The sequence below is a fragment of the Mus pahari genome, chromosome 17 (genome assembly GCF_900095145.1).
Source record: "Mus pahari chromosome 17, PAHARI_EIJ_v1.1, whole genome shotgun sequence".
Lineage (NCBI taxonomy): Eukaryota > Metazoa > Chordata > Mammalia > Rodentia > Muridae > Mus > Mus pahari.
The window spans coordinates 16,728,516-16,797,913 of record NC_034606.1 but is presented as its reverse complement, the minus strand read 5'-3'; the positions used below and the strand labels follow the sequence as shown (position 1 = coordinate 16,797,913).

General features: G+C 37.1%; 1 long non-coding RNA gene across 1 annotated transcript; it reads left to right on the top strand.

The window, feature by feature from the left end:
• The first annotated feature begins 31,854 nt into the window (after nt 1-31,854).
• LOC115062424 lies at nt 31,855-41,010 on the top strand. Its single transcript, XR_003842390.1, has 3 exons — nt 31,855-31,898; nt 38,521-38,570; nt 40,933-41,010. It is a non-coding gene; the product is annotated as an uncharacterized LOC115062424 (long non-coding RNA).
• Nucleotides 41,011-69,398: the final 28,388 nt, after the last annotated feature.

The following is a 69,398-nucleotide window of genomic DNA, read 5'->3' as shown; positions in this document are numbered from 1 at the left end:
GTGGAGTTGTCTGGTCTGTTTGAAACCAAGGTAAACCTGAACTGATTGAAAGGAACCTAAACCTCTTGTCAGGAAAGGCTCTGGTGTCCTTGTTCCTGCTGTCACAGGCCTGTCACTATTGGATTGGAGCAGCTGTTATATTCTACTCACCAGTGATCCTAAGATCACTTGGGCAGTTAGCTAGGGACCATGTGGGTGTCTGCCGAATCCGCGCCCTAGGTGACCTGGTGCTGGCACAGACCGGAAGGGGCTTGTGCCCCTGGTCAGGCCTGTTCTCTGCTGACCTAGTGCTGTCCCAGGTCCTGTGCGCAATTGGATTGGAGCAGATGCTGTGTTCCACTCACCAGTGATCCTAAGATCGCTTAGGCAGTTCTCTAGGGACTGTGTGGGTGTCTGCCCACTCCGCACCCTAGGTTACCCTCATATTGGTCCTAAAACGTCTCCACATTCCAAATCTTACTATATCTCAGTTCAACCTTCCATTCCCTACTGTCCATCTAGACTGCCTTCCTGTTGATAATGTTGCTACAGTCTCTGAAATTTCTGTCTTACTCTCTGGTTCCAATCAACAGCCACTGTGACACTTATAAATATTATGCTACATTAACATGCTCAAAACCTTCTGATAACTCCATTCTTAATCCACAAAAAAAATCCAAACTCTCTTTTGAAAAAGTAGTGTATGATGTAGCCCTACATGATTCTTCTTGTCTTGTGATGTGTGTGCGATCTTGTGTAATTTCCTCCCACTTCAAATGGGACTTACCTACAGAACCAGAAAAGTGTTGTAATGACAGCAAGTGATGTTTGAGACAGATTTTAAAAAACAATGGCTTCTGCCTTGGACCCTCTTAACTCTTTTTCTCAAAAAGCCAAACTGTGAGAATATTCAAGACGCTTTATGAAATGGTCTGTATATTGAGGACCTGAGACTTCTTGAGAAAAATTTACAAAAGGTTGCCAGGTATGGAGGTGAGCCACATTGAGATAAACCTTCCAGTTCCAGTCAAGTCTCTAAATACTGTAGCTACACCCAATGTCTAACACCTATGCAAAGCAAAGGTGAAGTATCCACTGACTGATCCCAGATTTTTGATCCACAGAATCTTCATGAATTACCACAGGGTTTTATAAAAGTGTTCTAAATGTAAGGATGCTTTATTATACAGCAATATATAAGCATTATACTTCGAATCACCAAAGAACATATTCAATATGATCTTCCAATTTCCTCACTGGCTTCATGTCTTGTCAAGCCCTCCCTTGCTCCACCCATACAATTCTCATCTTGAAACAATAGGTAATTCTGATTCTGGCTCTTGCCAACTCCCTGTCTATCTTGGGCCTTTGTTTCAAAGGGATAGTTTCAGTGTTCTCCTTGACACCATAAACCCTGCCACATCCTTATGTTTGTTTTCCACTGTTGAATTTATTCATATTTGAAATAAAGTATAGTTTCTTTGTTGGTTTTGTTATTGTAATTATCTCATGGGAAGGGGGACCCTCGGCGGAGGAATTGTTTCTACCACCTTGTCCTCGGGGCAAGTTTGTGGGTGCCTTATCTTAATTCAAGCTTATTGTAGGGAGGGCCCAGCTCACTGTGGGTGGTGCCACCCCAGGACACCAGGTGGCCCCAGGTTGTATTAGAAAGCAAGCTGAGCAAACCACAGAGAGCAAGCCTACATGGAACTTTTCTCCCCGGTTTCTTCTTCAATTACTGTCTCTATATTTCTGCATGAGCTCCTGTTCCAGTTTCCCTCCATTATGGACTATAGCCTATAAGGTGACATAAACCCTTACAACCTCATGTTGCTTTTGGTGATGACATTTGCCACAGTGACAGAAAGCAAACTAGGTTACCACACATAAAACTGTCTGGCCCATGAAGACTAGCTTTCTTCATTCATCACTTGAGTATTCAGTGAATATTTGTCAAATGGATCAATGTTGTAGACATCTAGACTTTTGTTATTATTTGGTTTATCCAACGTCAACAGTAAATTGTAAGTTGCTTACGGTCAGTTCCTATATCTCCTCATGCATCTATTTAAGGCATGTATGCAATGATGTGTATAATAGCAGGGACAGTTGCTAAAGTGGTAAAAGATACCTGGTTTATTTTTGGAAGCTTATCTGTAAAGAATATTTTTAAAATTAAATATAAATTTTAATTATTAGGAATAAGAAATACTTGACTCCCCAGCCTTGTGAAATTTAATAGATTACTTCAAAATAATTTAATAGCACACTACATTTAATTAAAAAGTTGATGCAGCATATAGTTTTAAAGCTAACTATCTACTATCTTAAAAATTCATTACACGCAAAAACCATTTTTCCATGTTCTAATTTTTGTTTTCACTTGATGAGGTTGGGTGTATCATTTGCAGATAAAATTGCCAAATGGGCACACTAGATGATGTAAGAAATGTGAATTCTTTTACATATATGTATGTCCTTCACCATTGCTAATTTTATTATACACCATCATAAAACACTATATTTTATTTTTTTACAAAGACTCATTTCTTTCAAAATCTCACAGTAACCAGTTTTACTTTTTTTTTTTTTTTTTTTTTGGTTCTTTGTGAGTTTCACATCATGCACCCCAAATCCTACTCATCTCCTTGTCCCCTTACCTGCCCACCCCCCTTGAAACCTCCTCCCCCAAAGAAAAAAATGTTGTAGAAGCTGTAGTATGTCCCAGTGTGTCCCACAGTATACTCTTTTGTCCATATATCTTTCCTTACAAATGTTCATTGCAATGAATCATTGGTCTGGCTTAAGGCCTCTGGCTTCTGTTACACTATCAATACTGGATCCTCACTGGAACTCCTTTCTGATATCTTGCTGTTCCCCTACGTCATGAAGATCATGCAGTTTTGGATCTATAGGACCTGCCCTTTCATACACTACAAGTTCATAAATGGGGTAGGTGTTGGGATGGACAACCTCAAAATCTTGTATCTAGGCCTGGGAATTATCTAAGATGGTGAATGTGCCAGCTGTCATACACCCATACCGCCAGGTCAGGCTCTTCAGGATATTCCTGGCTAGCTCATCCAGTGATGCATCTCTCCTTTTTCATGCCCTCTGGGCCAGCTCACCTGTGCCCACACAGGTAGGGCCAGCTACCCATGTGCTGCCCAGGCATGATGCAGGGCCCACTCTCTCCACTGCTGCAGCTAGCGAGGGACAGGGCCATCTCTCCCCTGCTCTCATTCCCCCTAGGCTGGCATTCCTGCTTCCCACAGGTGTAGAGGGAAGGGGAGCACATCTCTCTGTTGCCCATGTCATCTTATGACAGGCAAGTGCCAGGGCCTGCTCTCTCACACTCACACCCACAGGGCCAGCTCAACAGCAACTCTGACACTTAGGAGAGCCCTAGAATGCTTCATGAGTGAGTGGGGTGTGGGACCTGTTCTGCTGAGTACTGCAACTGTGGCAGAGCAGGACTAGCTAGCTCTGCACAGCCCTCTGACACTAGCATGGCCCCAAGCAACAGCCCCCATGGCACCACTAATATGAGCGAGTTAGTGGTGAAGAAATGGCCAGCCTCGGGGGTCGTGAGAGAAAGAGAGCTGTCCCTGTCCCTCACCAGATGCAACACTGGAGAGAGAGTGCGCCTCTTGCCTAGGCAGCAGAGTTAGAGTGGGCCCTGCCTCCGTGGGCACAGGTGAACCAGTCCAGCCTGGCCTTTCATGGTAACAGACCCTAACTGCTGTAGGGCCACAGGCCGTGACATGGCCCTTTGTGGCATCCCAGGCCAGGACCTTAGCATGGCTTTAGGTATCATTACCAGCTACTCATATCAGGCCTAATCTTGAGTCTCCAGTTCTGCCTCTCTTCATTGTTCACACATCCTTCTTCTCTTTCTCTTCCCTTTCTCTACCATTTACTTGCTCATATTAGTGGTGCCAGGGGTCTTTGGATGTCTGGGGTTGTCTCAGGATTTATCTCATGTGTGGTACCAGGAAGGGGTTGTTGCAGGTATGGCCTGTCTGCCCTGGCAAACTTGGTACAAGATTTGTGGTCATCTCAGGCTTGCTCCTTCCTAGGAGCAGAGAGATCATCTTGTATCCTTGATGTATATTTGTTAAATATTTTAGAGAAAAATATTCTTCTAAACATATCTTCATCTATCAGTAGTCTAAAAAGCACAGTAAATTATATAACTTCAGTTTTTCTATATTGTTCTGGTACTTATTGTTATAAATTTTGCTTTGGGGATAATAAATCAGAGAGATATAAAAATCTGTTCCATTTTTTTCTAAAGCAACTTACAGAAGACTCTATTGTTTCCCCTGAGACTCTACATTAGAATGAACAAGTCCTAGCAGCTTAGAGTTTAGTTGACTTATCCAAAGTCAAATATGTAGTTAGAAGCAGATCAAGAGCTGCAAATCGGCTGTGTGAAAGCTTGGTTAATTGTTTTGCTCACTGTACTATTTTGCTTCCTGAAGTGTTAAGGAATGCTGTTTAGAGGGGGTATTGCTCCTCTGGGAGTTCTGTTTGCCATTATGTGAAACAATGCATTTCTAAGGAAGTAATTGAGGGAAGGAATGAAAGAGATATGTAAAGAAGGAGAATTATGCATATGCTTAAAGTAAATTCTGTGTGCTAGGATGCAAAAATTCATAAGTCTTTATTGTCATTAGCATTCCAAAGCAACTCAGGACTAGGAGTCAGAAACAGAGGTGGGCTGGTGTGAGAGGCTATTCTCTGTAGCCAAAGACATGAATGTGAAGTGCCACATTCTCTGGAGTACCGTGGGGACTGTGAACGCATGTCATACTACTAGCTAGAGTTTAGTACTGTTATAGAAGATAACTCCATACATTCTTGTGAGAATTTATAGCAAAAAGATACCACAGATAGTAGAAATCAAAATGCTACCAGTTGGGGCCAGAATTACTAGTTTTTAAGCTCTATCCTTTTGGAGTAACACAGTTCAAATACAAATTTCCTTCCAAACTCAGTCATCTGGATACTGTTTTTTAGTCTTTTCGTTTCATTTCTATTACAGCCAAAATATACCTGAGATTTGTCTCATGTATGCTTTTCCATGGTATTTTATGTAAGAGTATTATTTTAGAGAAAGGACTAAAGGACAAGGATGAAAAATGAAAAGGAAGATAAAAATGTGTTATTTAGTAGCCTACAGTATACTGCTTTAGGCTTGGTTCCTCCATGGAGTTGTGTATAATGCATGCCAGAAGCATATCCCCTAGAGAATAAAAGAGGCAGCATTTACTCACTATTTTTCCATGTGATCAGGTCATAGATCCCACATGCATGTGTGTTGCCTTAGTGGGAATACCAACTGGTATTCGGGTGGGCACTATTACAGCAGTATAGGAGCTCAGAAGGTAGGGGCCTAAAAGTTCACACGGTATAAAGCTGTTTCATACTTTCCTGGAAGTGGGTAATCTAGAGAGAAGGGAGAAATACAATCAGTATGGGGACTGGGAAGACAGATGGCAGAAAGAAGTCAAGAGAAGACTTGGAATTGTTCAGTAAGAGTCTGACACTCACCTTGACTTCAATGTCTTCAGGTGAAAAATAGATTCAAAAGAGTTGGCTAGGAAGAGTCCCTGAATATTATAAAATGCTTGGCAGCCAGGAAGTATTTTATATCATTGGCCTGATTTCATAATGCAATTAAAATTAGAAAAGCCTAGAAAAGGTTCTCACACTTAGAGAATGCTTATCTGAGTATGAGACTAAGACTGTTTTAGATTTTGGATTGCATTGGGTTTTGGAATATTTCTGGTCACTTAAGGAGATAATTTGGGGATAGGAATCAAGTTTTAACATGAAATTCAGATACATGAATATGTATACCTATGTATTTAGCCTAAAGGCATTTTTCTACAAAAAAACAAATACAAAAACAAAAACAAAAAAACAAAAAGTATGAGTGTCTGTGTTTAGCCCATGAGCAGTACCACTATGAACTTAGCCTTGGCATTTTCCACTTGCAGTGTCAGCTCAGCTCCTACAAAGCTTTGGGATTTTGAATGAAGGCTGCTAATTCTCTGTCTATACTTGACGCTATATATTTTGTTGACTTAACAATGGGAACACGTTTCACTCTAGGTATGTATGCCCAGCAATTTTTAACAAAATGGAATTAAGATTTAATTTCTAATCTAGAAACAATGTATCTTCTAATTACAAAATGGCTGAAGATACTGGGAGTTAATTATTAAACTGTAGGTTCTGTGATTTTGAACACATCCTTTCTACTTTAAGTCATTTTGGATTATATAGTCTCAATATTGGAAGGACAGGTTCATTTTAAGCCAATTTGAACTTTGTTTATACCAGAAAAAAATCACTAAATAGCAGTTTTCTTTATTCCTCAAATTTAACCCACTATTTTTACATTTGTTATGCAATGATTGGAAACTACTCCAAATAATTGTCCTTCAGTCAAATTAATTTTATTAGGCAAAATTCATCTCAATCTGAAATATATGTAATTGTGTATCTGAAGGCCAAGGACATGATTTTATAAATTGATATCATCCTTAGTTTCTTTTCTTTTCTTTTTCTTTTTCTTTTCTTTCTTTTCTTTCTTTTCTTTCTTTCTTTTTTTTTTTTTTTTTTGGTTTTTGGTTTTTCGAGACAGAGTTTCTCTGTATAGCCCTGGCTCTCCTGGAACTCACTCTGTACACCAGGCTGGCCTCGAACTCAGAAATCCACCTGCCTCTGCCTCCCAAGTGCTGGGATTAAATATCCTTAGTTTCACTGAAGTATATCATCAACTTGATTATTTTCCCCCTCATTTCTCTTTCCTGGCCTTCTACCTCTAGCTCAATGTGAATATTCCTTTTAATTTTTTATTAGATATTTCCTTCATTTACATTTCAAATGCTATCCTGAAAGTCCCCTATACCATCCTCCCCGCCCTGCTCCCCTACCCACCCACTCCCACTTCCTAGACCTGGCATTCCCCTGTACTGGGACATATGATCTTCGCAAAGCCTCTCCTCCTATTGATGGCCAACTAGGCCATCCTCTGCTACATATGCAACTAGAGACTCAGTTCTGGGGGGTACTGGTTAGTTCATATTGTTGATCCTCCTATAGGGTTGCAAACCCATTAAGCTCCTTGGGTATTTTCTCTAGCTCCTTCTTTATGGAGCCCGGTGTTCTATCCAATAGATTACTGTGAGCATCCACTTCTGTATTTGCCAGGCACTGGCATAGCCTCACAAGAGATAGCTATATCAGGGTGCTGTCAGCAAAATCTTGCTGGCATATGCAATAGTGTCTGAGTTTGGTGGTTGTATATGGGATGGATCCCCGGGTGGGGCAGTCTCTGGATGGTCCTTCCTTCCATCTCAGCTCTAAACTTTGTCTTTGTAATTCCTTCCATGCATATTTGTTCGCCATTGTAGGAAGGAATGAAATATCCACCCTTTGGTCTTCCTTCTTCATGAGTTTAACCTGTTTTGCAAATTGTATCTTGGGTAGTCTTCTGGATTAATATCCACTTATCAGTGAGTCCATATCATGTGTGTTCTTTTGTGATTGGGTTACCTCACTCAGGATGATATCCACCAGATCCATCCATTTGCTTAAGAATTTCATAAATTCATTGTTTTTAATATCTGAGTAGTACTTCATTGTGTAAATGTACCACATTTTCTGTATCCTCTGTTGAGGAACATCTAGGTTCTTTCCAGTTTCTGGCTATTATAAATAAGGCTGTTGTCATGGAATTCTTTGGTTTTTCCATCTATGTTAATTGAGAGTTTTGCTGGGTATAGTAGCCTGGGCTGGCATTTGTGTTCTCTTAGGGTTTGTATAACATCTGTCTAGGATCTTCTGGCTTTGATAATCTCTGATGAGAAGTCTGGTGTAATTCTAATAGGTTTGTCTTTGTCTGTTACTTGACTTTTTCCCCTTACTGCTTTTAATATTCCATCTTTATTTAGTGCATTTTTTGTTCTGATTATTATGTGTCGGGAGGAATTTCTTTCCTGGTCCAGCCTATTTGGAGTTCTGTGGGCTTCTTGTATGTTCNTGGGCATCTCTTTCTTTAGGTATGGGAAGTTTTCTTCTATAATTTTGTTGAAGATATTTACTGGCCCTTTAAGTTGGGAATCTTCATTCTCATCTACTCCTATAATCCGTAGAGTTGGTCTTCTCATTGTATCCTGGATTTCCTGGAAGTTTTGAGTTAGGATCTCTTTGCATTTTGCATTTTCTTTGATTGTTGTGTCCACGATCTCTATGGAATCTTCTGCACCTGAGATTCTCTCTTCCATCTCTTGTATTCTGTAGCTATTGCTCAAATCTATGGTTCCCGATTGCTTTCCTAGTATTTCTATCTCCAGAGTTCTCTCCCTTTGGGTTTTCTTTATTGTTTCTACTTCCCTTTTTCGATCTTGAATGGTTTTGTTCAATTCCATCACCTGTTTGGTTGTGTTTTCCTGTATTTCTTTAAAGGATTTCTGCCTTTCTTCTTTAAGGGCTTCTACTTGTTTAGCAATGTTTTCCTGTAATTCTTTAAGGGATTTTTTTTCTGCTTCCTCTTCAAGGCCTTCTACCTGTTTAGCCATGTTCTCCTGTATTTCTTTAAGTGAATTATTAATGTCCTTCGTAAAATCCTCTACCAGTATCATGAGATGATTTTAAATCTGAATCTTGCTTTTCAGATGTATTGGGGTATCCAGGACTCACTGTGGTGGGTGTGCTGGGTTCTGATGATGCTGAGTGGGCTTGGTATCTGTTAGTAAGATTGCTACGTTTACCTTTTGCCATCTGGTAACCTCTGTTATAGCTGTCTCTGGCTGGAGCTTGTGCCTCCTGTGATTCTGTTAGCCTCTATCAGCACTCCTAGGAGTCTAACTCTCTCCTGATTCTCAGTGATCAGAGCACTCTCTGCAGGCAAGTGTGCAGAGGACTGGAGCTCAGCTATGCCTCCTGACTGAAGATGAAGCCCCGAAAGGGACCCTGTCCCAGAAGCTATGTCGCTTTTGCAGTCCGTGGGCTCTCCTGTGCAGACTGGTCTCTTTGGGCCCCTGGATACAAGATGGCGATCTCACCTGCTTCCGTGGACAGAGGATTCCTTCTAATTTTAGCGCATGCACCAAACACTCCACTCTGAACATAAATCTGAAAGGGAAACAATAAAGTTTTAAGAACTAAGAAAGTACCCTCTGGAATAACTTGATTTTCCCTAGAAATTCACACTCTCTGTAGCTTCAGATACAAAGTTTATTGCAATTGTTTTAAGCAGATTTGCAAGATAAAGTATTGTAAACGTACTTGGATTTTTCAAAATTACATATATGAGAAATATTAAAAGATTATTCAAATTTGTCTGAAATTCAGATTTAATCAGGCATTATGAAGCTCAGTTTGCTCAACCTTACAATCCTGTCTTTGTGTGTCAATAAAATGAACGTGGGTATTATTCACATTTTTTTTTTTTAAAACATATTTTTGAAAGTCCGGCATCTGAAACAGATAGAATTGTGGCATACTGGTGCTGTGATTCAAGCTAGATTTAGCAACAGTAGAGAAATTTAAGCCAACAAATTAATATATGAAATAAAAGGTCTTCAGTTTTCACCTAAGATTTAGGATGAACTAGCCTCTGCATGGCATTTTCTTATTGACTTCTGTGGGGTGATAGATGAGGATGCTTTGGATGGCAATAGTTAAAATACTAGAACTCAGATACGAGTGGGTGTTCCTGTATCAATTTTCTCAAAGTGAGTATTTTTCTTATCATTGTGAAGGTTGTGAGTAAGGTTTTAATCAGTCTGCAGGGTAGTACTATACACTGAGAGAGCCCTTATTTTCCATTTTCATTCATTGGAAGATCATCTTGCCATGTGCTTAGAACTGTTAACTGAATTTAACACACTAAAGGATTCTTTTGAGACATCTCTCTTCCAGCCAGTTTACTTACTTATTGGCTTTTAAAATATAGAACCATTTCTCTTTTAGGCAGCCAAATCGAGCCATTTTCATAGAGTAAATTCAATGAAGACCCCACTTCTCAACTTGTAATTCAGATGTCTGAGAGTCACTGGAGGATTTGCAAATATTTAGCACCTGCACCTCAATCTTTCATCTTGCAAATCTTATTTTTACTTAAGAGTAGCGTGTATGACCAAGAACAACAGTTTACAGTGTTCAGTTGATTAAACAAAAACATTCATGGAATTCGAGTGGTTCCATCTGAACCAGACAGTTTAGACTGATGCCTGTGGAAAGGATGTGGGATCACTGCAGAATTAATGTGAAGTATAGGATTTTGGCAGTGGGAAAGCCCTCTGAATACCATCAGTTTAGATATTTTTTTGAAAGTATCTAAATGTGTTTACACAGCTGGATATTCCGTTGAAGCTTCATCTCTTTTTTTCATGTTTCCAGCTTATTTACAAATGCGTTTCTTGCTGCTTTTTCTTCCTTTTTGTAATTCATTTTCTGAGTTTAGGTTTTAGAACCTCAGATAGCAACAAAATGCTGTGAAACCTGCTTCTGATTGTGTGTGTGTGTGTGTGTGTGTGTGTGTGTGACTGTTCATTTTCATGAGAAAATGAATGATCCAGAAGTTTAACATTGAAAAATTTAATCTAATCAAAGAAAAACAAAATTAATTCTATAAACACATATCTACCAGCTTCTTTTTTTGAAGCTCAGATTAGTGTTGACAATATCCAGATTTTAGCAATATTCTAAAACAAATCCTATGCAATGTTTATGTTATATTCTTTTATAGTTTTTCAGACAGAACTCCCTAAACTTAACTTAGAGTCTGTGAGAACGTGATGTGAATTTTAAAGATCTTTGTCCTTGTCCCAGCCTGACTGCTGGCTGTTTGATTTAGAGAAGTTACTTAACCTCTACGTGCCCCAGCTTTCTCTCTGGTGAAATGGAGAGTTATTTCTCAACTGCCTTCTTCATTTAGTATCAGGATGTCTAATGAGATAATGTGCCAGAATCGTTCCCCTGGATCATCATTTTGGGGAGAATGTAGGCTCACAGGCACAAAGGCCCACCCATGTGACCTGGATAGAGGCCCTTCTTTTCCATACCATTACAAATAGTATGAAGCATCCTGTCAAATATTTTGACCAAATAATTCACAAGGGTACACATATATCCAGAGTATAGGGGTTTTTAAAGCCCGAGGAAATCCCAGAAGGGAGAGTGGTAGAGTGTAGGAAGAGGAGAATGAGCGGAAAGCCTCAGAGGTCTATATTAAAACACATTACTTATCAACTATAGTGATGTGTGCTTTGGTCACTGAAGAATTTGACAGAGCAGTGCCTGGCACATCTCTAGAGCTCAATAAATATTTTTGGATGAATGAGTTACTGTGAGTGTGTGTCCCTTGGTACGTGAGAGTCTGGCTGATGATGACAGACTGAGTAGGTTCTGTTATCTTTAGGGCCATTACTTCTTTATACATTCAAGGACTCAAGCATGCAATAGCACTTGTATATAGTATTTGTATTTCACTGGACTTTTGTGCAAAATGGATTTCTTATTTTCCCCTTATTGTTTGTCTTTCATGTTATATTTTATACCCTATTTCAATTGGGAAGAATGCCCTGTAAAATTGCCCTGTATATTCTTCAGAATATTGACCAGTCATAAACTATATGGAACTGTACTTTAACAACAAAATCAATAGCAACTCTTGCACAAAGGAGCCAAACTGTGTTCCTTGCGGCTGGAGCTGGCTCCTCCTCCGTGTCTGAGAATATATGTGCTGGAGATGTAGCTGTGGATAGATCTAAAGAAAATGTTTCTAGTTTGGCCCATATATTCTCTGGCACAAAAGAACAAAACAACAACAACAACAACAAAAAGGGTCCGTTCTTCTATACATTTCCTCTGGAGTTGTGATTTCCAATCTATTTGGGCTCAAATCTCATCAAGACCCTTCGTTGCTTCAGTGTATTTTTAACTGGAATTCCCTTGAAAGCGATTGCTTTAAATTTTAAAAGGCCTCCTCTACTAAGGAAAACCTTAGGTGATAAATGTGTACACTGGCTTTTCCTCAGATCCATGTCTTTGGACTCACAGTCATATCATATCTTCTGGATGATAGCAATTTCAGTGAATTCACTGCTTTCTGTGGCTCCTTGAACCTTAGGATCCATTTCCTTGAGCTGTGATAAAATATAACTGCCCTTTTCTATATTAATCTGTAAGATTTGTGTACAGTGTCGTTGGTAGGCAGCAATGATGAAATTCACAAATTAGAGGTCAAAGGCTTCTTTTTCTGGCATGATGGAGGGGCAGATATTCAGAAAACCCTTTCAGTGTTGTACATCTGAAAAACACTGGACTAAATATTTACATTTATTAAAAGCATGGTTCCAATAGTAACGGAATGGAAATGATCAACGGCCAGAAATGTTCAAATCCAGATGTGTAAGCAAGTACTAGCTCTGGCACACACAGGATGGTAACCCGAATGGCTGAATTTTTAGATCACGAGATGAAATAGGTTTACATTTTCAGTAGACCAGACAAGAAACCAGTGGGCCAACTGACCAGGAGCTAGCATAAAACTTGGAAACAAAATAATAATATCCTCTCAAGGAAACATACCTTCACACACACTAGAAGGCCTGTGCTTGCTCATCTGTCTCAATCTGATTGCTGGCTTGCTACAGCAAAAATTGGTTCCTATTAAAGACGCCTAACCACAGGTTTTTATATAAACAGATTTCAACTGGAATCTGTCCCCCCCCCCCCAGAATCTGTAAAATTGGGTGGTCCTAGACTGATATTGATCATTTCAGGTACATAGGTTGGTAACAATGGGTACTGTTGTGCTAAAAACTGTGTGTCCACCATTTTGCTGGGTTCATGGAAGGGTTGGTTGGTACCAGAGGAGGCACAGTGTCAGAGATAAGAGGATCTGAAGGCATTGCTGTCTAGCAAGTGGTGTTGCTGTCTTTGGTTGTTTTAATGAGTGGCATGAGAAGATTAGCCTTAGTAAGTGAGTTGTCCTTCCCAGTCCTAGTTTTCCCCTTCTTTCAGGTCTGTCTACCACATGGGGCTATAAAGCAGTGTCTGTAAAAACACTTTGTACGAAAACAAGTAGCAATCAGTGAAGGTCCCTGTTTTACGATTTTACCTCAGTGTACCAAGTAACACTTTATGGTCTGGAAAAAAAAAAAAAAAGGCAGTTTCCCAAAATGCCTAGCATTGAGCTTTCATATGATTTTCTCATCTGAATTACTATTGGGTGAAGAGAATTTGCTGTTGAAGGAAATGTGGTGAAAGATTGTCTGTAAAGTATACATTGGGGAGAAATTTCATGAAAGCATAACTCCCCCCCCCCCTTTTTTGGAACAAAGCTCTCACAAGTACTTAAAACTGGGCATGAGTGCTGGAGGTGTTAATCAGGAAGGTGACAAGCATAATGGTGACAGTCTCGGGGGCACTTTGCTGAAGAGGTGCCAATACTGTAAAAAGCAGTTGTTTAGGGCCAATAGCTAAAAGTTGCTGAAAAGGGGTGGTGAATTGGACAGGGAGAGGCAGGTCTGAGCTTCTGACAAAAGGAAGCAGAAAGATCAAAGGGAAGATGTTAAGATCATTAAAGGAAGAGATACTAGGAAGGGTTAAACATTAAGCCAGGGGACAAAAGACGCCTCGACCTCCCCACTGCACGTAGGCTGAACACTACCTTTCATATAAAGAGAGTAAAATATGTCTCCTCTTTAAAGTGGTAGCTTTTTGTTTCCTTTTGTCCTGGGAAGTGGAGTCTGGGTCACCAATGGAGGTCACCTAGGGTGAAGAATTAAGTAGGCAGTGACTGAGAGGGTCAATAAAAGCAAGATCTGCACTGAGGCAGAAGGCAGGCTGAATGAGGACATAGGTCAGCCAGTGAGCCAACTCTCACCCCTGCTGCAGGCCGAAAGACACTAGAATTTCCAAATAGAAGTGTCCATTCTAAGGAGACTGTGGAGTGGATGTATATCTCGTGGGAAGGGGATGGTTGCGAAAACTTCTCTTTCCAGTTTGAAAGATGGCTTCTCTATAGAGATCACCCCTGCGGTTGGTAGAAAGGATGAGAGAACTTCTCCCACTCTGTCACCACACTGTACTACTTGTGCTTAGAGAATAAAACAAGTATGACTCTTAGCATCAACCCCCGAAGCAGGGCTGTGTCTTTTCATAGCCCTGTTGTTTATTCATCAGCTTTTTCCTTCTGAACTCCTTGAGCTCAGGATGTCTACAAACCTCCCTCCGTTTTCTCCAGTCGGTACATGAGCAACCATAACTTGTGGCCCTACAAGAATAACAAAATTATTCATGGTGAGCTACAATCTAAGGCAGTAAATGAAGGGATCATGTGCTTTTGCTATCAATTTCATAATACAAGAGAGAAGCATGGATGAAGAATTCATTTATAGAACTTTACACTTGGAGTTGAATCCTACTTCCGCTGTTTATGTATTATGTAATCCTGTGGCCTATCACATGACCACACAGGGACCTTATTTTCTCAGCTATTAAATAATGGCTAGTACCTTTGATACATGAGCTATTTATTCCTTTATTCCTAAACATCTTAAATTGTCCATTTGAGGGTGAGAAGTTTGTCTCCTCTTTTAGAACCTTTTAAATTCTAAGCCAGGAAAGAAGCATGAAATCATTGTAGCTTCCTCTCATCTTAGTGTGATGGGTCATCTGTTTCCCATCAACAACCATCCAATTTTGCTCTTCTGTAATTGAAATCAAGGCTAAGAATAGATTATAAGGCCCCAGGGAATCAAGCCCTCTCAATCAGAAGTTCTTATCACATTTGCAACAGCTTACTCAGCATCTGTCTTTGCCATTTGAGTGGAAGCTTGCTGAGAGCAAACTGTAAGTACATGTTACTCCTCATGTATAGTCATGCTTTGCTGCCTAACATACTGTAATTTCACACGCACACATTGATAAGGGACTTTACATGTAAAGACATGAAAACTTGAAGTTCAAAAGGAGTTAACAATCTGGGTTTAAAGTTAAATAAAATCAGCTAACATTGACAGCTTTTATTATTTACAGATCATTAGAAATAATTATCATATTCTCAGCAGGAACAGAGGTTCAGCCTGCTGTGAGAAAGTCTTCGAGTAATAAGGGAATATTTATCTCAATACTGTTAACATTCACCGATTACTGATCTCTGTGGATCTTTAGTGTCATTTAAAGTTCAGAATGTGATCTACGTCTGATTATCCCTCTGTTACCTAAAGGCCAACTTGGTAGCATCCTATTGCTCCAGGTACAATTTTATAGAAGTCCCAGCTCAATTACTTATAACCTTAGTGATTCAAAGTTAATTTACCTTTATGACCTATTTATGTCAATGGGGTGATTAATTGTCCTTTGTGACAAGACTAGGGTTGATAATGAGACTTCTATCTGACATATAAACTATCTTAGTAAAGATAGTAACTAATTTTCTATGCTCAGTTAATGTTTTCAAGTGACTGCATTGTTGGGTTTTAAGCAATTATAATCATCCAGTACTTTAGAATAGAGAATCATTATCACGACACTGTTCTGGTAGGCTCCTTCTGTCCATAGCTTCATTGAAAGCACTTTGATAAGTCCCTACTATGTTTAAGATACTACAGGAACAACAAGAACCATCCCACCCACAGTCTAAACCATCTAAACCTCAGAGCCACTACTCTGAGTCAGTACAAGTGGAGCTTGTACTTTTAGCGGAGGATACAGTGGCATGTAAGGTTGTCATGGTATGAACTACCCTACAATTTTCTGTAGAATAAAAGATAAGATGAGGGACTGGCCAGTTCTCAGAAAGATGTGTCTAAGGAGAAAGGGAGATTTTAAATAACAAGAACGGTATATAGTTTTTGTGGGGGTTTGTCAGTTTGTTTTTGTTATTACAATATACTTTCAGAATGTTAGACTCAGGGAAAGTCATGATAGTCCTTGAAACAATTTTTCATTATTTGTAAAAGGAGTTATAAGGTTCTTCATACAACCTATTGGCTATGGAATGAAATTCAATATGTAGAGTGTGTAGATTGCTATTATCTTTAGTTTTCCTTATTTGTTTTTTGTTTGTTTGTTTGTTTTATTTTGTTTTATTTTGTTTTTTGAGACATGGTTTCTCTGTGTAGCTCTGGCTATCCTGGAACTCACTTTGTAGACCAGGCTGGCTGCCTCTGCCTCCCAAGTGCTGGGATTAAAGGTGTGTGCTACCACCGCCCGGCTGACTGCTATTATCTTATATATAAATAATTTCAGGTATATTTACCTAAGTTATTAAAGTATTAATTATCCTCAATTTTTATAAATGACAACTATTTGCCACAATCATAAAGTGGTATTTTCCTGAAGAAATCATTACTATTGTACAATTAGCTCACTTCTTTTATATACCACTTCTAAAAATGGGACCTTAAAAGGGGGACAAACCAGATATTATCCACTATAATATGTATTATCCACTATAATACTTCATAAAATAATTTTGTGCAAACCATCGTAGAAGAAAATCAAAAACAGGTTATTAAAACATCTTTAGTAGAAGGGTTAAATCTACATCCAAATGTATCTGTATTTTCACAAGTTTGTGATTTTTATACAATTATAATATTGCTTTAGATAAACAGTAAAAAGAAGGAATAATATTGTTAGCAGAAGAAATTGAAAAGGCTTGATGGAGTGAGACTTAACTCAGCAGTTACTTGTTAAACAAATAAATGCAGGAAAGTGCAGGAGAGAAAAACAGAAATAGACCGTTTTAAAGACCAAGTCAAAAATATATGAGAAAATATATCAAAGACCTGGAAAGTAAATTATCACCAATACTAGTTAACCTGAGTTGTCTAAAATCGCTCTAGGGACTACAAGAAGCCTCCTTAGATAAAAATATTTGCTGCCAAACTTCTCAACATGAGTTCAATCCTTAGGACTCACACAGGGCAAGAGCGCTGATTTATGCAAGAACTAGTATGTCCTCCACATGTGCATGTTGACATGATCAGTCCCACACACACACACACACACACACACGTATCTACACTAAGTAAAATGTATTAAGATTTAATACTCAAAGGCAAATCTGGTTATATAGTAAACTCAATAGAGAATGAAAACCATTAAATTAGAGTTACCATGTTTTTCAGGTTAATGTATGTACATATAAATATATATGTATATAAAGCACATATACAATTTTACTGCTTTGAATTACATGAACCATGGGAATAGGCAGATACTCAGGTGCAAAGTTTTAAAATTAATCACAGTCATCTTGTAAAAGGATTTGAGCTAAATCTGTTCTCTATTTGTGACTCAGCAAACATTCTAGTAGCATAAAGTTTGTGTTTTATAAAATTAATTCTCTTTAAAGTCCTGCATCTTATAAAATTAATTATCTTTAAAGATCTGTGTACATAGAGGGAGATAAAATAATATCTGCCACAAATAATTTTTAAAAATATGTGTTCCAAATATTTTGTAATATATTCAGACGGACGTTGTCTTCTTTTGTGTTGTAAGTATAGAGACCTCATATGCTGTGTGCATAATTCATAAACAAATATAAAGATTTCATAGCACAAGATAAAGCAGTTATACGCCTGGTTAGATTTTGGCCTTTAAAATGAATCTTTGAACACTCTATCTTCCTCACTTCCCCAAATTTTGATCAAGTTGAAAAAAATCCACAATAACCATGAAGAGGCTCAGAAAAGTTGGTCAGCTTTTCTCCATTAAGGTTTTGGTTTTGCTTAATAGTACTAAATTAAGTCTTTATTCTAGGTAACATATTGTCAATAAGAATCATATAAAAGATGGTGCATTCAAGCCTAATTTTCAATAATTAGGATCTTTGGGTTACCTATTACTCAAAGCTGCTATCTTCAAATAGAGTTGGGTAACATGAAACAATACAAAACAGTATAAACTATGCAGTCCTCAGAGAGGTTCTTAAAATTAAGTTTTTCTCTTAAGAATGTTTGGATTAATTATTCTAAGATGTAACTTAGATAAATAAAAATGTGGGATTCTTGAGACTGGTACATTTCTTAACGGAGCGTCACCTTTCAACTAGAGACCTAAGTAGTAAGTAATTCAATGTCCTCCGGTAATTTTCTATTGTTGGAGGGCTAAACAATTTCGCCAGGAAACAGTTGGTACTAAATGCAATTTCTCTCTATGTCTTACACTGTGGTTCACCAAATTACTTTTTATGATGGCAGTGAAACAGTTTGAAAGACAATGCAAGGAGAATTTCAACCACCTTCACTTCATAGGAAAAAAGATTGCTCGCTCAGATGTATTCCTTGCTTTCTTTTGCTTTGGGGTTTGTCATACTTTGAGGACATGGAACAAGTAAAGAATAAAATCTCCTTTTTCACTTTATAAGTCATCTTAACATATGAAAAGCAATCAAAATGTTTATAAACCACGATTACCCTGTACCTAATTAACGGCGAAACCTGTGGTTGATATGGAACAAGGGTAAGATGTTACTTATCCTGCTTCTCCACTCTAGATGACAAGGAGTAAGGCTATCCGAAAACAAAGTCCCAACCTTTAAATTAAAAAGAAGAATATAAAGGTCAATGGCTTGTATTAGAGTGAATTTGTAGTTGAAAATATGTTAATGCGTGTTTATCATCATCTTTCGAGAATATTTTTAGGACCTGAGAATAACGATGACAATATGTATAATTAATAAGTAGGTATGAAATAGAACAAGTGAGTCTACAGTCGCACTCAAGATAGTTCTGAAATGAATAGATGAGCGTCTTGATTATTTTCAGGGGAAAATGTAACAAAATTCTACCATTTAGTATGAACACCTTATTTAGGAGTGTTTAGTAATTTAGCAAATGCTTTGGAGCACCAATTCAAGACTCAATATAGGAAGAGAGTGAAGGAAAAATACAGACGGAATGTGGGATTTCTGATTTTGGAATAAAGTTTGCAAGCTGGGTATAACAAAATTAAGTACTTAGGATGTTAAGGGGAGATTAAAAACCATTGGAAAAGAAAGCAAGACTGAGAACCTGGTCACTCAAGGTACTATAGACATCTAATGGGAATTTTTTTGTCAAGTTCTGTTGTGACAGGAAATTGCTTTCTTTACTTCCTAAGAAAATTTTCTGCAAAGGAGTTACTATTAGTTTAGTATGTTGTAAAATCAGGATCTGGGCTTGTGATCAAAGTTGTAAATTTGGTTACAATTTGGATATTGGTTAGAAGTGATAATATGCCCATTAAGGTCATCTGTTGATGTAAATCTCCACCCAGATATGCCCCAGCAATGAAAACACAACTCAGTTAATATGAATACATGCTGTGCGCCTAGGTCGGGCAGATCTATTGCTACACTACTATCTTCCACTTAGAATTTGTGGTTTCTCCAGGCCATGTGCTTCTGCTCTGCTTTTCTTCTTCTCCCTCTTCCTCTGTGTCCTCTCCCTCTTCCATTTCCTCCTTCTCTCCCTCTAACTTCTGCTCCACCTTCCCTTTCATCTGCCCAATCATCAGTTTTCCTTTGTTTTACAAATTAAGGTGGGAAACAGGTTTACAGGAAGTCACCCGAGTTCACAATCACTCACAGGAGAACTGAATTAACATCAAATGTAATTAGCCCCAGGGCTAACCACAACAGTCCTCTACCTCTGGATTGCAGACAAACCTCTTTTTTTCCCTATTTCTTGCACAGGATTTTCAGTGGCTATTCATAATCCACAGCAGAGATTTTTCAAGTCATTTGAAAAAGAGGAGATGCTACATCAATCATCTGTGCCTTTTTTCCCAAGCACAAGTGGTAAGTAACCATGTATTTGGAATAGGCTGCGATGTGTCTCTTATGTTTTCTCTCCAAGTCTTTGTCCATTTATGAATGACTGGTCTGTAGAGTAAACCTAAAGCATGGTATGGAAAACTATAAAAGCATGGTGAAGCTTTTTCTTTACAAGTTTCACAAGTTATTCTTGCTCCACCTTTATGCTACAAAAACAGTAAACAAATTTCCTGTTTTGTGCCCAGCCCAGGCCTGTTTGGAACAGTCATTCTTCTCTCCTCTATTTCCTACTTGAACAATGTCATAAACTTGATAGTAAAACAATTTCTATTCCCTGTTTTGCTCACCTTGTGAGCAGAACTTGAAATAAGGAAGAAATTTGCAGTAGTTACTTAAGGTAGGGAGGGCTGATATCTCCCACTGTGAGGGGGATATAGTTCATTGTGTCAGGAAAATTATGATTAAATCACGATGAAAGGAGTTTGTAGCCTCACAAGCCAGTTATCAGAAAGGAATCCAGAAGTAGGAGTTGACCACAAGCCTCAAGATCCACCTATCATGAGACCCTTCTTCAGTGGGGTTCCAACTCCTAGAAGAGCCCAAATTTTCATCGAAAGCATCACCAATGAAGCACAAATGTTCTCACACATGAGCAACTCACATATGAAGTAACTTCACACTTAGCAGTACATAGCATTCTCCTATTGGTCCTATAGACCCATTGTGCTATGAAAACAGGGCCACTAGAAAAAGAAGAGTATTCAGTGCCATGAGTCTATTTCCTTGATTATCACGTTATGCCTATAGATTAGTATAACAATTCAAGTAATCTTCAGTTCATGGCCTATAGGCTCCACTACCTAAATCATAAAATACTGTATATTGAGAATCTACTGCCAAAATATATGGCATGTAGCTTGAGTGATTCCATGATGATAAAGCACTTTCCTTGCATGTATGATGACTAGATTTCATCATTGGAACTGATGTGAAGATGCTAGGGTTGTTAGCACTTGATTGCCATCTCTTTTTGGTGAAGTGGAGTGAGGGACATCTTTGGAATCCTGGCCAGCCTAATTGATGAACTGGAGACCAATGACAGACTGTATCTCCAAGGATATAGTGTTCTTTATGAAAGCACTCAGTGTTAGCTTCTGTCTTCCACACATACCTGCACATTACCTACGAACACTATCACACATATACAGTTGTATATATTAAAAACAGTATGACCATGGTATGTCCCTCTGTTCTCCAAGTGACTTTGATTTCTTTTAAAAATATTTTCCTTTAAACTTTTCTTTATTGAAGTATTTTAAAATTAAAGTATAATTATATTACATCTCACTTCCCCTTCCTCCCTCCACCCTATTCCCTACAAAAACCCACTCCCCAAATGATTGGCTTTTTAGGAGAACATTTTAGTTGGCCATTAGACTTTGGTGATTATTCATTCTAAGGTATATTATATCTCCCAAGAAATGGCAAAGGTTGCACTATATCGTAGCTGTGATAGCAGAAGGAAGGGCAAGGCTATCTCCACCCTACAGCAATAATAATAGTAACATGTAGAAGAGGACTTTTAAAAGTAGACCCAGGATTTCTGTTTTTTTCCCTCTAATAATTGACAGTGACTAAGACTTAATAAACATTACTAGGTATCTGCTGAACTCAACTGAGGAAAGGGCAATAGGAAAAAAATCAACAGATGTCTACTGTAGTATACAAGTTTTTTAATTGAAATATTATGAAATAAAACCTTATTGTGAACAAGTATTTGGTGAAGTAGGGCAGGTAATTTGAAGGCATAAACATTTGACTGTAGTGTTGTGTTTCATACCCTACAGACTTACAGTGCTGGATTGTAAAATTCAAGCCTGCATATCTGTTCTACTTATGGGATGTATAGCACATAATGAATTCATCTAAATACTTTTTGGGCATGGTATATAGTCAGTAAAATTCATATAATGCTACTGTTCAAGCCAACAGATAAAAATGATTCAGTCTTATACATATGTAATAGATCTACTTAAACAATAATACTTTGCAATATAGCCCAGGATTAAATAATAGTTACATGAGAATTTACTTGTAAGTTTGTAAGTTTATCGTCTTCATAATAGCTATGGCATCTTAAAAACAGTAAATTAGCAAGTGTATTTATAATGCTACTCCTAGGCAATTTGTCCCAAATTCCTGAAGAAACACTCAACTTATCTTCTTGAGACTTTCTAAAACTAATATGTTCTAAAGACAGTATCCCTCTTGTGACATATTCATTATTTGGAGGGAAGATTATGAGATATAAAATTGAACACATGGCATTTAGTACTTGCCCAGCTTATAGCTACTTGTGTAATCTTTGGCAAGTCTCATCCAACATGAAAGAACTGAACTCCATGTCTCTACTCTTCCTTCCAGTATAAATGAATTGAGTATGTGGTTTTCTCCATCTTCTTGTGGCATGCGTTATTGCTAAATGGCTAATGTCCAGAGAAGGTCAAGGATTTCCTAGACTCAACAAATATTATTTTAAGGTATTACAATTACCAGATAGAACAATAAGCTTCTATTAAATAAACATATCATTAAATGGAGACCAGTTCATTGAACAGAGACAACATTTTCTGAGCATTCTCAGATGTTAGTAAGTTGTAGAAAAACAAACTGGTCAAGCAGATATTTTATATATGTCTATGACTTCATTTGTTTGCCTTGTGTACTACTACTTTCATAAATTTCAGAGCCCTAGAAATCAATTCATAAATTAACAGATAAAGAATTCACAAGGCTGTCTCTGACACAATGAGTAGGGAATATGTAATTGACAAGAAAAAAGGTAAAATATTCTTATAATATATGCAGAAATGACTTATCATTCCATCTCAGAATTTTTAGTTTAAAATAAATTTTTGCCATTTTAATGTGTTTGTTAAACCATCAAACTGTTTGAAATATTTTATCTGCTCATGAATATAAAGTACAACCTCCATGTATTGCTATCAAGGAACTGAATCTTTTCCCTAAAACCTATTATTAACTTTATTCACGAAGCCCAAGGGCATTTAAGAACAAAAGAGAAATAATCTTGAACTTCAGTCAAATTATACAAAGAAGTTACACTTGAGGATGTGTATCTTCATTGTGTTTGTTTATTATTGTTCCTTTCTAAAACAGTGAGTTGTGCCTTTCATTATAAAGGAATGCACACTATTGTGGCTTAATATATAATGTTAATTAGTTATCCATATATGTGTATATACTTACACCAAATGTTATTTGATGTGCAAAGTCAGAACTGGTTGTAAATTTTACATGAAAACATTAAGACCACCCAACTTGAACTAGTAATTACTTCTGCAAGTAGCTGTATGCTTTTGTTTAGGAAAAGTACACTTGAGAATATATATTTTGAGACCTTTAAAAATTATAAAATGACAGTTCCTTTTTTGTTGTTTCTAAGTTTTCTGGTAAAAATAGTTTTTATGTAATATTTTCAGATTATAATTTCCTTTCAATTCCTCCCTGGTCCTTCCACTTAGAAACCCACCCAAATCTACAATATTCATTTCCCTATCTCATTAGAATACAATCAAGTATTGATAATATAATTTAAAGTAAAGACTAATCAACCAGAATTGGACAAACCAAACAAACACAAGGAAGAGTCAAAGAAAAAAAAGCTCAGAAACACAAAGAGACACAGGGACACATGCATTCACATACCAAAGAATCCAATAAAACACAGAAATATAAATATTTATACACAACGGACTTATAAATTTAAAGAAAAAGAAAATGCAATGACAAAGCAGTATGAAACAAAAACCTACAAAAATGTCATTGAGCTGATCTTGTATTGTTCCTACACTGCTGGGCATGGGATCTGGCATTGGAGTGGTTTGTACACCCAGTGATTCTTCCTTGGAGGAAACTAATTCTTTACTTGTGAGTAGTCATCAATTAGATAGGACTTATATCCTCATCCCTTCTTAGGGCTGGGACCCAACCTGAACCAAAACTCTGCTGTCACAGTCCCTGTGAGATCAAAAGTGTTATCAGTGTTCCTCTGTTTACAAATGTGTCCATTCCTTGGTGTCTTCCATCTCCTCTGGCTCTTATGCCCTTTCACTTTTTCTGAAGTGTTCCCCCAGCCCTGAGAGGACAGATTTGATGAAGACATCCCATTTAGGGCTGAGTGTTCCAAGATGTCTAACTCTCTGAGCATTGTATGCATGTGGGGCTCTGTATTTGCTCCTATATGCTGTAGGAGTAAGCTTATCTGATGATGGCTGAACAAGACACAGATCTCTGAGTAGAACAGAACACCATCAGGAGTCATTTTTATGTCTATTTTATGTTCATTTAGCAGAACAGTATCATTTGTTTTCCCCCTAGATCCATGACCTATCTAGTCTCAGATTTTGGACAACCAAGCTGTGTCAGGAATGATATCTCTCTCATGCAGTGAGCCTTAAAACTAGTCAGACATTGGTCGTTTCATCCCACATGTTTTGAGCCACTTTGTCCTAGACTTTCTTATAGGACATTCACCATTGTAAATCAAAAGCTTTGCAGCTAGATTAGTGTTCACTGTTTTCCATTGATATTTGCAGAGCACCTTCTAGTGCCCTGAATACTGGTCAGTAGGGTGAAGGCTCTAGGTTGGCATCAGCTTGACTTCTCCAACTTAAATGAGTTTGTGTTGGTGTTGTCTTCAGCAATGGGATTGGTGGAAGGCATACCACAATGACAAAATAACGGGAATCTACAAAGACTGCATCGATGGTCTCAAAAGTGATAATTATATAATGCACCCTCCTTATGAAAGCAATCGAAACTACCAGTATAAAATTTTGAAATTGATTCCAAAAGAAACATTTCATAAAATGAAAGGACTAACCTGTACCTTAGAAAAATGTTCAATCTGATACATTATACACCATCCAGATTTCTATTTAATCAAGGGTGAAATATTCAGCAACTTCAGTTAATCTTTTTAAAGATGCCGACATATTAATGTCTCCAGTTTTCCCAGTTATTTTTCTAGTTTCTTCACCTCACGGAGATTATAGATGTTGACATTTCAAGAGCTAGTTTGCAGTTACATAAACACAAACCTTTCCATCAGAGCTTCAAAGACTTCAGAGACTAAGAAAAGAAGGTAGTGAGCTGGGTTGATACATCTTCTCCAGAGGTCTCAGATATCTCACTGTCACTTTCTAGGCTTCTTACACTAACCAATCCCTACTCATCTGTAGATGGAAAAACCAACCCCTGGCCCATAAGACTGCTCCTTTGTGGGTCAGCCTCTGACTCCCTTATTTTTTCTATGGTACCTGAAAGAGAGGACAACTTGATCTGTTTCTGGGGCCTGAAGCTCTCAACTTCAAACCCTAACATCGTCTTAGAGGTCTTTTTACCAGAAAGGATGGTGTGAATCAAAGGTTCTGTCTTGATAGATAAGAACTAGTGCAGTTCACAGTGATCAGTATCAGTATCACAGAGAACACCTTAAAGACACTGAAGAAGGTCAAGAGCCAGGACTTCTTTGTTCACAAGTGATGAAGGCGTGCCCTTGTATTTTCCATTGTTAATGGAAAAGAGTTAAGTGGCAAAGAGTTAAGTGTCATTTCTATGGACCATCACCACTAAACATATGTAAATGCCTGTCCTTCCTTACCTACCCAAAAGTTGATTTTCTAAGTTTGTCACATTAAGAAGTAAGCTTTGGCTGGGCGGTGGTGGCACACGCCTTTAATCCCAGCACTCGGGAGGCAGAGGCAGGCGGATTTCTGGGTTCGAGGCCAGCATGGTCTACAGAGTGAGTTCCAGGACAGCCAGGGCTAAACAGAGAAACCCTGTCTCAAAAAACCAAAAACCAAAAAACAAACAAACAAAAAAAGAAGTAAGCTTTGATAGTGAAGGTTAAACATTCCTAAATGCCAAGAGGCAACAAAGAGATGGAACAGCTGCGGTCTTGCTGCTGATTCGTTCGTCCTGGAGTGTGGCTTTTTGTATCAAAAAGAGCTGATGGCCTGAGCTGCGGCAGGAAGTATGTTGCAGAGCTTCCACACAGACAGGGACAGAGGCACAGATGCTGGAGACAGACCCAAAGGAGGCAGAAGAGAGACAAGAAGACAGAGCTAGAAGCAGGCAGCAAGAAGCGTTGGTGAAGTCAGAAGTGCACACAGCTAGCCGAGATACTGCTCGAGCAAAATATCAATAGCTTTTGACTATATAGATGACTCCATGTCTTAACTATTAAGCCTCAAGTTGGATACGCAAAAGCCCTACAATACATCTTGGTTGTTATTAACGTTCACTCACAGTATGCACATGCCTGTCATACAACTTTTTCACCCTTTAGCCGATTAAGTATCTAACTCTAACATGTGGCGATACTTGCATCTCTTCTGTCTTCTTTAGATAGCCAAAGCACTACCATTGTTATGTTGCCCTGTGCTGATAATGCCCATAGAATAAGCCCTTCCATTTAACACTTTCTATTTTTTGATACCATATCTACACATTTGAATTCATGTTTGTATCTTCCTCACTATGAAAAACAGAATTTCTGACCGAGTTTCTTTCTAATAAAAACAGTTACTTGCCTGTGCTTTTAATCCATTTTATACCTGAAATTCCAAAAATTCTTTTAAATCTTCTTCTCTCTCCTCTCTTCTTCATATATTTCCATCTTCCTTTCTCAAGAGGCTTCTTCATACCATCGTGAAAGGCAACCAAAGATATTTCATTGTTACTTTAACAGTCAGAGATAACTCACAGAGAGAGTCAAACTCTCCCAACAGCCACTCTTTCATTTCATTTCAGCCACTCTTCTGAAGAAATGATGATTTCTGAGACTGAGAAGTTATTTCAGTGGTTAAAGTGCTCGCTATGCTGGCCTCAGGACCAGAGGTCAGATCCCTATAGCCATGGTGTTCACACACAATTCTGGAGTTGGTAAGTTGGGGAGAAGGAATTCACAGAGTAAGCTGCCACTTCTAAGAGCTCAAGGCTCAAGTGAAACATTATCAATCAATAATATTTCAATAATATGCAAATGCATTCACACACATCTCCAAATGTGGGCAAACCACACACATCCCATACACCTGAAGAGAAAACAGCTTCTATGAGTGTATCACCATTTCCCCAATTTGCCCCCTCAGTTTGATCTGATTTGAATTGAATCCACCCCTCCATCACTTAACCACACTGACTTTCCTAAGCTCATGAAACTGCAGCAACAGTAATGCAACTGTACAAGGAGCAACAGTGATGTCATATCAGAAGTAGCAGGAGTTCCAAATGACCAGCAAAGTTGGGTAATTAGGAAATGAACATGTAGAATGATAGCTTCACTGTTACTAGAGCCTGGATGTGGCTCAGAATGGCTACACTTATCCTTTTCTTCTAGATGCAGGTCAGAGTCCAACTTTCCCCTGGTACCTGGGATTTCTAAATCTTTCTCTAATGCACTGCTTTCTGCCATGCATCTGTGTGTTTGCCATATGGTGGTCCTACATGCCAGCTTAACTAAGATGGCATAACTTTCTCCCTTTTCTTTCCTTCTCTTGTTGGCAGTTGTCAAGATTGACAGCTTGCAGCTCTGGAGTTTTTCTTTTAAACTCTAAACTAAAAAGAAATCTGAGCTTGCTTATGGGTCCATTCGTAAATTCTTTTATTAATGAGTCTGATTTCCTTACTAAACTGACGCCCTGCATCCACAGCCCCAGTCTTTCCAGTGGCATCAGATTTGTCTCATGGTGGATGCTGGTGGCAGTATGGCTAGGAATAATTTTCGGAGCAAATCAAATAGCATAGATACATGTTGTTAATAGTTTAATGTAGAAATATCTTTATTGTGAAACATTCAAAATATGAATTAAGATATGGAAAACCAAATCAAAATTTTCTTGTTTTCTTTTTTATTATTAGATATTTTCTTTATCTACATTTCAAATGTTATCCCCTTTCCTGGTTTCCCCTCTGAAAACCCCTTATCCCCTCTCCCTCGCCCTGCTCACCCACCCACCCACTCCAGCTTTCTAGTCCTGGCATTTCCCTACACTGGGGCATTGAGCCTTCACAGGACCAATGGCCTCTCCTCCCATTGATTACTGATAAGGCCATCCTCTGCTACATATGTGCCTGGAGCCATGGGTCCCTCCATGTGTACTCTATTATTTTTCAAATACAGTGATTTTTGTTTTAATTTAATTTTTTGCTTATTCACTTTACATCCCACTCACTGCCTGCCCCCATCACCTCCTCCCACAATCCTTCCACCATCCTTCCTCCCCTTCTTCTCTGAGTGGGTGCCTCCCCCCCCCATATTCCCCTATCCTGGTACTTCAAGTCTCTGCAAGGCTAAGTGCTCCCTCTTCCACTGAGGTCAGACAAGGGATCCCAGAACATACCAACATACAGCCAACAGTTTTTAGGATACCTGCCTCCTCACTCCAGTTGTTCGGATCTACATAAAGATCAAGCTGTATGTATGTGTGTGTGTGTGTGTGTGTGTGTGTGTGTGTGTGTGTTTGTGTACATGGGTGTGTGTGGGTGTGGGTTTGGGTGTGTCCAGGGAAGCATAGACCTAGGTTCGGCCCATCTATGCTCTTTGTTGTTGCTGGTTCAGACTCTGACATGCTAAAGGGTTCAGGGGAGTTGACTCTGTTGATCATCCTATGGAGTTCCTATTCCCTTTGGGGCCTGCAATCCTTCATCCTATTCTTCCATAAGAGTCCCCAAGCTCCATCTACTGTTTGACTGTGGTGTCTCCATCTGTCTGAGTCAGTTGCTTAGGTGGAGCCTATCAGAGGACAACATGCTCCTGTCTATAAGCATAACAGACTATCATTAACAGTGTCAGGGATTGGTGCTTAGGAATGGGATGGGTCTTAAGTTGGGCTGGTTATTGGTTGGCTATTCCCTCAGTCTCTGCTCCACCCTCCATGGCTGCATTTCTTGTAGACAGAATAAAATTTGGGTTGAAAGTTATGTGAGTGGAAATATAATGTTTTAACAAGTTATTTTATTAGGTTTCCAATCTGCTTTCAATATATTTTCCTACTTATATAAAGTGAACCAACATAGAAAAATACAATACAACCAAACTCTTGAGCTTTGTCAGACTAGGAACAAACTATTGAAAAATTATGGATTCTTGTCATAATTAGATTACAACAGACTATTGTTAATTGCTTTTCTAGAAATTCTTACCTACTTAGAGAAGTTCTGTCTTGCCAAACTGCCCATTGAGGCGTAGTACAATTTCTACTGATATTGAATATTTTGTATCAAGCTACCAAATTGATGTTTACATAAAAGAAATAAAAGCTGGCCAGTGGTGCCACATGCCTTTAATCCCAGCACTTGGGAAGCAGAGACAGGCAGATTTCTGAGTTCGAGACCAGCCTGCTCTACAGAGTAAGTTCCAGGACAGATAGGGCTACACAGAGAAACCCTGTCTCGAACCCCCCCCCCCCAAAAAAAAAAAAGTTAGCAACATGAAAATGCCATGCTTTCCCCAGTCAGCCTCATTTCTGACTAGGAGGAACTGAATTTCATTGAAGACAGTGAGAAAGTATTACCTTTAAGTTGGGTAAAATTAGCACTGCCCACTGCCCATTTTATTTGAGACAGGGGTTTGCTCTGTAGCCCAGGCTGTCTTTGACCTCCCAGTCATCCTGCTTAGCTCTTGAGTATTAGGGGTTAGCTGTGTGTGCCCAAGACTTGTCCAGGCCTGCTTCATAGAGTAGCTGTGCTTCTGTCTAACGTGCGCTGTATCCAGTGCAGTAGTTGTTTGTGCTTATACTCCTCAGGTCTGTATTCTCTGACCTTTGAGGTTCTAAAACAGTGAGGAGTACTGTAAAGTTCATGCTTTAGACAAAAATACTGAGGATCAAAGTTTTATATCCTTAGAACCAAAGTTAAAACTTCTTTTAACTTCTTTTAACTTTAAAGAAAGAAAGAAAGAAAGAAAGAAAGAAAGAAAGAAAGAAAGAAAGAAAGAAAAAAGGAAGTAAAGAAGTATTAGCTTTTGGACAACAAACACTCATTTATTTTAAGTGTTTATGAATGCAGTGTGCTTGCATGCTATAAAGCATATATGGGAGTAAAAATATTAAAAATATGTTTTAATTTATTATTTGTATACTTTATTTGCTTAAATAATTGACCTAATGCTTCTCTTATACATAATTAATTATAGTTGTGAAGTAAATGGTATCTCCATGTTCATAAAATCCATTTTATTTATTAATAGATTTTGAGAATGTGTATGACAAAGGCAAAAACTTATGCAAACAGACATCTATTTTCAATATGAAACATGAAGAGATTTAATATAAATTCATGAAAAAATCTATTGTTGGTGAAACAAAAATTGTATTTTATACTCTCTGATAATCTTTCCAGAAAACAACAAAACAAAAATGAATCAAAAGAGATAAGAAAAGATAAAGCAATTTATTCAGTGATTTATTGTAGCTAGTTCAAATAGTATAATAAAATATGGATGTAGAGTACGGATGATACTATTGTATCATTTGACTTGAATGCAAACAGAGGAGATACTGTGAGTTAACAAGGTTTTATTCTCCCATATACATATAGTATGTAATATATGTAAGATGTCATATATTGGAACAATAAACCAGGGATGTAAGTGTGAGTGACTTGCATGTGAAACCCAGTTGAAACCTATGGGATGAAAAAATATGGTGGAGCTAGAAGAAAGGCTATGATTTGGGTCAATATACCATTCTTTAACCAGATTAGACAGCAGACTGACTTTTACTAGTAATCAACATGAGAAAAGCCAGAATTCTAGGAATTATAAATTATTGCTGCTGCTTTACAATTCAACACAATTTTCTGATTTTCTCTTTGTTTCAGAATGGGTCATGGAAGGTGTTGTATATAATTTTTAAAAAGCATGCTTCACCTTCTCAGGACAATGCTTTCACCAGCCCCTGCTCTACCCAGTTATCTCCTTATCCCGGATAGCTTTGCCAAACCACAGCCCTGACATTGCTCTCTTGACAGCCGACTGCCCCTGACCAGCTCTGCCAGTGTACACCCTGATCTGGCTCAGCTCCGCCAAACTGCCAGCTTTCGCTTTTCCTGAGAATGCCACCCATTCCTCCATGCTCGTTCCTCTGGCTGTACATTTTCTCTTCCAACCTGCTTTAATGCTGCAAATGGAAAACACCAGCCACTTTTATATGTTAAAACTGATCAGATAACTCAAAGCAGAGAATATTCTGCTCCATTTTCCTTGGCCTCCAAAGCCTGCAAAGACCACAAACTATTGGTGCCTCAAAAAACCTACATGTCTGGACATTTTCATCTGCCTGCTGCATGGTCCGACCCTAATCCTCACCCACCTCTTCCTGCACTGCCTGGAAATTCCGCCTCCATTTCTTTGCCTAGCAATTAGCTGCTGCTATCTTTATTAGCCAATCAAAAATTAGGGAAATAATTAGGGAAACAATCAGAGAAACTCTCCCGACAGGAAGGAGTGAGAGTTATTGCCAAATTTCAATAAAGGCTACTATGTAAGTGTAACTTTCATTTGTCAGATGTAATTGTTGTCTCAGAGGATAGCTGCTATATAAACTGACCCTTTCTAAACTCGAGCTGGCTGGTTCAACTCAGCTCTTCTGAGGAAACTACTCTCCAAGTTGACTGATTCAAACTGGCTTCTCTCAGCTTCTGACTGAATTGTTCTGCTTTACCTCAAACTAACTCTGGCCATTTATTCTACCGTTCTTTCTCTTTATTTTCTGCTTTCAGCTGCCTCCTGCACTGCACTGCATTCAACTCAATTTCCCTCAATTGAACTCTCATTCTCTCCCTGTACTGCTCTTAAGTATCCCCTCTTTCCTGTGCTGGTCTCCTAGAGATGGGTGTATATTATCTCTGACGCATTCTGTGAAACCTTTCTGATTTGTCACGTTGTTTGTCCTTCAATTAGACGTCATTGTTTGGGATTAAAGGTATGTACTAAGGGTGTGTTTATGTTCCAACCAGAGGAATTAAATGTTTGTCATTCCCGACAGATCAAACAGACCTAGCAAGTTTTTGGATGTTGTTCTTGCCAGAGCAGGTATGTTTCTGGATTAAAATTTCTCTACAGTACTGAGCCTAAGTGATTCTAAATTAAATATGTAAACAAATAAAATACAAATCAAAAGGAAGACAAGAAGTAAAAGAAACAGTAGAATTGTAAACTTCTCATCAGAGATATAGCTTTTAACTTATTATTTCTTGTACCATTTACCATTTATTCAAAGATATTAGTTGACCTCAGAGAACAACAAATATATTTTAAGATAAAATATTTATTTTGTCCAGTTTTGCTTCCACAGTTTAATAAGTCATATACAATGGAATGGATCCTCCATATGACACAAAACTCACATGTTAAAGACTATAATTTTTAACATTATTCTAATCTATTGGGTTACCATGCTTTGATATAATTATAGATACATTACATAATATTTATCTTTGAGAAAATAAAAGTTTAATTTTCAGTGTCAAATGTTTATTTATCTAATTCAGCAAAGGGGACATGCTAGAGAGGGATAAGCCATTGCTTAGTGAATATAAGTTTCAAGTGATTCCTTACTGCGAATGATACTGAAATAGTCAACAGAAGGTTTAATTTTATATGTATATAATAATTATTATATATATAATTACCTTGTCCCATATACTGTTTAGGTCTACTGATAAGGTTCAGATTTGATGATGAGACACTCAAGAGATTGTATAGCAAATAAAATAAGCACAAATAGGCTTTATTAGACATAAAAACACAAAATTTCTCATTTCAAATTTTACAATCACTTCTAATTTTAATAATTACAATTTATTTATGTTTATTTTTAATTTTTTAAAGCTCTTTGTAATCAAGTTAACTGATCCTCTATTTATTGTTCTATCTAAATAAGTATAAAGGAGAAAACATTAGGATTATTTATCAGTACTGCTTTTACCAGTTTTCTATTATAGTATTCAGCTATGGTATCTCTCATTTCAGTCTTTTAAAGATTCATAAGAAGCAGTACATCGTAGACTACAATTTTTAGTCTCCCATCTCCGTGTCTTCTCAGTATTCTTCAGTACTATGTACTAATAGAAAATGAAATGGCAAAGAGAAGGAAAAATCATTTTTCTCTCTAAGTTTTGTTTCCCAGGCAAATAGCATCTTTCAGGTGACTGGGTCTTCCTGAAATGAAGGCTCTTGAAGATGCCATGGTAGCAGTCATAGTAGTGAAGGCACATCTAAGATGTCCTGTTGGGAGAAGCAATTCTATTCCAGTGACAGCAGTAGAGCTACTGATCAAAGCACTAGCAGATCAAAAGAGTGTGCTATGAAGTAAAGGTATGGGTCCGTCCAGGAAAGAAGAACCTAAGTTCTTCTAAGAAAAAAATACTTATGAAATAGGTACATAGGAACATATTGACAAAACCCTGACACCAGCGTCACAGAAATACAAAAATAACATACAAATAGTATTTTAGAATAAAAAAAAATTATTGAGAAATTTCTTTTTCTCTTTTAAATTGGAGTCGTTTCAATGTTGGAGTTAGAAAACACTCCGGTACAAACAAAAGTAATATTTATTTTGTTTCTGTGTATTGGGCTACTCTCAAGCACAGACTTACATGAGTGTGTTTGAGCACATGGCTATACTGTTGTTCATGTGTGAAGGACTGTGAGTGTTGATTCCTCACCATCCTATGTTTTGAGGCAAGTCTCTCACTTTAACGCAGATGGCCTAATCTAGCTAGCCATCATATATGGTGACCTGCTGTCACTCCTCTTTCTCATAACCAGAGAAGCATTGACACTCTTGTCTGGCATTTAGGTGACTGGTTGCTGGGGATTCAAAGGTCCTCATGCTTTCACAGCAACTGCCTTATCATCCTTCAAAGCTCAGAGAAATAATGTTTATTTTTTAATACTATGAGAATGATTAATTAATATGTAGTTACATGACATGATCCTATTAAGAAAGCATTTTTTTGATAATGTTATTTGAGTTCCAAATAAGGGATCAAGTAAAATGCAGAGTTTAAATTATTCTTACCTTCCCCTTTTCTCATACTGTGTGTATAGGCAAGCATGGCAGCCAGTCCGACTCAGCCCTTTTTCCACTTCTATGTGGGTTACAGGGATTGACTCGATTTTGCCAGTTTGTGGAGCTTTTTCCCACTGAGCCATCTCACTGGCCCCTTTGAAACACTAAAAAATATTTTTATTTATGTATATTGTATGAGGCTGTACAAGTTTATGTGCAGTTGTTCACTATGGTCAGAAGGCATCAGATCCTCTCCCCACCCCGGAACTTGAATTATAATCACCCCTGTGTAGGTAGTGGGAACCAAACACAGGTCTTCAAGACCACATTAAGAGCTCTTAACCACTAGGCCATCTGTTCATTACCATGTGTGCGTATGTGTGTGTAAACACATGGTGAATTATCCTAATTCTGAAAATCAAAATCTTTCAATCAACTGAAGAAACAGAATCCAGGAGAAACCAGGTCGTGGTGGTACATGCCTTTAATCCTAGCACTTGGGGAGGTAGAGGCAGGCAACTCTCTGTGAGTTTGAGGGCAACCTTGGCTACAGAGTGAGTTCCAGGACAGCCAAGGGTATAAAGCGAATTTATGTCTTGAGAGATAAAAAGAGTCCAGGAAAAGACAGGCCATAGAAATTGAGCTAGTGAAGTTAATTCAATCTAAGTAATCGTTATATAACCGAATGGCTACTGGGATGAAGCATTTGGTACAAGGATGGAATTAAATAATCCACAGATACATGGATTACATGCTCTAATGTATTTAATAAAAATTAGTATTTGTAGGGAGAGAGAGCAGTTATAGAAATATTGAGATTTTCTTCATGTAGTGAGTGGGTCATTTGCTACTTAATGGATCTGAGTGTATGTTTTAAAAAAATCAATGAATTTCAAAGTTATTTTACAATATTTCACATGTGGAAAAATCAGTTTTAAATAAAGTAGTAGCTCCTATATACACAATTACCTAAATTAAAGTAATGTAAAATTTCAATGTAATATATTATTTAATTCTTTGAGATGTTCATACATTGCAAAAATGTAATTTGATCACATTTACACTCTCTCCCAATTCCCACTCCTAACTCTTTAAGATCTACTCCCATCCTCTATTTCCTCTACCAAATTCATATCCTCTTGTTTTGTTTTTGTTTTTACTTAAAAAAAATTAAATGACTGAGTTAAGTTGGTGTAGCCCACTATATGTTGAACATATATAATGGAGTATACTTGACCCATTAGGGAACATATCCTTAAAGAAAGCCCACTCTCTCTTTTCCCTGGCAGTCACCAACAGTCAATGTCCCCACAGCTAGTAGAGGGAGCTTGTCAACTCTTCTGTTCATGCTGGGATGCTGAGAATGAATGTCTCACTCCAGTCACATGCAGAATATACCATTTCACCCTGCTCCACTTTGACGTCTGTGTCTTACATTCTTTCTACTCCTAAAACTTCCCTACAAGATACTTTATCCTAAAAAAAAAAAAAATCCAAATAATGCCCAAGAAGGGAAACATGTCAAAAGAGAATGAAACAATACTCATTTGCAAAGAGAGGCTGACATTTTTACTTTATATTTTTATATAGAAAATAATATGGTTAAGTCAAAGAATTTGATAAGAAATATAAGGTGATAGCATGCGGAGAGCCCCTAAGAGGCCTGATCAATGCCTGTGAGAGAGATTTGTATGTGTCCTAGTGTTTCTGACTGGGTACATTCTTCCCATTTGTTCATTTGTGTTATATGATGTTCTATTAATGAATGAGATAAATATATCTGTGTGGTAAAAACTAATCAGAATTTGAAAATATTTAACTATTTAAGGGAGACCTGTACATGAAAGGCTAGGGAGTGTTTCCATTAAAATACATAGTACTGAACAGCTTAATATAAAATTCTACACATTTGAACTATTCTTTTCAGGGTGAATCATATCCATCAGAAGTGTGGAGTTCACATGTACAGAAGGTTTACATTTCCAGTACACATATGCACATGAATGCACACAGGAGAACAATTCATCTGTTATTCATCTGCTTTGACATCTCCCAGGATGAACATTAGGATTTAGGGAATATTTGTTCATGATTCAATATACATTGTAAATAAAGGATAAATGAAACAGTACAATCAAATAAATAGTTTTATCAAACTTCATAAGGTACCTGAAAAGATAACACCAAAACTTTAATGTTTTCAAATTAATAATAATATTAATATTAATAATAAATATAAAAATAGCATTGTGCAAAGGAAGTGTTTCAGTTTGCCTTGTCAATTGTATGTTGAATTGTATCCATTGAAGAACAATGACTTCTTTAGGTATAGTGAGCGACTATAGTAGCATGTTCACTGAAATATTCGTACTTATGAAACCAACATACAGATAGATGTTTTGTGTATTTAAAAATTTACTCCATTTACTTAAAATTTTAATACAACTCATTAGAATAAGAACTCAGAGGAATCTAAATATTGAAAATCAAAAGCCACTTAAATAAAATAAGGTTTATTTACTGAAAAAATAACTTAGAGCATATATTTCTCTTGAAGAGAAATTAAGCTTTTCCAATATTTTCCTTTTACACAATATCACTTTAGATACCTGTGTGTATGAGTAATATATTTAAAAGAGAGTCTATATTGTGCTAACGTATTCATAGATAATAGCTTCTATCTAAAGAGTTCATAAGGCTGTCACTGATCTACACCTCTTAATTTGCCAAATTAAATGCAAAGAAACCTACATAAAGAAAAGTAATATCCATTTTGTTGAATTCTGTTGTTTCTAAGATATGTGGAAAGGGAACCCATATATGTGCAACGTTTATAGCAAACCATGTGTGATGGATCATTTTCTGTCAACTTGATTTGGTTTGGTGTTATCTAAATAAATATCTCTCCAGGTGTAATTATGATATTATTTCCAGAAAAACATAGCTGAAGAGGAAGCAACTACCCTAACATGGAATGGATTATCCCACGAGCCAGGGTTCTGAGTTGAATAGGAAGGAGAAAGTGGGCTGATTGTCAGCATTCTTATTTCTCTACGACCAGAGTTTGGATATTATGTGACCACCTCCTTCGCAATATGGCTTCCATGGCTTTCCTGTCATGATGATTGTTTGCCTCTGAAACATTAAAACTAAATGAACTCTTTCTCATATTGCTCCTTGTTAGGTGTTTTGGCCATGATAATGAGAAAAACACCCAATAGATCATTTCATTATCAATAATACTTTTGAATATTAAAGGCAATAACTTACTGTTGAATTGAGACAACACTGACATTTTTCATTAGTTGTGTTTTAGAGAATTTTTTTTGCATCTACGCAGCCATAAACAAAATGAGTCATATTGTATAGTTCAGTTTTCTATAGTTGAATATAGAATTTATAAAGCAAAATTGCCCAAACTTTACCAAGACATTTATAATCAGCCCAAGAAAAAGGATTTGAGTTTTAATATTTTAATCTAACTATAGAAAGCTTATTTTTATTTAATTTAAATATTGTCAATGTTATTATTTCAAATAGACATGAAAGGCAAATACCTTTAACTAGTACAGTTCTTTTCTATTATTCACTTAAATTCTAAAATATAAAAATCACAATGATCAATAAAAAATGTATGGTTTGGTTTCACCTCTATATATTACCTATTCCATTATCAGATTATCAGTTGGAACCTGTCAGAGCAGGGACATCACTCACCACCAACCCAAACTTTACAAATAAAAATCTATTAGAATATGCTCATTCCTATTTTTTAATATGCCATGGATACTTTCACATTACAGTAGGAGAGTTGTGTGACGGACACTCTCATATTCCTCTTTAGAAAGTATGGACCATTTTCTGCTTTAGACTACAATGTAATCACAAAAAATGTTGAAAATGCATAAGAACAATCATTTCTCCCTTGTGCTGGTTCATGTGCACAGACAAAATGATTAAGATCAGGATGCCCACTTAAAAGAGGTTGGTTCTTAATTCACTCCTTCAAGGCCACACAACTCAAGGTATTTAGATGTTACACATCAATTCTCTTCAACTTGTTTTCCCCATCAATGTAAAATCATAAAATCACAATTTTATTTCTGCTTAGAAAGAAAATAAATCTCAGCCACCTGTCTGGAAGGAAAAACTTGAATGTATGTGATCAGTTTTAGCAAAGACTGCAGACACATTATCTATGTAATCCAAAGAATACTTATCACATTCTTAAATTATTGAGTTAGCAATAATCTCACTTGGAAAGATAAGCATAAACACTACTTTATAATAAAACTGTAATCTGGATACTAGTCATAAAATAAAATCTATTATTCACCTTGCAGGCAAAGGATTTAAGTGCATCTGTAACATATTTATAAGAAGATAATATTGCCTGTTAATTATTAATGCATTTCTGTAATGATTTTACAATCCAATGTAAATTATAAAGAGGTGATTAAAGATGCCACATAAAATATTTAAACACTGTGGTACTATTGCTACTTCATAATTGTTTAAAACATTAATGGAAGCTGAAACAGTTTTTAGATCTATATGAAGTGCCATGGAAACTAAACTAAACAGAAGTTTGACAGATTATTAATCCTTCTCAGACTCATACATTTCAATGTCTTTCAGAACTTCAGTGTCGATGGAATACAAGTCTATCATATTTATAATACCAAAAGGTCAGTTCTATTAATTTTTACACACAATTTTAAAGCACAAAGAATGGGGGGATTGCTGTTTAAAACCCTGTGTAGTGCCCCTATTCAACGAGTAAGTGGTTAGGATGAATAGTAGACTGTTTATGTTACCTTGTCTCTTCATTCAAAGGCAAATATTATGTTGTAAGACTACATCTCTAAGACTCTTCTTAGAAAATGACTTTATTCTTTCCCACTATGGTGGTTCCAGGCAGTCCTGTTGATCCTATTCTTTCTCTGACCTTGATGGAAAATTTGACATGGATTTGTGACTTGCTCCACCACTTTCACACAATAAAAATCCTCTTGACATTTGCAGCAACAAAATGTCTCATTTTATAACAACTGTTTTCAGTATACTTGAACACTAAAAGTCTAAAACTTAATGGTTTGCTCAGATCGGCTCTGCTGCAGGCTGGGGTATACAGAGTATGTACTGAAAGAAAGTTTTCCCAGGGTAGGTCAGTACCCAAGTGGGGCTCCCTTTCTCTGAGGAAAGGGGGAGGGAGCAATAGGGGGAGGGATTTGTCAAGCTAGGACTAGGAAAAGAGGAGGGATGGGGGGGGGGCTTCTGTGATTAGTATGTAAAGTGAATAAAAAATAAAAAAATAAAAAGGAAAGTTTTTCCATTTTAGCTTTACTGCTGTAAAGCTCTTTACTGCGCACCCCTACTTCTTACTCAGTCTCCTCAGGATTAGCAGTTGGCCGAAAAAGAATAGAGATGGCAGAGCTAGGAAACATTTCATTTGAACTGTTCTCGAACAAACCACTCATGGCTTCTCTAGACATTCTCCAAAAGAACGTATAGCTGGGCTTCTAGTAATGTGAAGTGATTGTCTGCTTTCAGTGTACATCATGCCCCGTGTATCCAGAATCTGTCCTTTTAAGGGTGATTATAAGCCGGGCGTGGTGGCGCAGGCCTTTAATCCCAGCACTCGTGAGGCAGAGGCAGGTGGATTTCTGAGTTTGAGGCCAGCCTGGTCTACAGAGTGAGTTCCAGGACAGCCAGGGCTATACAGAGAAACCCTGTCTCAAAAAAAAAAAAAAAAAAAAAAAGGTGATTATATAGTCATTTTTGCATAGTCCCACTGACTATCTCATCCTGATTCTTTCTTATAAGCCTACGTCTGACCTCCAAGAAATCATCATTTGCCCACCCAGCACAGTTCACATTACTAGCCACAGATTTTCACAATGCAATTTCTGTGATATGCTTCAGGAACAGGCTCATGCCTCAGTCTCTAGAGAGCATGTATCAATCATGCCAATGCTATTTCTGATGTGACTGGGAAAACTATGGACAACAATGAATATCTATTTTGCAAAAATTAGATTTAGATACCTAAATCCCCCTTCCCAGGAAGACACAGGTCTTATTAAAGAAAGTATAAGCTAAAGAATACTAATAGAGATTGTGAATTTTTGGAAGGTAGAGAATATCTCAGGTTGACAGAACCAGAAAAACATCTGCTTCAATGATGAGCAGGAATGCTAGTACAACTAGTGAATAATGAGTAAAAAGGAAAGTAAGTGTAGATGAAATAATAATTATCAAATAATATCAAATTCTTACAAAGCAATTTAGGAACTGCTTTATTATATTTTCATCTAACATGTTCATAATATCAAACTCATTTTAAAAGACAAAAAAATGAAAACAAGGGTGTTTAGGAATATTTTTTAAAATCTCAGATTTTAGCAAAAAATTCCATTTATAGTAAAATTTATATCTAACCAGCCTTCTTTTTAAAAACCAAAGTGCTGTATATACAAATAGAAATAGCAATAAGAAAGAACTAATGGTTAACATATAGTCTTTCTCTACTCAACAGTCTATTTCCAAACATTTTCTCCACATTCATGTCTTGACATGAGGCCATTTTGGGGTTGTTATTTGAGTTCAAAGAATTTAGATCATGGGATGGGGTCTTAGCAGGTCATCTTGGGGGTAATAGAGGAAGCAGTACTGGAAGCCGGCAGAAGAAGACAGGGAAGGAATCAAAGTTCATATAGGAATCGAGACCAACACCATTGCTGTGAGAAGCATGATTGGATTCCACAAGCCTACGTTAAAGTATTCAACATGGCTTTGAAAAATTGTTGTCCTGAAGGCCAAGAGCCAAGCAGTGGGGGCTTCAGGACAGCGTTTAATAAGTTTAATTAATCAGTGTTGGAAGGAGTGAAGGCGGTTATTAATTAAGCGTTCTGATGATGGAAATAGAATAGATGGAAATATAATAATTGTAACAACAATTGGTAATCCTATTACTGTTGGGGTAATGAATGAGGCAAATAAATTTTCGTTCATTTTGATTCTCAAGGGGTTTTTACTTTTTAATCCTAGGGAAGGAACAGCTCACGAGTGAAGAACATCTTCAGATGAAATTAATATGCGAATTGGAAATTCTATTGGTAAAACAACTCGATTGTCAACTTCTAGAAGTCGAAGTTCACCTGGTTTTAAGTCATTTGTTGGAATTATATAAGAGTCAAAGCATAAATCTTCACAATGCTTTTTATTGACTGTGACAAGGTCAAGTTCAGAAAGTCAGAATCAGGTTTTAGAGTCTTTTTTAAGGAAACTGGACATTGCTGCAACACTTAAGTTTGTGATCTTAACAAAGTGTATGTGTTGGTCTCTGTGCTTAGAAATTTAAAGGAAAGAAAAGAACATAACGTAGGGAGGAAGGAAACTTGTTCTCCATCATAAAGCTCAAGAAGCCCTTGGCTGAATATTGTCTGCTGGCTCCGTTCCCGGCTGGGCAGAGGCTTCTCCTGGGATAATAGCTATGTGCACAAGAGACAGCTTTTATTGGTTTCTGTGGCTTTTCAAGATCTACCAGCACCTCAGTGAGTTGGGGAATGTTTAGGTTCATGAGCATTGAAAGTCATATAGAATCTTTCATAATGGCTATAGCTAAAAATCAAAGCTAAAGGAATGTGATGCTGTGAGTAGCTTATATAAACTGCACAAATTCCTTCAATGGAAACTGATTAACGTGCTCAGCAACTTTTATGTCTGAACATGATTAACAATTCCAAATGTTATAGAATACAGGAAAATTCATCAGGTTTAAGGAGGTGTTTCTTAAGACATGGTGGTGTGGTTTAGAGTTCTAGGTTCTCCATGCATTTGGAGTAGTGCTTGTTCCAGTGGGTGTGATGGGTTGCTACAGAAGTCTGTTTAGCTCTCTTTTCCCCATTTGTGCTTTCCCCTGGTGACACACACAGGGGCACCCATTGTCTCAATGATCATATTGGCACCAAATTTAATGGATGTAGCAATAGCATCATAGTTTAGGCCATACAATAGTATTGAGGTTTAGAGTCTAAAGGTTTCCTGATTAGGGGGTTGGGGGGGGGGAAGGAAAGCATTTGCTAGGTAGCTCTGATCTATAAGGGAGCTGTGACTTTATTTCTGAAATTTCTAATTAAATTCTATGTCTCTAGTTTCTGGGCAATTTCATTAGCCATTTAATTTTGAACTAATACAATTTCTTCTTAATCCATAGTAGGTTAGATAATTTTCAGCTAACAGTTTCCTAGGCAGTTTAGCTCTTCTTCTATGTTTAGTTTTAGTTTTACTTGTAATCAATTTGTATGGCATCCCATAAATGAGTGCATGTCAACTAGCGTAGGGCCAGTCTTATTTTGGGAGCATAATGTAATTTAATGGCTTCACTTTTGCTATCATATATAGGAGACGCTACATCACATAATGCCCCCATTCTTCTGGTCCTTACAGTCTTTCTCTCCCCTATTCCATGATGTTCCCTGAGCCCTAAGTGACTTCATTGTAGGTGTTTTCCATGGGGCTGTGAACCTCACAGTTCGTTTTCATCTTTATTTTGCTCAGATGTTTATTTCTTAAATTGTCTGCTTCTGTTGTAAAAATAACTTTCTCTGAGGAAGAGTAAGAGCTACGTTAATCTCTACATTAAAAAGGAGATATTTAAAAGGCCGTTATAAATCACAATTTGTTTTTTTTTAAAGTAGTTGCATATTCTTTTCTATGGTTCATGGCATCATAAGCCACAGATAATCAGCTGTGTTTTCAGTTGTTGGCATGAATTTCTTCAAAAAGAAATACTAAAAATGGATAATTAAAAAGAGTTCAATGTTTATAACAATTATAGAAATTCAAATAGAACCTTCACGATTTATTGTTACCCTAGCCAGAATGTCGAAGATGATGGAAACAAATGTGGGGAAAGCAGAACCCTCATTTGCTGATGATGGGAAGACAAACTGATACAGCTACTATAGAAATCAGTGTGGAGAATACTGAAAAAGCTAAGTACTAACCTGCAAAAGGACCCAGCAGTACCACTCTTTGATATATGCCCAAAGGATTTGATAGCCTACTCCACTAAGAGGGCTTAGCTATATTCACTGTTACTCTATTTTCTCACACTTGCCTAGAAGGGAGAAAGCCTAAATGCCCTTCAAACGGTAAACTGTCAGTAAAAGTATATAAATATATATTAAAATATGGTACACATAAACCATTGAATTATATTCAGCTGTAAAGGAAATGCTGTCATGAAATTTACTGATAAATGGATGGAACAATTAAATAAGCTAAATGAGGTAAATCAGAGGCAGAAAGGCATAAACCACATGGTGTCTCTTAGTTTTGGATTCTAGCTGTGATTCATTAGATGGAAGGATATAACTTGAACTAATCAAAGAAACACGGAAAGAATAAAGAGACCATGAGGGAGGGAAGAAGTAGTTCTGAAGAAAAGAATAGTACAACATAGGTTCTATGAAAGGGAAAATGTGAGGAAGGATTTTAGCTAGGAATGGAGGAAGGAGGATGTTAGAGATAAAGAAGGGGATAGGAGTTATAAATAACACTAAAAATGTTTGAAAAATATGTAGGGCAAATTACTGTTTTGTGTTTACTTAAAATTACACATATATTTTTTAGAATATATAGATATTTTATGCATATAACATATATGTCTTTTATTTATACAGAATATATATATAATATAAATAATATGCACATGCATACACACACAAATGTTAGGGGCCATATTGATGTTTGTGATCCATGCTGCCACCAGAGACCATGTTGATGTTCATAATCAGAGCTGCAGCAGGAGACTGCATTGATGCCTTTTTCCACACTGGTGCTGGAGGTCGTGTGGAGGTCTGTGGTCCATTCTGCCACTGGAATTCACGTGGAAGTCTCACTTCTGTGCTGCCACTGGCATGCATGTGGAAGTCCATGATCTGTGTGACTGGGACTGTTTTGGGCAAGAAAGCTTCTTTTGTAATTATATCAATGACTGCAGACTCATAACTAAGAATGAGAGATGTTAAAGGTTTCTGTGACAACTTCCCCATCTCCACAAAGACATAAAACAGTCTAGACAGGAAGCCATTAAAGAGACTCCTTTAAAATTGTGCTAAGTATTTTGAAGTGTTGCTCTTCACAGTTGATGGCTTCTGGCAGGGGGTGGAGGGCTTGTGCTGGGGAAGAAGTATTATTTATATATTTATCTATTTATTTAACGTACATGAGTACCCTATTTGCATGTTTGTCTGCATGCAGAAGAGGACATCAGATTCCCATGATGGTTGTGAGTCACCATGTGGATGCTGGGAATTGAACTCAGGACCTCTGGGATAACATCCAGCGCTCTTAACCACCGAGCCATTTCTCCAGGATAAGAACATTTATTTTCAAAGGTTCTTGCCACTGCGAATTTGGCAATTCTACAGTGAGTATATAAGCAACAAATTAGATATGGTATATTTTTTCCCTTTCTTTAGGGAGGTCACTAGGGTTGACGCAAGGACCTGGGAGGAATGGGAAGGGAATGTGATCAGGGTTCATTGTATGAAATTCCCAAATATTCACTAAAAAAGAAAAAAGAAAAAAAGAAAAAAGAAAGAAAGGCAGCATATTCTTCTCTCATAGAATACATTCAAACTATATTTTGGTAACCACAGTTTGGTGGAGCAAGTGTCCTTATAGTAGGGTGGAGCATCTTTTGGGTATTTGCCTTTGAAGTAGGTTGATTTCTGAGAAACTGCCACATTGATATCCCTAGTGGATGTCCAAGTTTGCACCCTATCAGCAGCGGAGGAAGGATCCATTTCTCTGGATCCTCTCTTCAGCATGAGCTCTGACTTGTATTATTGATCTTAGCCATTCTGACAGGTGTACAATGGAATCTCAAAGTTGTCCTGATTTGCATTTCCCTGGTGGCTAAGGATGTTGAGCAGTTCACTAAGTATTTCTCATCCCTTTAAGATTACTCTATTGAAAATTCTCTATTCAGATCTATACTCCATTTTAAACTGGATTATTTAGTTTTTTGTTATTTAGTTTCTGGAGTTCTTTATGTAACTTGCATATTAGTTTTCTATCTGATATGGAGATGGCATTTTTTTTTCTCCATTCTGTAGGCTGCTGCTTTGTCTAATTGATGGTTCTTTGCCTTACAGAAGCTTTTCAATTTCATGAGGTCCCATTCATTAATTGCTGATCTTGTGCTGATGTTATTTGTATTCTCCTCAGAGAGTTATGTCCTATGCCAATGTTTCAAGGCTATTCCCCCTCTTTCTCTTCTAGCTGGTTCACAGTGTCTAGTTTCATATTGATCCATGAAGATGAATTTTGTGCAGAGTGATAAATATAGATCTACTTGCTGCAATCATCTGCATGCAGAATACATTCAGTTAGACAAGCTTGAATATGTTTTCTTTTTTCCCTATTGTATATTCCTGGCATCTTTATCAGAAATCCATAGGTGTGTGGATTTTTGTCTAGGTCATCAATTCAATTCCATCGATTTCTATTGCTCTGCAGGACAATTTTAAATTTGGTATTGTGATACTGCCAGCAGTTCTTTTATTGTTCAAGGTTCTTTCAGTGATCCTTGTTGCTTTTCCTATGAAAAATTTTGATTTCAAGGTCTGTAAAGAATTGTGTTAGAATTTTAATGGAGTTTCCATGGAATCTATAGATTGCTTCTGTAGGATGACAATTTTTACTACGTTAATTCTACAGCTCGATGGCCATGCAAAATCTATTTTATCTTTTGGTATCTCCTTCAATTTCTTTCTTCAAAGACTTGAATTTATCATATAAGTCTTTCAGTTGTTTCGTTAGAGTAGCCCCAAGACATTTTATACTATTTGAGGGTATTGTGTTGTGTGTAAGGATATAGCTGTTGTTTCTCTGATTTGTTTCTCAATCTGTAATCTGTATATATGAGGGCTATATGCTTTAAATTAATTTTGTATCCAATTGCTTTGCTAAAAATATTTATTAACTGTAGATTTTCCCTAGTGTAATTTTTAGGGTCAGTTATGTATGTTATCATATCACCTGCAAATAATGAAACTTTGCCTTCGATCTTGCCAATTTGCATCCCATCGATCTCCTTCAGTTGTCTCTTTGCTCCAACTAGAGCTTCAACTGGTATATTAAATAGATATCAAGAAATTGGACATCCCCAACTTCTTTCTGATTTTAGTGGAATTGCACTGAGTTCCTCTATTTAACATGATATTGGCTATAGGCTTGCTATAAATCGTCTTTATTATATTTAAGTATGTCTCTTGTATCCATAATGTAGCTAGGACTTTTATCTTCAAGTGTTGGATATTTTCTCCATTTTTTTTTACCTAGTTTGGATAAGATCTCTTTCAAAGAACCAACTCATTTTTCATCAGTTCTTTATATTGTTCTCTTTATTTCTATTCTATTGACCTTCAGCCTTCAACGTGATAATTTCTTGACATCTATTCTTCTTAGGTTTGTTTACTTCTTCTGTTCTAGAGCTTTCATATGTATTTTTAAGTTACTAGTATGAGACTTCTGCAATTTTTTTTATGTAGGCAGTAAGTATGATAAACTTTTCTCTTAACATAGCTTTGATTGTATCCCATAAGTTTTGTTTTGTATTCACTTTCACTAATTTCTAATAAGTCTTTAATTTCTTTAGTTATTTCTCTCTTGACTCCTTTTAAATTCAGTAAAGTATTGTTCAGGTTCTATGACTATGTAAACTTCATGTTGTTTTTGATAACTGACATTTAATCCATTGTGTTCTGATAGAATGCAGAGATTTACTTATCTATTCTGACTTGTTTTGTGTCTGAGTATAATGTGGTTAATTATGAAGAAAGTTCCTTGAGGTGCGGAGAAGATGGTATTTTTGTTTGTTTGTTTGGGTAGAATATTCTGCAAATAGCCATTAGGTTCATTTGGTTTATAGCATAAAAAAGCTCCATCCTTTCCTTGTTTCATTTTTGTCTGGATGACCTGCCAGTTGGTGAGAATGGGACACTGAAGTCTTCCTCTATCAGTTTGTGAGTGTTCTGGTGTTTTTAGTCGGTAGTGATATAAAAGATAACCAGGCAAATAAAGTTTTGACATTGAAATAGCAAAAACATTTTCACTCAATTCATCATACTAAGTAGCTGATCAAATATAGGTTGTAGCTATCTTCACATTTCATCTACCTTATTTATTTCTATGTCAAGTTCTCTTTTAGTATTGGTGTTTTCTTTAAAAAAAAAAAACCTAAGTTGCTCAGCCAATTATCAAAAAATACATGGGCAATTTTTCCACTATTAAATCAATGTCTATATAAACATTCCTGATTATTTGCTATCTATCTATCTATCTATCTATCTATCTATCTATCTATCTATCTATCTATCTATCTAATTGGATTCACAGACAGAAGGCTAGCATATCTGTTCTGTGATACTCCATTCACCAGCTGACTTCAAAGCAAATGTAGAGACCCATAGCTGAACATTAGACTGAGCCTGGCAAATATTGTGAAAGAGTTGGGAGGGGGGGCAGGAATGAGGAAACTGAAGGGGATAGTGACTCCATCAGAGCCAACTAACCTCTGTACATTGGGGTTCCCAGAGACTGAACCATCAACCAAAGAGCATATAAAGGCTAGATCTACACCCTGCACATATCATATGTAGCAGATGTCCAGGTTGGTCTTCATGCAGTTCCCTACACATTGGTGTGGGGGCTTGCCCTGCTTCTGTAGCTTGTCTGTGGATCCTTTTCTCCTAACCTTGTCATCTGCCTTGTCTGCCTCAGTGTGGGAGGATGTTTTGAGTGCTGCAATGACCTGAGGTGCCAAGGTGGATTGGTACCCAGGGGACCTCTACCTTCTCAGAGGTGACAAGGAGGGAGTGTGGGGGAAGGAGCCATGTGAGGAGCAGACTGGGAGGAAAGGTTGGCTCCCATTGGGATGTAAGGTTAATAAATTAATACATTAATAAAAAAAAGAAAAAAGCATAAAATAAATCTTGAGGGACATAGAATGGTAGAATGTATATTTTATCTAACCTTTATACTAACAGTTCAAATTATATAATTTTATATTACAGTATTGGCTCTGAAATCAAATATGGAATTTTGAGGACAGATTTACAGGGCTTTTATTATGGGAAATGTTAGTATAGTGGCACCATCCCATGCTAAACTCATGTACTCTCTGCCCTTGCACTGGTAAGCAATGGCCATCCTGTTCTTGTCTCATGGAGACTCCCTGACTCAGAGCTCCAAAATCTCTCCACCCAGCTTGCTAAGTTCCCACTGGTCGGTCATTACCATGCCAACACCATGCTTCAAAACTCCCAAGGATTTTAGTGCTGCACATCAGGCAAACCCACCCTTTGCCACCTTACCTTTCTCTCTGAAACCCAGTCGAGCTGCCATGTGACAGAAAACACCACATAAACTTAGTTCAGAAACAATGGTAACTCAATCGCTGGCCGCAACAGCTAGAATCCTAAACTTGTTAGCCATATTGAATCTAAATCCTCTGGTGACGAATCCTGGTGGAACCACCATTAAAACCTCGAGACACTAGTAGCTACATCTTGTCTTCTCCCTATACCTGGCCAAAAGCCACCATCTCTCTCCTGCCTACTTTCTTCCCTTATCCAACCCAGAATTCCCACCTACTGGCCCAGTGTTTGGCTCCTTTATTCATTAGAGATGGTTCTCAAGAAGTCACCTGAGTATGTGACTCATTCATCATTCCAGACAACCCCTCCTGGGAAAGATGAATTAACATCAAAACACAAACAATACCAGGGCCATCCACAACAGGATCTGACTATATTATGCTACTTCTTGCCTACCAAAGGAATCAAAGTGTAAAACAACCCCTAAATTAAAAACTTTATGCCATTGTCTTATGCAATATATTATTTAACATGATTACATATATTATAGCATTCTGTGATATTAGTATAAAAGGGCATATTTTACACAACTTAATTTTATTTGCATTAAGTTTAGATGAAAATTAAAGAAATAATAATTCAATAAAGATATTGATACTTCTGAAATTTTTCACAAATTGCACTCTTTGTTAGTATTTTGTATTTTAAAGTGGTATTTATATGGATATCAGAATTGAAATCATTTTTTTGTTGCTGTAGTTGTTCTGGAAATGTTTTGGCATATAGTATTTTGAAACGTTTTGAACACATTACCAGGGCTAATGTCATGTTTACTTGACTAGTAAGTGTCGGTGTGTATCCTGGGGGCCAAAATTCTGTATCTTTAGTATTTATAAGAGAAGACTACTCGGTTAAAGTGATAGCAATGTCAAAACTGTTGCATTCTAAGCCAAAGTTGTACTTTGTGAGCAATACTTATACAAATCTATCACTTTAATTTTCTTTAATCAAATAATATTCTCTGATTTGCATATATTTTTCTGGCAGGTGAACCAACATAGAAGAATGAGATAGTTGGTTGTAGTAAAATCCACACACTGTGGTCTGCCAAAACTAAAATAATGCCGCATAATCCAAATAAGTTGTTTACAATGGATTTGAGTGAGGGAACATATCAAATCGAGAGCCAGGTGACTTTAATTTTTATTTCTTGCGTGAAATGAAAATATTTTACATGTTGCCAACTATATTATACATATATCAACCAATCATGAGATGCAATATATGTATACTGTTAATCTACAACTTTGTTAGGAATTACGTCAAATTCTTATGAATTAGTCTTAATGTAGTAGATAAAGTGAGCTGAACATGGAAATCTTTACATGTAAAACTATTGACCGTGTCTCACTCTGTAGCTCGGCGTGGACTCAAAGTTACTATGTAGGTCATAATGGCCTCTAACCACTGAGCTCTGCTTGCCTCTCCCCAGAGTGCTGGGTTACTTAGATATAGCATTGTTAATAAGACCATCAGTGTCATTGCTAGTATGATTTCCACTCTACAGAAGCAGCAGCAATAGTGCTAGCAATACCCCGTCACAGGGTTTTCCCTGTCCAATTTCATTAATGCTGAGTAGGTCTCTGATTGGACAGGGAGAAGGGAAGCAGAACAAAGAGTTACAGAGACAGACAGGAGGGGCACGCGGTGGGGGCAGGGGGCAGCGAGGTCTCAGGAAGAGAGAGACCTGACATGGTGCTATCAAAATGGAGGCCAACGTGGTGTTATCAAAAGGTTAGAATACTTGGGTTAAAGCTTTATCATTCTCAATTGGCTCTGAAATTATTTATTGGCATCTTGTAAACTGTGATTTTTACAGATACATAGATCTAATTGGTTATCTATGAGCTTAAGGGTCTTGATTATACCGGGTAACTAAGTGTTGAGTTGACTGACTGTGGCTGGTCATTGGGCGGGGGGGGGGGCAGGGGGGGGCTCCCAGCCTAGAGATGCCCCAGAGGGAGCCCTGTAGCCTTGCAGACCAGAGAGAGTTGGTGGTTGAGAGACCACCTGGCATGTGGGCTAGCTCCTGAGAGTTGGCAGCGGCAGGAGCTCAAAAGAGTGGCCTGACTATGTGGAGAGTTGGCAGGTTCATTTTTTTAATATTTCCCTTAACAGGTGGCAAACCAGTGTGCTGGCTGGGCACAAATCCACTAGAAATTTAAGATTACTAGCCTGAGAGTTAAGAGTTTAATTTTATTTATTTATTTAATTTTGTTTTGTTGAGTGAGTGGCTGGGTGGCACTAAAAAAAAACGAGTCACATGACTCAAGTGTGGGGAAGTTTAAACAAAGATACTACTACCAGTGATGAGGCCTGTTGTGAGAAAGTACAGGCTGCCATAAGATGGTGTATGATTGTTTTACCTGCCTCACAGGATCTTCTCTCTAATATGGTCTACACTGGAATCTTGAGTGTCTTTTCCTGCTTGGCAAGATAGGAAAGGCCTAGTAGAGGCACATATAATATCTTAGTTTACCTCATTTGTTTCAGATTGTTTTGATTTTCAAAATAGGCCCAATTTTGAGTTTTGTGGTCATATTATTCCTCTGGGAGAGAGGTCTAAATAAAGGGTTTTCTGATTATTGACTCAAGATTTGCTGATTCGGGAAAAAGTTTTTGTCTTTGTGTTTTTGGAAAAGGTGATTAAGGTATTTACATCTTCCAGAGTTATATGGATCAGATATGATGAAGGGAGACTTCCAAAGGACTAGATTCTAGAGAATCAAACAAAAAAATACATCTTGATGATACTAAAATTTTGTTTTGAGATTTATATATTATAGAATATACAGCCTTGGTGAATTTCCCCGATAGACATACTGAACTGACCTGCTTGAAATCTTGATGTCCTAGACTTCAGCCGGACCCAGTCAAGACACAGATATCAGATACTAATCAATCCTATTTTCCCTATCCTTCCCCTGCCTTTATAATATCTCAATGGACATATTCAGCTTGAAGAAGTTATGAAGAGTCGTTAACCCAGTTTCCTGGGCTTTGGGGCTGGAGAGGGTTATTAATATATTGTCTCTCTAGAGAATGTAGAAATGGCCATATTGGAACAGGGGGGAGTAGCTATAATTGAAATCATACCCATAATCTCATTTGGTAAAAATATCTTTAATTGATACTAAGCTGAAGTCATAATTTCTTAACTTGTACATAATTTATTTTGATGCAAAATCAAGGATTTCATTGGTGTAAATTTCTTCTATTGATACAAAATTTTATAAGTACAAGGCATAGACCCAGTCCTTCTGTAACTGTTATTTTAATCCAATCTGAGATGTTTAAGCCTGTGAGTTTAGGATCAAATACCAAATTCATGGCTCTGAGTTTATTGTTAGGGTGTTTTCAAGATTTTGGTTAGAAATATCTGAGAGCAATTAATGGACAATAGTCTATATTACTTTACATAGATAATTTTATTTTGACATAAAGTTTTGTTTTATTTAATTAAACAGAAAGGGTGATATGTTGCCGGATTTTGTCCAATTACATTAATGCAGAGATTAGACAGGGAAAAGGGAGATGGAGTAAAGAGTTGGAGAGAGAGAGAGAAAGAGAGAGAGAGAGACAGAGACAGAGACAGAGAGAGACAGAGAGACAGAGAGGGACAGAGAGGGACAACAGAGAGGTCTCAGGAGGAGAGGGAACCAGAATGGAGGCCAATGTGGTGTTATCAAAAGGTTACAATGAACAGAAATCCACAGAATGTGACATTTAATGCTATTTATTCACTTGTTGTTGAGACAAGTCTGCTCCTGACAGTTTTCTCTGTCTTGGATTCAAAGAAGAAACTGAGCATCTATGAGTTGCTCCTGTTGTGGTGAGACAGTCACTAGGCAAGAATTCCCTCATTTTCATCTACAGACATAATACTGTCCAAAGAAAGGACACAATTACAGGTTAGAACAACTTGATTCTGCCAAGACAAATCTGTAATATCCTGTTTCTCTAATGTCTGTCAGATGTTTATGTGCCAGAAGACTGAAGACCAATGCTGCAACGTGTTGAAGTAAGGGACTGTCCAGGTGATCAGCAGTCTCTATTAATTGGCTAAGTTTTGGAAGTTGTATTAGGCTTCCTATATCTTTTCAGTTAATATCAGTCATTCTTGGATTTCTTACGGGGTTGAAAAACTGCATAGTCTCCTAGTCAACCCAGGCTTTTTACTTTGAGAAGAACAGATTTGAGAGGATGGTTTTCTGATGGCACACAATCTGAAGCCAAGACAAAGCCAGGTGCAGAACTGTAGTCTTTTAAGGTAAGATAGAGAACAGTGTTCAATTTTATTGGCAAAAATGTTGGACTGGGTATCAGGTTTATCTTATACCATATAAATTACAAAATGGTAAATTCGGGTTGTGCTCAAATTTCATTTTGAGATAAAGTTTTGTCTTGTTTTGTTTCTATTTAATTAAACGGAAAGGGTGATATATTGCAGTATTTTCCCTATTCAATTACATTAATGTAGAGGAGGTCTGTGATTGGACGGGGAAAAGGGAGACAGAGCGAAGAGTTGCAGAGAGAGATAGAGACAAAGAGAGAGACACAGAGAGAGATAGAGAGAGACACACAGAGAGACAGAGAGGTAGACAGAAAGACAGAGAGACACACACACAAAGACAGAGACAGAGACAGAGACAGAGACAGAGAGGTGTTGGGAGGAGAGAGAACAAGAATGGAGGCTGCTGTGAAGTTATCAAAAGGTTAGAATATTTGGGTTAAAGCTTTATCATTATCAACTGACACTCAAATTATTGTATTGGCATCTTGTAAATTGTGATTTTATTGATACATAAATCTATTTGGTTAACTATAAGCTTAGGAGTCTTGATTATACCGGGTAAATAGGTGTTAAGATGACCAGCCATGGCTGACTGTGGACTGAGAGACCACCAATTTGCATGGGGCTAGCTCCAGGGAGTTGGCAGTGTCAGGAGTGCGGGATCATGGTCCAACTATGGGAATAGTTGGCAGGTTCACATTTTTAATATTTCCTGCAACAATACCCTGTAGTTGGTGCGTCTTCATGAATTTCTTTGAACTCTACTGAGTAATTTATCTGAGTTAGGTCAATTCTTTAGACCAAGAAACCTGTAAATTTAAAATTCCATAAGCAGGATTGGTAAAACCAGATTTAGATGGGTCAAGGGTAACTTGGCCAGAGTTGCAAACTTCTGAGTGAATAGGATTTGAAACTCATCTTGTTTTCTCATTCAGCATTCTTCCTTCCCTAGCCCCCTCTCATTTTTAACTAGTAATTGAGCATTTAGACTATATTTAGGTTATATTTATCTCCCCTCTCATTCCTCTCAGATCCAACCCCACTTCATACTCACCAAGCTCTGTGTGGACTTCCATTGTTAGTACATCAACTTCAGTTCATTCCTTACTTTGTCTTCACTTTAGGGAGGTCTATCCACCTGAGGCCTTAGTCCTAAGGAAAACTGATTCTCCTTCTCTTTACAGCTATCAACTGCTAATAGCTCCTTAGCAAGGATTGAGCCTTTTGACCACCTCATCTCTCCAGGCTGGATTTGTACGCATCCAAGACAGAATTTTGTCTGACTTGGATGCGTACAAATCTTGTGTATGTGTCTGTACTGCTAGGAAGTCATAGGCCCAAATTCCCTGCTTTGTCCAAAATCATAGTTTCCACTTGCATCTTTTAAAATCTGATTTCTGATCCCTGGGAGGAAGGGTTTTGAAATAAATGTCTGTGTTTAGAATGGAACCTTCAAGTCTCTAACTCTTTTCGCTTTGATCAGTTGTTAATGAATCTCCATCTAGTGCAAAAAAGGAGCTTCATTGCAGAGTGCTAGCCAGTGCACTGTTCTATTGGTATAATGACTAGTCATTAAGAGGCAGCATAATACTGTGTCCATTTACCAGAATAATCATAGTAGGTTCCTCCCTAAAGTTCATGACCTACCTACATATAGGTTCTTACCCCAAGTCACAGTGCCAGGTATGGATTTCAACTTGTGGATTGGGTCTTAAATCTAGTCAGATCCTAACGACTTTGATTTCCTATGAAACCAAGGAATAATGTCTAAAAAACAGCAACCGTTAGCATCGTCGTATAATACCTCTTATGTTTTTCAAATAAAAGTGCAGTCTCCATAGTTGGATTCTTGGACAATTGGAAAATCAATTGCTACAGTGTCAAACAATTTAAAGAAGTGGTTACCCCTGTTTGTAGCATTTGAAAGAACATTTACTATATTTTTAATCTTAAAAAAAAAATCCATGTTGAAAATACAGAGATCTCTGATGATAATTTAAAATACGATGATACTCTAGTATATATCAAACTACTTCCCAATTTTTCTAACCTTGCAGAATTTCTTCCAGTACTGTGTGACTCCTCTGCGACCATTCCCTCTTTCTCATATGGAGCTTCGATACTGACTGTGTTGTTATATGGCAGGTGATATACTCAGAGAATATGAAGCTGATTTAATAACCCCTTCTTTCCTTCTGGACCAGTTGCATCTATGATAGGATTGTTTTCTCTATTTGAATATCCAAAATATGGATTTACATGCTTTTCTTCTTCCTTTGTCTCAAAATTAAAGGTATTCAAATAAGCTTTCAAAAGTCCAGTTGGTTTGCTAACAGGAAGAATTGAGCAGGGATACAGAAAAAAAAAAAAAAACCTAACTAAAATAATAAAATGACTGCACCCTATTAATCCACAAGTTAATTTATTATTTGCTAAGCACATAACTCTGAACCAGAGGGATAGGAGAGAATAGTGTCTGGACAAGTACAGTTGTTCTTTTTCCTAACACCCCTTTAAGCCAGACGTTCACAGGTAGGTTAAAGAATAAACATGCATGTTTAGTATATTGTAAAGATTATGAATATAACCCAATAGGACCTAGCCTAGGCCTCAACTAGGCTCTCTGACTCATCGTGTCTGTTAGTTCTGAATTGATTATGTTAAGAACTTTAATTACTTTGAAGGTTGCAACTTAATTCTAAAAAGTGCCACTGCAAGTTTGACTTCATCGTTGATGAATTTGAATTAGAGTTGTATTTTACATATGGCATCCAATTTAGTCCAGTCACTGTGAAGGGGCCAAAGGAGCATATCTGAGAGGAGAGGAAGAAGAAGCTAGATAGAGACGGAGGTTGGGTCCATCTCAGGCATCTGCAAGGGAATTTCTTCTTTGTAAGTTTATTTTGGGGAACATTGGGAAGTACAGTGCGACAGTTATAACAATAATAAAGATTCTTCTTCCTTGTATGACTCAGTATGATTGATAGGTTACAGCCCTGGAGACCTTTGTCTTCTTAAATTTGTACTGAGTAAATGTGGGTGCTACATGTGGTCACAAGTATCAAGTTCAAATTCTTGAATTCCTACCAGTATTAGACAAAAGTTGCAGAGAACATCATGCCAAGACAAAAATGAAACCAAGCTCTACCATTCAAAATTCTTCCCCTTGTCCATTTTCTGACATTTATTTCAGTGGGCATCTTTTTCCTCTGGATGGAAAAATGAAGCTCGCCTTGACTTCATTTGTGTGTCAGCAACCTACTTGTGGTGACAACTATGAAACCTTTTTTTTTTTTTTTTTTTTTTTTTTAGAAAAGCCTCATGAATTTTGTGTAAATATTCAGTGTTTCCTTTCCTTTCCTTTTGCTTGGAGACAAATGGACTCTTCCATCTACTCATGGTCTGGTGCTGGAGTTATCTGGTTCATGCCGTTCTCAAGGGCAGGGTACGGTGAATCTGGATTAGCTCTCCCAGATGGAAATCACTTGGGGCACTTTGAGACTTTCAAAAGCAGAACAGGCAAGGTAGCTTGCTAAGTATGTGTGGTTGTTCTTACTGCCAAGCCTGAAGACATAGGTCCAGTCCTGTGAGCTCATATTTTTTAATTTAAAAATACAAATAAAAGACTTATGATGGAGAAGTTTTTCCTAAGGAAGCTTTACAGAAATGATTTCTAGTTTTCTTTCATATTTCCTCTTCTAAAGTTGGCCTGAGACTGCCCTGCAATTGTCCCTGCCTGTAATGCCTCTTTCACAATGTGCTACTCTGTAAGCAAAACTCATATTTGATCTTATATTAGCACGTTGCTTTTGGTTATATCCAATCTAAGAGCACTAAGCAGAGGGACATTTGATGTGAAGTTCATGACACCTCCTTGTAACAGAGAAGAACATCTGTGCCACAGGTTTCTGTGCTTTGATGTAAGATTAAAGTCTGAGGAGAAAATCTCTGTCCTTCTGTTTGCATCAAGATGCTCTGACCTAGTAAGTACAGGGCAAGACAGCACAGTGATGTGCTTTGGTTGACTCAAACTGTCCCCTCTTATACCCTCTCTATTATCAAAAAACTGATTGCTGCTACACGAGACTTAAGCAAGAGGTACACAAAGAAAGCTTTGGTACAAGACGCTACTTCTTAGTTGTTTAACTTACATAAAAATCTCCAGGCCTGGTTGGTTGTTTAATCTGTATCAGAAAGAGATGCCAGTAGTAGAGTATAGTCATGAGAACATGCACATTAATTTAATTTAATTTTTTAAGGAAGGAAGAATGTCTTCGGATCATGGCTTGGGGCAGAGGTGAGGGTAAATATACTGTGTGATGATGCAGAAGTCATTGCAGCAGAGCTGCAAATGGACTCTTCATTTGTGAGGCAGTTGGTCTGTAGCTGTAGTTGAATAATACGCTCTAATCTCTGGTGTATCTACAGCTTGAGTTCCTTGCTATCCAGCCCTATACTCTGGATTCTCACATGAAAGATATACACACAGAGAGACTTATATTTAACATTCCCTAAGCAGCTCAATGGTGGGTCCACCCCTAAATTTCCACATGGCTAACAAACTCTGCCCTCCTATATTCCTGAATTATTGCTTACTTACTAAATAATTAGATTCCATGCTGGCCACCCCAGCCCGTAGTACTCATGGACCATGATCCCCAACTCTTACATGTTGGTTGTCTTTCCATCTTGCACTTATCAGGCCTGATCTTTCTGTTTCCTCGGCATGTTGGTTCTGCTTCTGTTTGGGTACCCTTGCCCACTGAATCCTAAAGTCGCGCCTCCATCTCTCTTCCCAGCCAACTTTATTCACCAGTCAGAACCAGCTGTGGGCAGTGATCCCCGGGGTCTTGCGGGATTCTCCTGCAATTCCCAAATAACATGTGCAAGCACAAAACCAAATCGACAACACTGGTCATTTTTGCATCCACTGTCAGGAAGCATATCTGGAAATATCATTAGGTAATTTTGTCAGCATGTAATTATTCTAGACTAGTGAATCTGATAATAAAGATTGGCTTTTCCAATTAGGTTATGTTTATATATGTTTAGGGTATGTGTATTTATGTATATATGCATATACTAAATAAGGTAAACATTTAAATAATCATAAATCAACTCTGAGATTCCAAAGAAATTGTTAAAATTTTTTGAAAAGATGAGACTATTTTATTGCAAAGTTAGTTGGAAAATCATTGGAATTAAAATAATTGGAATTCAAATAATAATAATAATACTTCTCAGTACTTTCTGTTAAGTAAGTTGCCCCCAAGAAATGTCTAACTGCTTTTACACACTTCAGAAGTGTTTTTTATTGTGTCCACAAAATTGAAAAGGAAATGATTCAAATAACCAATCATGTAATGCAATTTCACAAATTAAATGCTATCTATCTGCTTTATAAGTGAAATACAAAAGTATTTATCATGCTATCTAACTAAAGCCAGTTTTTATAGCAATGATTAAGCATTTTTGGCAAAATAATTGGAAAGAGAGAAAAAAAAAAAAACAGAATGATTGAACTGACCAGATAACACTTAGTTCTGTTTTTAAAACATGTGCTTCATGGACATTTCTCAGCAGATAACATAAAAAATAGAATAGAAAAGTAATTATATTAGTACACTCTAGTGATAATCAATGTGTATTCACAAAGGGGTAATTTTTATCTCATCAAGTGATATATTTTTATTGAAATACACACAGGCAGTTATCACTTATTGATGAAACTTTACAATACTGCATATTTTATTGTCATGATGTTAGATACAATTATCCATAGACATATCTTGCAATAGTCACATGGCTTAAATCTCAGGATTTAGGCATTTCAGCTTGGCAAGCAATCTTTCTTCAAGTGTGTCTTATTTGTCTAGCCATCCAACTGAATCTCCCTCAAGTGATGAATGCTAATGCTTTTAAAATATCATTTAGAATTCTTTTGCTTATAAAAATCAAATCCACATTTAGGTCTTGGGATAATGGCTCTGCGACATATCTATGATCTGTGCTATTAACGGGAGGTAGAATTATTATTTTTTTATACCATATAGTATTTCACTGTGTGGCTCTATACTAATTTAACAGAGCTCCCCACAACAACACCTCCTTTTATGCTTTCTATTACCTGGAGTTCTATTATCTCAAACAATTAGAATAAAAAAATGTAGAATTATGTCTCCTTTGCATATTTTCATTACAGAGCATTATAATAAATCGATTTAAAATATACTTTCAATCATAAAATTCAGTTAAACTAGATTAAATCTTACACTGAGTTTGCAAGTTTAAATTCAAAGAAATAGAAAGAATGTTTGATTATAGAAAATCTGACTGAATGATGAAGAGCTTGCTAGTTCATTTTATTGTAGATGATGTGTTTTAGGATCTGAATGGCATTTACATTAAATACACGTTAACGAGTGATGTAACAAGTTTATTTAAAAATCCAGTATTTATAATACATTGGAAACAACATATTTTATTATTCTTTAACAGCAGGAGGGAAATTATAAATACCTGTTTAAAAATGAGCAAGGATGTGGTAGACTTTAAAATTACTGTTATAAATGATACACAAGTCATTTTCAAGGCCTCCCACCTACTTCTTGGCTTTTCAGGGGTGCTAGAGGTGGGTCTATCCTTTGTGATTTTGGCTTTTCTCTCTCTTAGCTACCTCTGCTGGTAAAGTATCTATGGCTGACAACATTTTGATGTTTTCTTGCCATGGTTAAGGTCAGGTGTGCAACAAACTCATCTCCTGTATATTTTTGACTTCAGTGACATTTGAAAAATGAGATTGCTATGTGGGTCATGGGTCTTTATGTCTCTTCTTGTCCATGTATCTTCACCAAATATTAATTAGAGAGTTATCTCTGTGCTATTACTCCCACTCCTTCCAAAAATTCTACTCAAAAGAGAAGTTTAATTCTCTACTCTCACTGTAATGTCAAAATTTTCAGATGGTTTTTCCTGGAATTTTCTTTTATAGTTTTTAGCTCATTAGAACCCTTTCCCTCAATAAACACTCTGCTCTTGGATTCGGTCACATAGCATTACATGTTTAGTAAAAAGGGATTTATCTTCCCATGTGACAAAAAGTGACCCCTGAATTGTATTTTTATCTTTATCATAAATTTTAATAAAATTAAAATTATTCCTAAATTGAAGTACTGGATTGAAAAATTCCCATACTTTGTCCCCCCCCAACTTCTTCTTCATTCCATTCCTACCCCTACTTCTTCTTCCCTTCTTCTTCTTCTTCTTCTTCTTCTTCTTCTTCTTCTTCTTCTTCTTCTTCTTCTTCTTCTTCTTCTTCTTCTTCTTCTTCTTCTTCTTCTTCTTCNTCTTCTTCTTCTTCTTCTTCTTCTTCTTCTTCTTCTTCTTCTTCTTCTTCTTCTTCTTCTTCTTCTTCTTCTTCTCCTCCTTCTTCTTCTTCTTCTTCTTCTTCTTCTTCTTCTTCTTCTTCTTCTTCTTCTTCTTCTTCTTCTTCTTCATTCTCCTGTTCCAAACTTTCCTCCTCTTTATCCCTTTCTCCTCTCTTCTCCTTTTCCTCCTTCTTTACTGCTAATTCGAGTTATTTGTATTAAACTATTTTAATATTAGCTTTTAGAGGGTTTTTGCAAATAACAACCATAAGCACTAATCTATTTTTTAAAAAGCAACCCTAGGTAGATTCTACAATTAGTCTAAAAGAATAGACACCTTAATTTTATGTAAAAAAAATTTAGCAGATTAGGAATAAAACATCATACTAGACAGATACTTGATAAGCTTGATTGTCATGTAGAAAGGAGCAAACCGTGATGACTCATACATGTTCATATAAAATGAACACATCAATTAAACTGAGTAAATAACAGGTAAGGGAGTACACATGGGAGACACTGGGAGGACAATGCATGAATGCCAGCAAGCTTTATTCTCTACTCAGATGGAAACTGATTTCAAGGAGTAGCAATTCCAGCGTCGTCCTTCCTGAGCCTTAAGATATCAAAGGTTTAAAGACTAGCCCGACAGATTCCCAGGATTATCATTCCCATGTGTGAGAGCTAGCTAGCCATGACTCCACATTTGGAAGTCAGTTCCTAAGATTTTGATATTGGGACCTTGAAGGTTTTAGCTCTCTGTAATTCTTCCAGCTTTGAAGATCATACTCTCTAGCTTTGCATCATCAGAGCTCACCCATGCTTTACCCTGGCATTCTCTGAAACTTCTCAGTCTATTGTTACTACTGCTGCTGGAAATTCTGCTGCTTTTTCCTGTCTTCTCTCTTACTTGCATTCTGCCAGCTCAATTTCTGATAAAAATAAAAGTTTGGCAAAATAAGGTTATTCCGAAGAAGCATTTTATTGGGATTAATACTGCAATATTGGAAAAATAAATGAGCGTACCTCTTTCCTGGCTCAAAAGTTAGCAAAATAGCTTGATGATATATATCCAGGAGTGGACAGGGACATGTATGACTGATGCAAGTGCAAGATTGCATTTGCAGCAATGGTAGCACAGCTTCTAGTTTTATCAAGTACAGAACATTTATAGGGACAAAGTATAGTGAATAATCACCATGAGTTACTTAAGAAGTTGCCTGCAACTCATCTGCAGTGAACATAGGTAGATATCGATGGATATAGCTGTAACTATAATCATAACCATAGCCATAGATAGAGATAGACAGATAGAGAAGTAGATAGATAACAGATAGATAAAGGCGTTATAGCATTTGCCAAAACTTGGTTTCCCTATAATCCTGCTTTCCAAAATCAGTATAGTATATCTGGAGCAGTTGTGGCTGGATCAAGGACTCCATGATGGTGATGATGATGATGATGATGACCACAATGATAACAATGACGATGATGAAGGAGATGAAGACAACAATGAGGGTGAAGGTAATAATAATAAACCCTGGTTTCAGATGTAGTGGTACCTCCATAGGGAAATAATCAAGCTGCCACGGGGAAAGTCCAGTTAGTTACTAGAAAAGAGACTACTTAAATGGCAGGCGTCAGGGAAAAATGTTTGACTGGCTTGCTAACAGTAGTTTCACTCATATATATGAATGAAAACACTATAGCACACTTATAACAAAGACTTAAAAGAAATCTCATTTTTAAACTAATACTCTCAACAGCATTTAACAGTACTTAATGGTATATAATAATCCTTAACAGTGCCAAGCCCCTGTACAAGTGCAGTAGAAGAGTTGGGCCCCTCTGATCTGCCTCTAAAGGGATGAGTTTTGCTACTGGCTAAATTGCTGCAATATCATAATGAAAAGAGGAGGGAACAGGATGTGGTTAGTAGATAAAGTTGACTATTAAGTTCTCTTGATCTTCCAAGTCTTTCTTTCACACTTTGTGTAACAAACAATTTTTAAAAGATCTCATGGGCTCACTGGAATATGGGAATAATATGCATTGAATGCTTTGTAATTATCCACACATAAGCATTATGGCTCTGCATCACATCCTGAAATTAAACCCTGATGTAAGCCAGACTACAGTTTCTCACACTGGCTAAAAATAGAGAAGTAAATGCGCACATCTGTGTTCTCTAGATCTTTCCTATATGCATGAAAACTCTAAAGACAATTAAGCATTATTAGTAAAATTTTAGTAGAGGAAATTACTTTTTGAAGGACGACCTGGCTGATATCAGATCTTCTGCTAAGCATCTCACAGTTCTTAATTGGTGTGATTGTCTCTGAATAGTTCCAAACCTTTGAATATTCTTTGGGAGATGTTGACTGATAAGAGCTGAATGAGCAACGTGGATGGACATATGGTCTGAAACAAATCACGGAAGTTAATAAATGGTATCCAACTATGAAGACGGCATGTCAGAGAGGATAGGGAAGATTGCTCACCGTGGGAAGAGAGTGTGAAATAAAAATGGGGCAAATTTGTGAAAAGTCCTGCAAGTGCTGAAACCACTTGATAAGCCCCAGGGTTTGTGGAGCAAAGTGGCTCAAGTAAGAACAGGTTTTGTGGCTTAGGCTTCTACTTGGGATGGGATTGCGTTTTCCTATATAATTAGATGCCTAATTGTGCTCCTACACTTAGCGGATACGTTTACAGCACCATGTAATTGTGATTTATTTCAAAGCTTTTCATAATGGGAACCCACCACTGCTCCCATATCAGCGTGCCATGTTTAATTGCTGAAACTATTTGTGAAGCTCTGACTTGCTCTGACTAGACTGAGTAAATTGGAAGGCTGTTTCATGGTGCTCAGTCTAGGGAGCTTCTAAACACTAAAGTTTTTCATGTACTTCCAATTAAGCCACAAACGTAATAACAAATCACCAATATAGGCTATTAGTATTGAAAATTAGAGCATTGGTCAGAGAATATAATACTTGTAGTGATCAAGCTATTTATGAGGAAAATACTACTATGCACTGGGATTTAACAATTTTATTCTTAGGAATTTATCCTAAGAGAATAATTATATATATATATGAGTTTAAATAAATATACAAAACTGTGTTGTTCAGATGATGTAAAATTTGAGCAAACAATTGATGTTCAATATACTATAGACAGCTATAAGGCTACAGAAATGCTAGAAATGCTATAACAGAAATGAATTAATTGATGTGGAAAATTTTACTATTAAATATTGTTAGTATTCAGCCAAGTTGATAATTCTAAATTGGCAATGAATAAAAATCACTATTTAATCTTAAAATGATAAAATGTAGACGATCATCCCTAAAAATGCTAATAGTTGCAGTTCTATATGATGTAAAATAATTTTCCTTTCTTCCCTATATAATGAAAAAGTTTGTCTCATCTTGTTAATATCTTCTTAAAAAAAACCTTTTTGATTTTAAAACTTTGATCTGGAATTCACTTAATGCAAAGGAATAGAAAAAGATAGTGAAAACTCTGGGTTTTTCTAGAAATTTCTTTAATACTATGAACCTGTGCCCAGATTGATGTTCAGAAGGCTAAGATGGGATTTTTCCTGGTACAGTGGGGTCTCGTTGACTGCCCTCATTGGACATCGTTCTGATTGAGTGCTACTCATACAGAAGAGGGTGTAGATCATGTTTAACACTCTTTCTCTCTCCAGCACTGAAATAACAAAACTGTAACACTGCCTGCCTAAAGTTATGTACCTAGTGGTACCTAAAGTAACAAAAGCAAAAATGTCTACAGTCCCCATACCATCAGGTGATTAAGTAAAAGATGTTAAATCAAAAAGGAAGCAAAACATTGACATCTTCCTTACATTGTCTTTCTGTCCATGCCTAAGGATACATTAAGGAGAGGCTAACTGCACTGCAGCCACAAATAATGCAATACTTGCTCTATTTACGGCTCTTTCTCAGAAAGTACTGTGGGGATTTTCATAAAGCCTCTGGAAATCCACTGATTTCTATACAAATTAGAAGTTAGCTACACACATACACACACACACACACACACACGCACACACACACACACTTTAGTTTTTTTCTATGGCATCTTATTTCAACACACATTTTAAGTTTTTCTTGATCTTGTTGAACCACTTATTCATTAACACCAGAATAATCGAGGAAACCCTGCTGGGAATCTACTCAGCGTACCTAGGAGGATAATTCCCAGCCTATGTGTTCATATAAGTATGTGAAGCTTAATTACTGTTCGGTATCATGATTAGACCCTAAAAGAGATCTCACAGTTTTTAAAGGAAAGCCTGAGATAATATAAATGTGTTATAAAGAATATCAAAGGGTCTTGCTTAAACCAAGAAGTGTATAATAAGAGCAAGACAAAAACCTGTGAAATAAAAAGCAGATACACTCTAACATCAATTTTGACTTTGTGCTTAAGTAATTTCTTTAGAAAGGAGATTCACATGGTGGCATATAGCAGAAGTTATTTCATAAGTTGTAGATGAGCATTATACTTATGCATTTATAAAATTAAATTTTTAGTTTATTTGTGTTGCAATTACTTCCAATGATAATTGTGAGTCCCTAGAAATATATCTCTTCTATGGAAAAAAATGAAACAAAAATACAAAAATATAATAAAGACAAAGAAGAGAATGTATAATTTAAATGAAAAATAAAATGTCCCAATACTCAGAGAATTTATTTGATTGCTCTATTTGCCATGAGTTTCTCTGAGAAGCAAAGTATTTTTTATTGATGATTATTCTATCACTTCCAGTATTCAAGTTGCATTTTGAGGATAAAATATTTTCAAAATGTATTCAGTTTCACAAATTAATTTACAGCTTCATTATCTGGAGAATTAAATATTCTAAGGAAACATTTTAAAATGTCATTATAAATATTACATATGGAAGTAAATTTAGTTTTAGTTTGCTATTTGGTAGGAAATGATTTATTTGAGTGAGTTCTGTTTGTAGCAGTGCTGAGTTAATGTGTAGCCAGCATGTGTGTGTGTATGTGTGCATGTGTCCATGTGTGTGTGCGTGTGTTTTGTGTGTGTGTGTGTGTGGTGTGTGTGGTGTGTGGTGTGTGTGTGTGTGTGTGGTGTGTGTGTGTGTGTGTGTGTGTGTGTGTGTGTGTGTGTGTACATTCCCATGGGCATACACAAGGTGAGAGAGGAGCATGTTGGCCTGGTGTAGCACTCATGGCCTTGTAACTTTTACATACAGCATCTCAATGAACCTAGAGTTTTTCTTAGACATGGCTGAATGGCAAGTGAACGCCAGCCATCCTACGGTGTCTGCCCAATTTCTCCTAAAGCTTAGATTAAATATGTGTACATGGGCATGCTTTTTTTTTTTTCTTGTATGTGGAGTGTCAAAAGTGATGTTCTCGTGTTTGCAAAGCAGTGTCTTATTTTGCCCTTTAAATGTAACTGTATTAAAGTTCCTACTTGTGGGCTTCATAAACAATAGACTCTTGGCAAATCTTAATTCTACCAAACCTAAAACCGAACATTTTCTAGAAGAGAAAAAGCAAACAGCCAACTGCTAGATCTATTGCCTAATACTTTGGTACTCTCTGTGTCTCTGTTTGTCTTTGTCTTTGTCTTTGTCTGTCTCCCTGTCTTGTGTCTCTGTGTCTGTGTCTTTGTCTCTGTCTCTCTGACTCTATGTTACTCTCTGTCACTCTCTGTCTCTGTTTCTATGTCTCTGTCTCTGTCTCTCTCTGTCTCTGTTTGTCTCTGTCTGTCTGTCTGTCTGTCTGTCTGTCTGTCTGTCTGTCTGTCTCTCTCTCTCTCTCACACACACACACACACACACACACCTTCCCATTACATACATATTTTCGTATTTGTTACCCAACTCAAGAACTGCAGTAGTTCATTGGGTAGAAAACGATATTCAAGAAGGAAAATGAAATTTTTCTATTGTGATTTGAACATATACATCTATAAACCCTCTTTTCAAAAACAAGCAAACAAATAAACAAACAAGCAGGGTCTCAGATGATTTGGTAAGGGCTGTGGAGTGAATGCTAATATTCTCCTATCATTGACTATTTCTGAGCACTGGATCCCCAATATTGAATATCATTATAAATCATTGTCTGCTTGCACAGTCTATGTTTCCAGGAGTTTCTTTTTGCTTAACTTTTCCAGTATCTGTTATTTCAGTTGTGAATATTGAATTTGTTAGTCATGAATGGGGCATTTAGATCCCATAGCAATCAACTTTTACCAAACTAGTACTTCAGAACTGCCTTTGTATAGCTAGTTTTTCTTTGATTTTTCACACTGATATTTCTTCAAGATGGAAATATTAATAAATATGTATTAAACATAGCATGCCCGTGATAAAGCAAAAAACCTAACCCGTTGTCTTAATACTGAACATTCCAGGAAAGTATTAAAGAGATTCCCTGGGTAGTTCTAAAACAAAAGAGGGCTGAATCAATTCTTTGCTCAATCTCTGCAAGTGGAACACTACAGCTCATTGCACATCTTCCCTCAGGAGATACAATGGGGGGAATGATGGGTATTAAAAACAAAATCAATAGTAGTTCTTGTTTTTCTATGCCAGCTGTTTGAAGAGGTGCCCCACTCTCCAGAATTAGCTGATTATTATTTCAACTTTAGACAATATTCTACATTTAAAAAAAAGGATAATTGATTGAAGATGAAGGACTGGTCCTACTGGTATGTATTATGTGACATCTTGGGAGGTCAAATATATATGATGTAGATGACGGGAAGTCTGAAGAAAAATCTAGCAGCAATATTCAAGCTGATCACAAACAGCCATCAAAGCACAGCTTTTAGCTTCAAAAGGTTGAAAATAAAATGAATCATGTCTTTAGTCACTCAGTGCGTTTCCTTGCCAGGCTGTGACAGTGTAAGGCTGGTTTTATACTCTTGTTGCTTTTGGTAGAAAGAATAACTTGAGTTTGGCTTAGATTTTTAAAGCCTTTCCTACAGAGCATAAATCATGGGCATCCTGACGGACCATATGTAACACCATTAAGCAGCCTCTGTAGCTATAAAAATCTAAGTGTTCCCCTTAGGGAATAAAAATAGAACTCCACTTTAACAGTCCCGTTGGTCAATGAAAAGAAAATACTATTTCATATACTGTCTGAGCCCTGATGAATCCCCACTGACACATCTTAAAGATCAATCAATTCCATGTGGTTCTAGACTCAGGGTAAAGCTTTCCTTTATATTTTATTTGTTGGATCCCATGAATATGCTATCAACAGCAGGTAAGTATTAAGCAATAGACTCTAGAGCCCCTGGGCCTGGGTTCCCATTTTTTTCCTCAGCATTTGTTCCTCTAACCTTACAGGGTCTCAACTTTCATATCTCTACTATGCAGATAATAACAGGATCTGCTCATGAAGCTCTTTTTTGAGTTATATTATGTAGGTACATGTTTACTCAGCTCTCTGTAAAGAGCCATAACTACGGTTGAGGAGTTAAGACAACTAGTTTACCCTGTTTTATAATTCCATGTATATTTTTGATTCCACTAGGCAGTTGTGCTGAGCCTAGAATGTCTGGGATGGATTTCTTTCCACTTCTTGTACTTGCAGCAAAAATATTAGTAGGGGCTGGTTAGTTGTCCCCCTTTCTCCTTTGCCTTCCTCTTCCTCCTCTTCCTCCCTGTCTTCACATAACTAGCCTGAGATTATTCCTCACATTATGATGCATTCACATTTAGGAAAATTGGACTTCTTACATGACAGCTGCTTTTTAACACCATTCCAGCTGCAATACTCTGTTCTGCCCAGAACTAATGAACTTCACTTCTGGTACATCTGCTAATCAAAGGAGAAACTAGGACAAATTAAGTTCAAGAGGATTATAAAAAAAATCCATCTCTTGATTTGAGTAGGTTCACATGTAGAAAGGAACTGACATGATTATCCCTGGATACCATCTGCTTTAATATTTAAAGTAATTTCTAAGGGATAAGGAGTAACTCAGCTTTACAACTTGTGCTAGCATGTTCATCTATAGGTTCAATAGCTAGTGTGTGTGTGTGTGTGTGTGTGTGTGTGTGTGTGTACACGCGCCTGTGCGTGTGCACGTTTGCACGCGTTCAGGTAATCAGGACTAAGAGGGAAGTGTTTTTCCTCAGTAAGTCTTCTCTCTAGCCCAATTATTTTCCTTTTCAAAAGAAAAATTCAGGCAATAATCTTAGTGAAATTAATGTTAGCAATGTAATCTTTACAACCGATATGTCAGTACTCTATTGCAATGCTGAAATGATTAAATGTGGTAGTTCATTGCCAAGCCCTAAGAGTAGACACCTTTAATCCCAGTACTTATGGAGCAGAGGTAGACTCATCTTTGTGGTTCATGACCAGCCTGTTCTACAGAGGAAGTTCCAGGACAGCCAGAACTATACAGATAACAGAGAAACCCTATCTCAAAAAAAGTGGGTGGTTTATTCCTTGATATGATGTATTGATATTTCTTCACCTTCTTCACTTTAGCCAAATATATATCATACAGATAACAAATTTTCTTCTTTCTCCTCTTTATCCCTTCCTCCAATCCTGATTAATATTAGTACTTTTCAAAGAATATATCATTCATCTTATTCAGGTTCTTCAGGATTGTCTTACTGTCCTTAGAATAACAGAACCCTCAATGTAGCTTTTTACAGTCTCATAGTTCTATCCGCTGGTTATGTCCCTAGTCCAGATTCATGCCTCTAACTCAAAGACACTCTCTTTGTTTAATTTCTTCAAACATATCATGGATTTTTCTACATGATGTTTTGTCAACCTTACTCCTTATGTCTAGAATTCTTACCCTGTGGGGACAAATCCTGAAAATGAGAGTTCTACCAGAAAAGAAGATTCCCTGAAACTGTTACTGAAAAATGGATTTACAGAAGGAATTAGGGTATTGAGGGAAATTCTGGAGCAATGAATATCTGAAAGAGAAAACTGGAAATCAGACTAATAGTGAACAATCTGAGAATCCAAGCATTAGTTGGATGACAAGGGTGGACCAAAGCACACCTTGGAGAGAGTTATGTAAGGTTATAGTGTAACTATTAACACCTGACTCTAACGGCAAGCACATGGATGGTGCGAAGCTTAGTGGAAATGACAGTAGGAAGAGTTATTTACACGGAAGGAGGTGAAGAAAGCAGATCACGTCAGGGTGGTCAGTGAGCCTCCTGATTTTGTTCTTGATAACCTTCAGTTATGAACACTTACTCCTTCAAAATCTCAGATTACAATGGTAGCCTGGTACTATACCAATCGGAAATTGTGAGTCCAGAGGGTTATTCCTGATGAGAATTCTCAAACAATGAGAAATTCTTTTTTTTTTTTTTTTTTTTTTTTTTTTTTTTTTTTTTTG